The sequence below is a fragment of the Myodes glareolus genome, chromosome 8, assembly GCF_982192425.1.
Source record: "Myodes glareolus chromosome 8, mMyoGla1.1, whole genome shotgun sequence".
In the NCBI taxonomy this organism is placed as follows: domain Eukaryota; kingdom Metazoa; phylum Chordata; class Mammalia; order Rodentia; family Cricetidae; genus Myodes; species Myodes glareolus.
In genome coordinates this window covers 20,931,305-21,003,393 of record NC_142033.1, presented here as the reverse complement: position 1 = coordinate 21,003,393, position 72,089 = coordinate 20,931,305, and the positions used below count along the sequence as shown (strand labels likewise).

At 37.0% G+C, this 72,089-nt stretch overlaps 3 protein-coding genes across 6 annotated transcripts in view; all 3 read right to left on the bottom strand.

The window, feature by feature from the left end:
• LOC125408175 (UDP-glucuronosyltransferase 2B7-like) overlaps positions 1–5,343 on the bottom strand; it is a 9,860-nt gene extending 4,517 nt beyond the window's left edge. Inside the window, exons 1-4 of the mRNA XM_087908926.1 lie at positions 4,569–5,343; positions 3,550–3,698; positions 2,778–2,909; positions 656–743 (exon numbers count right to left, since the gene is read on the bottom strand). Coding sequence (XP_087765052.1) covers positions 656–743; positions 2,778–2,909; positions 3,550–3,698; positions 4,569–5,292 — 1,093 coding nt within the window. The 5' untranslated portion in view covers positions 5,293–5,343. The remainder of the gene's footprint in view (positions 1–655; positions 744–2,777; positions 2,910–3,549; positions 3,699–4,568) is intronic.
• A 20,687-nt stretch (positions 5,344–26,030) lies between these two features.
• On the bottom strand, positions 26,031–48,603 carry LOC146893801 (UDP-glucuronosyltransferase 2B17-like). 2 transcript variants are annotated; one of them, XM_087908924.1, is made up of 6 exons: positions 47,786–48,602; positions 46,216–46,364; positions 44,767–44,898; positions 32,759–32,846; positions 32,075–32,294; positions 26,031–27,960 (listed from the first exon to the last, which is right to left on the bottom strand). In XM_087908924.1, the coding sequence occupies exons 1-6, from the start codon at positions 48,507–48,509 to the stop codon at positions 27,681–27,683; spliced, it is 1,593 nt and encodes a 530-aa protein (XP_087765050.1). In that variant the 5' UTR covers positions 48,510–48,602; the 3' UTR covers positions 26,031–27,680. The 2 variants fall into 2 exon arrangements, with proteins under 2 accessions (XP_087765050.1, XP_087765051.1); XM_087908925.1 differs by lacking the exon at positions 44,767–44,898 and having other exon boundaries at positions 47,786–48,603.
• A 10,098-nt stretch (positions 48,604–58,701) lies between these two features.
• On the bottom strand, positions 58,702–70,905 carry LOC125408174 (UDP-glucuronosyltransferase 2B17-like). Of its 3 annotated transcripts, XM_087908922.1 has the most exons (7): positions 70,558–70,905; positions 70,134–70,179; positions 68,519–68,667; positions 67,000–67,131; positions 61,713–61,800; positions 61,018–61,237; positions 58,702–59,349 (listed from the first exon to the last, which is right to left on the bottom strand). In XM_087908922.1, exons 1-7 carry the CDS (start codon positions 70,858–70,860, stop codon positions 59,070–59,072), a joined length of 1,218 nt encoding a protein of 405 aa, XP_087765048.1. In that variant the 5' UTR covers positions 70,861–70,905; the 3' UTR covers positions 58,702–59,069. The 3 variants fall into 3 exon arrangements, with proteins under 3 accessions (XP_087765048.1, XP_087765046.1, XP_087765047.1); XM_087908920.1 differs by having other exon boundaries at positions 70,134–70,905; XM_087908921.1 differs by lacking the exon at positions 67,000–67,131 and having other exon boundaries at positions 70,134–70,905.
• Between the last annotated feature and the right edge of the window lie 1,184 nt (positions 70,906–72,089).

Sequence of the window (72,089 nt, the reverse complement as noted above, 5' to 3'; positions counted from 1 at the left end):
AAGGCTGAAAATGATGACAATATAGTATTTACATATGATTTTCTCAGAAATGAAATGATGTATTTCACAGAGGAAAATGATAACTAACACATGTACTAAGTCTGACACAAGGCTTTTTAGGGCATTCAGGAATACCATGGCAATCAGAGTGCTGTACTGTAGCCAGGCAGTGGTGGTACACACACTTTATTACAGACTCAGGAGGCAGAGGCAGGAGAATCCCTGTGTGTTCAGGGCCATCTGGTGTACACGACATGCTGCAAAGCTACAGAGAAACCTGGTCTCGATAAAAAAAAAAATTATTGTATGATAAACAGTGTTAATGTTTTGTGATGGGTAATATTGTCATTGACCATTAATGTTTCTTAGTTATTTTTGAAAAATTCCTACTTTAGAAAAGGTAACAGGTATAAAATTGAATCTGTAAAAGCCAAGGTAAGTACAGAATGCTCCCTGTCAGAGGCCGCCTCTTTAACAATGCACACTTTGTTCCTGGAATACAAAAATACAACGCCAGCTCACATTTCAACCTCTTTCAAGCAAATCATATTTAAAAATTGGTTTTATTTTTAACTTTTCTAAAATGAATCAGTTTGCTTCCTATCGTATTTCAGCTTGTTACTCATATTTCAGTGCTTGCCTTCCAGAGTCTCACCTAGAAGGTCATTCTGGGGAATCCACTTGAAAATCCTGGTATTGGGTCCTAAGGTATCTGGTTTCATACCTTCATATCTCCAAAACACCTGTTAGAGGTTAGACAATAATTTATATCAGATTTTAAAACTTAAAATATAATATTTTAGAAATTAGACAGTACTTAGCTAAATGCCATTCTTATCACTGGTGTGGAAACCAGGTAAAGAGACATTAGACAATAAGAATTATCAAAACATGAGGCATAGTATGGAACACCATCTATGTTTCTCTTTACATTTAATCAGGTCGAATGTCATCATGATTTTCCATGTGCAGTTATGTGCACACATGAGGGAATTAATGAAATATGAATATATTTAAGAAAAATTTATATGTTCATAAATCAGCTGCAAAGAAAAAAGACTAAACTCATGTGTATTTGCTATAATACTTCTAATTTTCCTTTCTTAATTTTATGCCACTTTAAAACAACTGCAGATCTTACTTATATTCATTTGTCCTATTATTTTAATAGAATTTGGCACTTATTTTTGTTATTCATTATTTATTTTTAGCAAATATTCCATATTTACAATTTTCTCTGTTTCCTAGTTCTTTGGAAAAGGTACCACCATGGATAATGAGAGAATGGAGTTATCAATCAATCCTATTCTGGCCATAATCTCAGAGTGCATGTATTTAAGTTTTTCACTAACTACCGGCGACTTAGTTGCTGGCAGAGAGTTTCCACAGGGCATAAAGCTCCCCATGCCTGCTTGCACCCTTCTGCATGTTGAGGAGGTGCTGCTTCCACCACAACCACAGGGAGCAACTAACATAATTTCTTGAACGAAGGAAAAATTAAGTCTAATATTGCTCATCATTGGTTGAGGCACCAGTTTTACTTAGGAATCACAGGAAGTGCAGAGACTGGATATTCCTTTCATGTGGGAAAGGAACCTGCTGTGCTGCTCCTAAGTGCCAATAGCTGTAGAAATCATTCAAAAATCCTAATGGTGCTGCATCTGACCCATATGATAGATGGCAAAACACTTCAGGGTTAATGCACTTTGTGAAATGCCAACCAGTTCCACAGTCAGACCACACAAATGGTGCTCATTTTAGAAATCCCAAACCACCCTTGTAAATATGAGCTTCACCTACATGTTCAATATCTGTTTGCCACAATAAATTTAAACTTTTCTTCAGGATCTTAGGGAAAACCAGCATGGGTTGTTATAGGAAGACTTCATGGGATAGGAAACTAAAATCTAGTTCCTACATACTCCAGATTACAGTTCAGATGTGGTAAATTATCTTCATATACCCTGTGAAGAGAGTCAGTTGGACCTTTTCTGTCGTCAATCCTATTTCTACTGCATTATCTCTTAGTTCCCACTTTTTCCTGAATGAAACACACTTTACTCTTCTGGGTTAGAAACAAAGTGCCATAGACCATGTTTGATTGTGTCTGGTCCACCATAAGGACAAGGACCATTCTACCTTCATGTTTACATCGTCCTGTTTTAGGTTTGGCAGATTCTAGAATGGCCGATTCTTTCTTTCTTTCTTTTTTTTTCTCAATGAACATGGTATAAAAGCACTGAGATGGTGAACTGTCTTCTCCCTTTATGTGAAAAGTCTCCTGAGTGGTAACTAATGAAACCTAGTCTGGCATTCTAATAAAGAGAGAAGGGAAACCTGGAAAGTCTAGATGGCTGAAGCAGGTCTATAAGTCTATTAATGCTATACTTCAAATATTTTTCAATATCTGCTAATAAAGTTTTTAAATAAAACTTCATTTTTACCTGAATGTTTAGATTCAAACAAGGGTCACGAAAAAGGAGTAAATGATCACTGAGAATTTAGTTATTCTTGTGTAGTTTTACTTCCAGTATCATCAGACTAGAGAAGTTTAGGATGCACTCACTCACCAAGCTTCCCTGTGATCATGATGTTTATGTCACTGTTACTGTCATCAAAAACACATTCTTTCGAATCTGCTATCCTTATCTTTGTTTCTAACCTGAATAAGGGCAATCATAATACTTGATTTTACATAAAGGGACCTTCCAGTGTCACCCCTTTCCAGACTTTAGTAAACTAAGTAATAATTGCCTTCCATGGGGACACTATTTTACCTTTTGTGGAATCTGTGCAAGGGCTGATGCAATTGTGTTGGCCATTTCTTGTGTTGTGTTTTTGATCATTGATCCCAGAGAAAACACCACAACACCATGTTCCCCAGAGCTCTGTGCAAATGCTTCCATTTCCTGTGGATACAGAAATAATTTCATTGTTGAAAATCAATAGCAGAAATGCTATTCAAATTGCTACTAAAATAGGAGGAAAATGAAGCATTATAGGAAAGCTAAGTGCCGCTGATTAAGCACACATAAAACAATCATCGCTGTCTTATTACCCCGTACTCATGGGGATCTGCACTACGTATATTTATATCTTTGAGCAACAAATATACCAAGTATTATCTTCTGAAAAATGTTAAGCTGCATCATGTACTTACAAATGATATACTTACAAATTTTACTATATATATGTGTATATATATTCATGTGTGTGTGTGTATACACACACTGCAATATTTATTTAGTTAAAAGCAAAACAAATCAGAACTTATTCAGCTATGTGTCAGTCACTTGACAAATTTTGTGTGAATAAGCATCCCTTATAATATCGTTTAATTATGAGGTTTTTCCAAGGTTCTCATGTTAATCTATAAATGAAATAAATGCATAGGTTTGTGACTGCTTTAACCTTGAGCATCTTTTGGCAAGATGTTCTTTTCCCCCACCTTTTTATTCACTGGAATAAAACTAAAAAAAAAGGATGTAGAACCTTTTTCAACTGAAATGAAACAAAAAGAAAAAAACTAAACTAAAAGTATTTATTTACCTCAGGCAAGGGTTTGGCAGGTTTGCAGTGGAGACCTCCAACAAACTCAATGTTTGGTAAGGTTGGGCGAGGAAACTCTAAATCCCAGTAGGAGCGAATGAACCACATTTCTGCTTTCTTCATTGTGTCAACCATAGTAGTAGGTCTTCCTGAATGGAGAAATGAAAGTTGTGGGTGGAAGAGCAAAATGATCATGAAAGTGTTGTCATGTGAATAAATTAATATTGTCTGAAAATATTGGAATAATTTTACTAAAAGTTGCTTCTTTTAGTAAACATTCATGAAACAAATACATTAAATTTTGCATAAACGCAATTAAAGTGTAATTTCTCTTTGGTTTGCAAAACATATGTATGTTCAAGGTGAACTGAGGTGAAATCCTACTGTCACCTCTATGATTTAGCAGTGCTATTCATTATAGAAGCCATAAAGCTCCTATGTACTGTTGTGACCCTTGTTCATCTTTGAAGCTTCAGGAAAGCACATGCAAATATAAAAGAGCACTCTATATCTAGAGTCAAGCTATTCCAGTATAATTATGGACACACCTTTTGCAGGAATCATATTAGTTTCTACAACAAACAGGCTATTCCTTGGCTTTCGGTTTTCTAAGAGAATTATGAGGGTTATGTCTGGAAGAATTTCTTGCATCTGTCTCTACTTTTCATTTGGATTAGCAGTGTAATGATAAGTATTTCTTTGTAGAAATATTTACAAATACTATCTGGAATGTAGTTCTCAGAAAGTTTGAGAACAGGAATTTTTGCTCTTGCTTCATTTTGACTTAACTTATTTAAACCAAGAGACCATGACTGCCAACAATACACAACAAACATATTTGAGTGCAAAATTCAGTTGTCTTTAAAATGAAGGGTTGGAAATGATGCTGAAGTGAGATTGTTACACAATATTATATATCATTTAACAATTTTGGCATGAAAGACATATTTGTACCTAAGAATACTTTTCAGAACAAGGATATTTAGGCCATCACCCTTGTGATGAAAAATACAACTTACCTAAAATTTCACTGAAAAATGGATCCCAATCCTTAGCAGGAAATGACTCAAACAAAAGGTCAAAATAAAACAAACATATCATATTTTGTACTCTCTCCATAAACGACATTTGGCCACTTAACTTTGACATAATTATAGGCACATAAGAGGGAGGGAATGAAAGTCCCCCACTAAACTTTTCTAATCCATAGCCACCAGCATGGCGAAGACTATACATAAAGGGTACTTGGAGTAACTCAGCTATCAGCTCACCACAGGGAAAAATAGCATCTGACAAAACAACATCAAACTTGGATTCCTGTAGTTTTGCCACAACTTGTTTGTTTGAAACTGCTTCTCTACAAAGGTTTAACATAAAATCAGAAAATTGCCCAAATAGTATGTTAAATGATGGGTAATATCTCCAACATGTATCTTTTGGAACATCATATATCCACCTATTGACCCATTCAGTAAAAAACTTTTCTACTTTGTCATTATTGGTGCTTGTAGGAAATGTCTCATATTTAAGACCAGATGCTTTTTTGGGATCAAGAAAGACAGAAGATGAAGGCCTCAGAACTGTCACTTCATGGCCACGTTGTACAAGTTCATCCAGTATTATCTTCAGATTCATCCAGTGACTGTATTCCATTGGCCATACCAACACCTTCCCACAGCTCCCAGATCTGAAGTAGCAACTCATCTGCAGGAGCAGCAGAACAGACATCCACTTCACAGTCATCCTGCAAAATCAAAGTCCTTCTGTTCGTAGTGTTCCCTCTTCTGTCACTGTTTGTGCTTTTAACTAAGAAGAAATCAGCCAAGAAGTTAAAATATAACTTGCATTGCTCAAACCTGATATTGAACCACCATCAATAGGTGGAAGTACAAAAGAGGGAAGGCTAATTTAATTGCTATCTATCTACATAAGTATGTTTAAAGCTTCTTTTATGATGAAGTGTTTTTAGTTAGCCAGGCGGTGATGACTGTGTGTTTCATCATCTATGCTACATATATTCTGGAACAGTCTAAAATATTTCACAAAACATTTTAGTGAGAGGAATCATGTGGCTGCTCTCTGAATTTTCACCTCAACAGAATAGAAAGCATATTAACTTACATAACTGTACATAGTTGATCATTATTTCTCCCATAGTAGAAATCAAAGATTTTTGTAATAATGCTGATGTTCTCAAGTGCATAAAATCCACCAATTTAAACTCTAAGCCAAATTTTTTTTTTTAGGTATCATTTATGTGTACTTTTTTTTTTGTAATTTTATTAAATTATAAAAAGTTTCCATTTACGCCCCTCCTCCCAACGCCCTCCCCCCCCTCCCTCTCCTCCTCCCTCTTTGTCCCCTAGGGAAGTCAGGGTCTCCTGCCCTGTGGGAAGTCCAAGTTCCTCCCCCCTCACTCCAGGTCCAGGAAGGTGAGCATCCAAACAGACTGGATCCCAAAAATCCAGTATATGCAGAGGAAACCAGTCCCAGTGTCATTGTCAATGGCTTCTCGGAAAGACTGCAGGCCAGCCACATTCAGAAAATCCGGCCACATTCAGAGAATCTGGTTGGATCACATGCTCGTTCAGTCACGGTCCATCTGCCTTGGTAAACTCTCATTAGATCCGACCCCTTGTATCAGTGGGTGATAGTATCCCTCGCAGTCCTTCGTCATTTTCTTCCTCCTTTTGCTCCTCGTTTGGATCTTGGGGGGCTCAGTTCGGTGCTCCAACGCGGGCCTCCATCTGTATCGTCATCCAACGCCAGATGAGGGATCTATGGTGATAAGCAAAATATTCATCAGTATGGTCACGGGCCAAGGCCGGTTCAGGCACCCCCTCCTCTGTCCAGAGAACAATCTGGGGATCTCTCCTTGGACCTGGGATCCCATATATAATCAAGTTTCCTGTAAACTCTAATATGACTCCCTTAGTTGAAATATATTCTTCCCTGATCCCACATTCATCCTTCCTCCCTTCCCCCCATCCCGGTCAACCGAGCTTTCTCCATTCCTCCCCTACTCCCTTCTCTCTAACCCTCTCCCCTTCCATCAACCCTCCCACCCCCCCCCCATGCACCCAAGGTTACCTGGGACTCTTGACTATTTCCTACCTCCTGGCGGATAGGTAAATAATCTTCATCAGTTTCGTCTTCTTATTTAGCTTCTCTAGGATCACGAATAATAGTCTATGCCAAATTTTTATAGTGTATTTGCAATAAGGCATAAACACTTTGACCACCAGTTTGGAAAAGTTTCATGAGAAGTAGTAACCTTATTTTTTTCTTATTTTGGGAAAGCCAAAAATCCTGGGAAAGTGAAACCAACCATTCTTCTGGCATGTTCCAGAAAGGACTAAGTATGAAAGGACATGTCAAGATTGTACAACATGAGTGTAAGGGCAAGAAGTCGTTGATGGCTGGTGCAGAACAATATTCTCTGGACATCAAGAACCATTGCACATATGAATCACAGTGGCTATGGTTGGATTCTGAAGACCTACACAAGATTAAACTAGACATAATCCACAAATGGATAGAGTGGCACTTGAAGTCCTATGCCTACCTGTGGAGGTATTGGTAGGTGATGGCTTTTGGGGAGGAAAAGTCATAGTTCCAGACTTAAGGGGAGTAGGCATGCTGTAGCAGATAAATTTATACCTCCCTCAGAAAGGCAATGTGAGTAAGTGAATTCAAGTGGGTTTAAAAAATGAGCATCTGAAGTTAGGAGTGAAAAGCAGGGTAGTGTATTGGGGAAAATGGAAGGGAAGGGAGAGCCAGTGTTTGATCAATAAATGTTACATACTTGTCTCATACTCTTGAAAAATGAAATAATGGTCTGATAAAAGAAAGCTGAGCTTAAGGCATCTACAGTCTTGGCTCAGAAAACAACTCTGAACCACAGAGAACTCAACCTGGCATGGAGAAAGTAAGCAGAAGGCTCCTAGCAGCTTCTTCTCTTGCTCTGGATGGGAGACGACCTGCTTCTCAGAATCTCTGCATCTGACTTGATGAACTTCATAGTTAGCACATGATTACATTTTTACCAGAATAAAATAACCCAGTTTATATATTCCCGATATCACTAGATCCTCCTGCATAGATCATCTGGAGATGTCCTGTAAGGTGGCAGATTAACTTGCCCATAGTCCCTGTATCTTAGATCTTCCTGCTCTAAAATCCCATTGCCTTGCTCTGCATACAGCCTAAACATGAGAGGCACATGGGAAATCTATTCTGTGTTTTTTACTCAGTAGTATACAGTGTAAAATGACTTCTAAATAAACTCACTGTCCCGTTACATTATAGTATCCACTAGAGCCTGTTTTTGGATGTTTGCCTCTATAAAAGTGCTTGGCTTCATGCTTAATGGATTGCTTGAAAGAAAACCCTTAGAATAAGACAGGCAAGCAATTGTACCCACTCACAATCCCACCAAAAACAAGTAAATAGAATACCCTAAGTGATTTTCTCTACCAAGACTCTCACAAAACAATTGGTTGACTTCCTTATTTTCTATATGGCTAACATGTTTAGTTATTAGTTTGTTCTCAGGATCTCAGAGTCTCACAAAGATACTGAAAAAGTTTATTGTCCAAAAACTGGTGTTCATAGGTGTGTGGATTAATATCCCAGCCTCCGATTCAATTCCATTGGCCAACCTCTCTTTTTTATGCCAATACCAAGCTGTTTTCATTACTGTAGTTCTGTAATAGAGCTTGATGTCAGGGATAGTGATGACTCCAGAAATTTCTTTATTGTACAGGGTTGATTTGGCTATCTTGAGCTGTAACATGAGGGGCTGGCTTGTTGGGGTTTCTGTCCCGCCCAGTACCCCACAGCCGGCAACTCCCAAGGTAAATCACACACAAGACTCCATAAGATTATAAACTGATTGGCCCATTAGGTCAGGCTACTTATTAACTCTTATAACTTATGTTACCCCATTATCCTTATCTATGTTAGCACATGGCTCCATACCTTTCTCAGCAGGGCAGGTTACATGCTGCCTCTTTAATGGTCTGCACAGGAATGGCAGAGGAACCTCCCTGCTTCCCAGAACTCTCCTGTTCTCATTGCATCACCTCTACTTCCTGTCTGGTTTTCCCGCCTACTGCCTGCCTGGCCAATCAGCGTTTTATTAAAATATGATTGACAGAATACAGACAATTCTCCTGCATCATTGTGCATTTTGTTTTTTCATGTGAAGTTGATTATTGTTCTTTCAAGATCTGTGAAGCATTGTGATGGGATTTTGATGGGGATTGCATTGAATCTATAGGTTGCTTTTGGTAGGATTGCCGTTTTTACTATGCTAATCCTACCTATCCATAAACACAGGAGATCTTTCCATTTTTTGGTATCTTCTTCAATTTCTTTCTTCAAAAACTTAAAGTTCTTGTCAAATTTTGAGGGTGGAAGGGGAAGAGGAGGGGAGAAGGGGATGGGTGAGGAGAACTTGAGGGAATGGGATAGTCAAGATGGAGGAAGGACATAGATGATAGCAAGGAAAGAAATATCTTGATTGAGAGAGCCATTATAGGTTTAGCAGAAACTTGGCTTTATATTATTTCCCAGAAATTCACAAGAATAACCCCAGCTAAGACTCTAAGCAATAGAGGGGAGGAGACCTGATCTTGACTTGCCCTGTAGTCAGATAAATGAATATCCTAAATATCATCATAGGAGCTTCATCCAGTAACTGATGGAAACAGAGGCAGAGACCCACATAGGAGCACTGTACTGATCTCCTAAGTCCAGTTGAAGTGTGGGAAGAATGAGAATATGAGCAAAGAGGTCTAGACCATGATGGGGATACCCACGGGAACATTCTACCTAAACTAATGGGAGCTCACCAACTCCAGCCAGATTAAGAAAGAACAAGTATAGTACCAAACTAGTCCTTCTGAATGTTGTTGAGAGTTGCATTGCTGAGTCAGACTGATGTGCCACTGTCAGTGGCATCAGGATTTCTTTCTACTGCATGTAATGCCTTTTTGGGATCATATTTTATTTGGATGTTTACCTTGCTCAGTCAAGATATAGTAGAGAGGGCCTTGGACTTTCCACAAAGCAATGTGCCTTACCCTACCTGAGGATTGGATGGGAGTGAGGTGGGAGGGTGTGTGAGGAGAATGGAAGTAGGGGAGGAAGTGGGAACGTGGATTGTTATTTTTTTAAAAAAATCTAATACATAAAAAATGGAAAATGACACCAAGAAGTTTTAAATGAATGCATCTACATACCATTCACTTCTGGAAGCTGTATATCTGCCCTTCCTAAGAGTGTCAACTCCTACAAATGTAGCCATGCAGCTATTGGATACTGCCACATGTTCTACCTTACACTCCTGATATGGGCCAGCAATTCCTGAAGCTTCCTGTATGACATCTACTACATTACATTCATAAATGAACCTTCTTGTACTCAACATGGTGACCCCATGCTATATAACCTGTAGAAAATGATAATTCTCACATATCCAGAGCTGGTTATGCCATGCTAAGACTAGTAATGTTTGAAAAGTTGAATAGTAGCTTGTGATAGAAGTGCACAACCCCTTCAGCCTAAGACCAATAAACATCCACCAATATTACTGTTTACTACAGCTGAAGATGCTACACAGACAATACTGAAACACTCCCCTGGGATGATGGTCACACAGTTACCTAAACACAGGAAAAGGCATGATTGAGAAGTCTTTGTTATTTAAAAATAAGATCCGCTCATTAGTTACTTTGTCATCATTAGGTTAGTGCCTGAGAAAAAAGCAAGTTATAGGAGGAACGGTTTATGTTGGTTGATATTTTGAGCATTTGTTGTCCTTCATGTCACTGAATCCATAAGAAAGTTCATGTTGGTGAGAGTCTTAACAACTATTCCTTCTATATTGTGGAAATATAAGGTGAATATTCTTTGGAAATGCCTGTACAAGTAAACCCTTCCTCTTCTGAGTTGACTTTTTTGTAGGTTGTTTAGTTACTATAATGGGAATAGTAGCCAATACAGGAAATTAATGATGATATTGGGCTCCTTACTGTGATAACCTAGCTTTAGGGTACATAAGTGTTTTTCTAATGATGTTTTAAAAGAAACATGGAAAAATATGAGCATGTGAGAATGCAAGACTCTAGAATTCTGTATGCAAATTTTGTGGGCCTTTTGGATTGGAGCCTAGGAAATCAGAAATTGAAAAAACAAAGTGTGTAAAGTGTAGGCTGGCTTCATGAAGTTTTGGGAGATTTTAAGGATTTCATGAGGGTCTGTTAGTGACCTTTATGTTCTATTCTTGTGAAGAATCTGATTTTGTTTTATCTATGTTCTGAGAACTTGAGTAAAACTAAATTGAAAAGTAATGGAATATGTCATTTGGTGGAAGAAATTTAGAGAATGCTTCACATCTGACCTACATATAAATGCAAATATGGAATCTGAACTCTGAAATCTATTTATTCATCCTACAACTATGGTGTGAAATCTGTTATCAGAATTGGTTAGGTCAGTTGGGTTATGATAATAGTTTAATCCCATATTGCATTTGTTGACTTTCTTTGCTGATATGATGAATTCAATTTCTTATTTCATTATTATTATTTACTTATAAAGAAATGTGTCATTTTAGTTTATTAAATGTTTGTTTTTCATTTAGAGCTATATATTGTCATAATGTTTCAGAAATTTTGTATTAGCATATTGTGATTTGTTCACAGAGAATGTGAACTGTATTGATTTTATAAGTAGAATAACATGATGGCTACTTCATTTATTAAGTTGATAAGTATAAGAAAACCAATATTATATAAAAATATAATCCTTGGGGTATATATGCAAAGTGGTCCTATTGACTGCAAGATGTTGACTTTCAGCTACTTCTCAGCATGTCTGCCTGCATGCCACCATGTCCCACCATGATGATGATGGACTGAACCACTGAACAATAAATGAATATTTTTCTTTATAATAGTTGCCATGGTCTAGAGGACCGTAACCACATTCGCCATTCCAAGATGGCGCTGACATCCAGTTCCACCACCCGGTAAACAGGATAATGCGCATGTGTTGGCAAATTTCCAACGCTGTAGTCCCTGCCTCTCCCGAGGCGTCATCTGGGATGATGGGCAGCTGACCAATCTGAGAGTGACACGTCCGAGGCGGGGACTGTTTCCTATATAAGGGCTGGGTTCGCCTCACTCTGGGTCTCTGCCATGTCGGCTTATGCTCTCACTCTCAAGATGCATTAAAGAGCTGTTCTGCAGAAGGATCCTACGTGCCCTGCGTCGTTCTTGCTGGCAAGACAGTAACGCAGGACATCTGGTGCCGTATCCCTCGGGACGCTGAGGGTCCCTGACAACTGCTCGCACCGCCGGAGACCCCTTGGACACAAGGAGGATTCAGAACTGCAGGCCTGTATACTCAGAGAGATATGGCTTTTCCTGGATTTTTCGGTTTTGGGCTTGACTTGTTTCCGCATTGGGAAGGTTTCATAGGGGCCTTGCTACCTCTTTTAGTAGTCCTCTTATTTTTCGCCAAAGATTGCTTAAAAGATGAATCCTGCCAGGCGGTTGCTGCAACGGAGGAAGTCCAGGATAGCATTTCAGAAACTGAGTACAGTGAGAGGTTAGGTGCGCGCACAGTCTCAAATAAGGAAAAACGACCCCCCCCCCGTGGTTTTAAGAAAATAAGAATGGGGGAGAAGACTGATTTACAAGGTCGAAAGATTTCTGGAACCAACAATAAGAAAAAAGGAAAGGACAGTAGTTTATATCCTCTGCAGGAGCTTAAAGCTCTGCAAATTGAAAGTGACCATGAAAGTGAGCATGAAAGTTCTGGCTCAGGAGAAGAGGTAGAAGAACTAGATACAGAGGAGGAGGCAGAATTAACCAGCGGTAGGGCCATGAGGTCATCCCAAAGGGCCCATCCACAGGTCCTAAGGGAAGCCTACCCATTGCTCATTAAGAGTTTACAGCTATGGGGTCTTCAAATAGCCGCTGAGAAGGTCCAGATTACAGACACTGGCCAATTCTTAGGTTCTGTTATTCTTCCTGAAAAGATTCTACCACAAAAAATAAAGATTTATAGGGACGATTTGTGAACATTAAATGATTTCCAAAAGTTGTTAGGAGATATTAATTGGCTGCGACCGTTTTTAAAAATCCCCTCTGCTGATTTGAAGCCATTGTTTGATATCTTGGAAGGGGATACTCATATTACCTCCCCTCGGGCCTTGACGCCAGCAGCAGAAGCAGCCTTATTACTAGTGGAGGAATCCATTAAGGAGGTACAGCTGTGCCGTATTGATGAAAGTCAACCATTTGTTCTATGTGTGTTTAAAACAAGAAAGCTACCCACTGCTGTGTTATGGCAAGATGGACCGTTACTGTGGATCCATCCGCATGCTTCTCCTAACAAAAGTATTGATTGGTATCCAGCTGCTATAGCTCAAATTGCCCTTAAAGGCCTTAAAATGTCTGTTAGTCATTTTGGTAAGCATCCAGCAGTTATGATAGTTCCCTATACCTCCTTTCAGATACAAACTTTGGCCGCCACCTCTGACGATTGGGCAATTTTGGTTACCACCTTTTCAGGAAAAATTGATAATCATTATCCCAAACACCCTCTGCTGCAGTTTGCAGTATGTCATCCCATTGTGTTTCCCCGAGTTACGTCTTCTGCCCCGCTAAAAGACAGGGTGATGGTGTATACAGATGGCTCCAAAAATGGTGTGGGAGCCTATGTTGTGGATTCTAAAATATATACAAAGAACTTTTCTGCCACCTCACCCCAGGTGGTGGAATGTATGGTGGTTTTAGAGGTTCTTCAAAAATTTCATTGTCCTCTTAATATTGTTTCTGATTCTGGCTATGTGGTTAATGCTGTTAAATTACTAGAGACCGCTGGAATTATAAAACCTACTAGCACAGTGGCAGCTCTTTTCCAGAGGATACAGGACTGTTTACTAAATAGGAGAGCTCCATTTTTTATCACACACATAAGAGCACATTCGGGGCTCCCAGGCCCCATGAGTTTAGGTAATGATCTGGCTGATTGTGCTACGCAGCTTGCTGCGGTAGCTCTTGCCTCCCCGTTACAGACCGCTAAAACCTTTCATGATAATTTTCATGTTACAGCTGAAACCCTGCGTAAACGTTTTTCTCTTACCAGAAAGGAGGCTCGTGATATTGTAACCCAATGTCACAATTGTTGCCAGTTTCTCCCTGTCAGACACACTGGCGTAAACCCCAGAGGGATTGCGCCTTTGCAAATATGGCAGATGGATGTGACTCATATCACTGCCTTTGGAAAACTTCAGTATGTGCATGTGTCAATTGACACATGCTCTGGCGTTATTCATGCCATACCACTTACAGGAGAAAAAACCTCTTATGTCATTCAACATTGTCTTGAGGCATGGAGTGCTTGGGGCAAGCCCACATCTTTAAAGATGGATAATGGGCCTGCCTATACTTCTCAAAAGTTTAAACAATTTTGTGCACAGATGCAAGTCACAGACATTACAGGCCTGCCTTATAACCCCCAGGGGCAAGGTATTGTAGAGCGAGCACATCGCACACTCAAATCTTATCTACTTAAACAAAAAGGGGGAATATTGAAGGAATTACCCCCGACACCAAGAGTAGCCATTGCCATGGCTCTGTTCACTATAAATTTTTTAAATCTGGATGATAATGGCCATAATGCTGCAACACGACATAGTTCAGATCCGCAGCGGCCCAAGGATTTGGTTAAATGGAAAGATGTGTTTTCTAATGAATGGAAAGGCCCAGATCCCATCCTGTTGAGTTCCAGGGGAGCTGTTTGTGTGTTCCCGCAGGACCAGGAAAATCCATTCTGGGTGCCAGAAAGACTGACCCGAACGGTGAGGGGTGACCCACAACACACGGACTTGCCTGAAGATTTGGCTTCTGTTCCTCCTACCATTTTGCGGATGGATGACAACGGCTACGAAGGAGCAGGTTACGAAGGAGCAGTGATGGGGGATACTCTCAGCCTTCCTGAAGCCGACACCAGTCAGCAATAGAGTGGCAGTGTTTCCTCGTTTTTTTATTTTACAACCAATAAGACTCTGGGGCTCCCCTACCTTCTATTTATAAGCTTAGCCAAAGGATTCCAGTCCTGGGTTGTGTCCTTCATCTCCTACTTTAAGATTGGGTGGGGGTGGGAATGTTTGGAACAGCCCTATGCTGTGGATCAGTGTTTCTCCTCTGGATGGTCTGCTGACTCAAATCCCAAAGTCATAGGGACAAAGTGTGGTTATTGCACAAGCGCTGGCTGCCCTGGAACAGGGAACCTCTACTGATGTGGTTATCTATGCTGAAGCAGTAAGGTTTATGCCAACCAGCTCCTGCACCCCTAGGACACCTCTGTCCATTGCACAGGGTGGAGTGCTTGGCTTAGCTAGCCCTGAAGGTTGTCGAGCTAAAGAGCATCGCACAGAGAATGGCCCTCTCTGAGAGATATGTCGCCCTGCATAAGGATTTCCTGCCGTATATTCCCTTTCCCAGAAAAATGGCAGAGGGCAGGCCGGATAAGTTCCAGGTGTCATGAACCTAGAGGCAGATTCCGTGCAAGCCCATTATAATGTTTCCACTTTGGGAAGTGCGACCTCTATCTTTGCCTTCTGAGGGAATTGCCTTTCTGCAAAGAAGTAAAAAAAAAAAGGGGGGGGAGATGTAGAGGACCGTAACCACATTCGCCATTCCAAGATGGCGCTGACATCCGGTTCCACCACCCGGTGAACAGGATAACGCGCATGTGTTGGCAAATTTCCAACGCTGTAGTCCCTGCCTCTCCTGAGGCGTCATCTGGGATGATGGGCAGCTGACCAATCTGAGAGTGACACGTCCGAGGCGGGGACTGTTTCCTATATAAGGGCTGGGTTCGCCTCACTCTGGGTCTCCGCCATGTTGGCTTATGCTCTCGCTCTCAAGATGCATTAAAGAGCTGTTCTGCAGAAGGATCCTACGTGCCCTGCGTCGTTCTTGCTGGCAAGACAGTAGCACAGGACACCATGGTCATAGTGTCTCTTCACAACAAAAGAAATAGCAACAGGATAAGACTGGTTCTGAACCCATTTTTAGGAATCATCAGATTATCATATTGAAGTTTTGCCTTGGAAAATTCACTGAGCAGCGTATTCCCACTTGGTTCCTGTTCTATATCACCATCTTGGAACTCTGCCTTGGAGAGTCCCTGTGAAGTAGTTGGATAACTGCTTTAGCAACTTTGTTTATTCAGTCTTACTACAAGCCAATGGGCTCTGCCACTCCAGATTGCCATAGTAACACGTTGTATCCCAATTAACTCAAACTGTAGAGAATCTTCAGGAAAAAACCAGTATTCATTTTCATCCCACCGATACCCAGGTATCAGTTTTAAGTTTCTACATACTTATCTGATGACTGATGAAGAAATACTATAGCATCAACCACAAGAAAATTGTCAGGAAGTCTGGTGTGAGGATTTGCCCATAGAGGTCTTAAGAAGCAGAAAAAATAATCCCATCCACCCATTGCTTTTTTTAGGTAGCTCTCACAACTGCTAACCTGTTTTGTTTGGCCTCTTTTGTAACTCTTATACTCTTATGAAGCACTAACGTAGCCTTACTCATTTGTACCCCAATAGCGGTTTGTTGTAGGAGGCTGCTTGTTTGTTTCCCAGCCGGTCACTCAGACTCCGAAAATAATCACTCAAAAACTATATTATTTAAATCGCTGCTTGGCCAAAAACTTAAGCGTATTGCGACTTAGCTCTTGTATCTTTGGCTAGCCCAATTCTATTAATCTGTGTGTTGCCATGTGGCTGTGGCTTACTGGCAAGGTCCTGGTGTATCTGTCCCCAACAGAGGTTACATGGCTTCTTTCTATCTCTGCCTTCTTCCTCTATATATCTCTTCAAGCTTTGCTATTTTTGGTAAGCCATTGTCCGAAAGCAACCTCATTATTCATTAACCAATAAAAGCAACACATATACAGAAAGACCATTTCCCCTTTTCTATTTAAATAAAAAGGAAGGCTTTAACTTTAACATAGTAAAATTATATGTAACAGGTATCAAGCAAAAATTACAGTTACAATATTTATATCTACTTTATCTTTCATCATAATTAAGGAAAACTAAAATGATAACTAAGTATTCTCCAATTCCATCAAAAATTTCAGAAGGATATCATATTACCTAAGTTAACAGGAAGTACATTGTAAGCAACTTATAAAACTCTAGAATTGACAGAGACATCTCGCTGCCTGACAGTCACAGAGAGTTCATCTGTATCATTGGAGCATCCATCTTCAGCCTACAGGCCCTTAGTATCCAGCAAACTTTTCTACAAAGCAGGAAATTTCAAAGACAGTTCCCCCTATCTTGGGAGCTTGTTAGTCACTTTCTTGTGTTTCCTGCAGAATATCTGGCAGACTCTTTCATGAAGCAGGAACCCGGAAAGACTGTCTTACCTTATTTAGACAAATTCAGCAATCATTTCTCTGTGGGTCCTGTGTGTTCAGCATAATATCCAGCAGTCCAGGCAAGAGCACTTTCTTGCTTAAATGGCAAGACCAACTCCATAAGGAGCATCTTCAATGCCCATCTTTGTCTTTGAAGTAGATTGTTGCTGCCAAAAGCAGATGAGTCTCACTGTCATGAAAAAACCTCAGGTTGAACAGTTCATTCTCAGAAACACTCCCTAATAACATGAGAAACAAAATATTTGTATTTTCATGAATTCATATCCCCCAGAGAACAGTTGGACTACTCACTGATAAGAAGGTATACACCTTCAAATAAATGCTACAGACCTTGGATTCTGATTAGAAGCACTCTGGGCCCAAAGGTGTGACTTCACTCCTGTGCAATAAACCATCATCCTATCTTACTAGCTGACAGTTTACAAGAAGCAGCAAATTTTTTTCAGTACAGAACTACAGACAGTAGTTATTCAGACAGATAATGAATGTTTACAAACCAAGATATAAGAGTACAATTTGCATTAGAATGCTCATTTATTTTCAAGCCACAAATTATATTTGTGAAATTTGTGAGAGGAAATGCTATAAATTTTTTGCTTTGGCAAGTCTGTTTTTGACACACTGCTCCCTGCTTTAGGTTCTGCAGATTTATGAAAGCTATTTCAGAATAAAATGAATTTATGATAATAGACATGTGTTATTTATCAGAAGAAAACAGACATCCAGGTATGGGCCTCTGTCAGGCTAATCTTGATGGAGTAAGTCACAAAACAAAAGCAATCCCATGCAAACTCAGAATTAAGATTAATAAAAGGGTTATTTATTTAAAAGGAAAAACTTACAGATCACCGTCCTAGACAACAGCCTACTGTAGGAACAGGAAAAGCGTCTGATAGTCAGAAGCAGAATCCGAAGTAAGCAAGAGAGCAAGAGGGCTAAATTTGGTATCTCAAAGGCTATTGGTTGAAGGAGCAAAAGTAGTTCCTGCAGCATAATATTCCTGATCCTCTTTTACTTGTCATGCTGTTTAAATGAGGGATAATTGTGATGCTTTCATGTGGCATTTTTTTTTCTGAGATAAAACATTTCATCTTTTAGGGAAGTTCCTTGAGATCCAAAATGTCTTAAGAGAGGAAAACTGCTCTGAGTGATACTGAAACAACCTATCCTGTAATACAGCTTCTAGAAAGTAAACAACTCAAAAAATTTGAGGAGTACCCTGAGACCAACTAGTTGCACTTGACCCTCTATAATATATAGAAGCAATAAAAACTGCTACAATATGATCTCTTACAAGATGAATAATCTGGAAGTGGAAGAGACGATCCAAGCTATCGGGAAGAGTTTTAGGACAACTGAGCTGCTTTGTAGAGACATTTTCAAACCTGTCAAGCTGCCTTCGAGTTGGGCAGTGAGTTCTAGTTTTCAACATTCCATAAGCCTGATAATATGGACTCTAACTTTTAATTGAAACAGAACAATGACAGAATTGTTTTAGTATAGTAAATTTTGTTGACCACAGTATTAAAACATCTATATAAAGATACATATTATTATATGGATACACTAAAATACCTAATATTGGCCTATTAGAAAGAGCCACAAAGGATCTACTGTTTAAAGAATTATATCTGATGTCAGTCTTGTGATAATAAAGAGTTATAGGATGAGAACAGAATACATAAAAAGATATGAAATATTAGAAGGTAACTATCATTTAAGAGTGGCAAATAAACTACACAAATATTTAAAACAAAGAGTTATTTTAAATTTTATTAGTATTCAGAGACATATTCTCAAGTTTATCAGAGACATTCCCTACAGTAACTGAGAAAGTAAGGTATTTAAACTAAACTGTCCCTCAATCAAATTATTCTCATGTTTGTACTAGTAAACTCTATTCAAACTGATAATGGGCCTCCTCTTCCTCTGCTTCCTTCTTCTCCTTTCCTCCACCTTTTAAATTCTGATCTTCCTGATTATACCAAGAATGTGGTGGGCTAATTTGAATAGGCAACTACTTTCTGCTTCATCTTTTGCTTTTAAAGTCACAAAATTGTGAAGGCAAAATTGCAAATAACTTGGAATATGCATGTGTAGTAGAATCCATAATTGATATAAAAAGTGAAAAGGGGAGCTATGTCTTAAAAAGGAATTTTTGTTTTGCTTTATTTTTGAGATAGTGTTCTTGTGTATCTTTGGAGTCTGGCCTGGAACTCACTCTATAGAATGAGGCTGGAATTGAATGCACAAAGATCAATGTATCTCTGCCTCAGGGTGCTGGAATTAAAGGTGTGTACCGCCATTGTTCTGCACTGTAAAGAAATCTTTAATATTGTTGAGAGGCATAGTTATAGCCAGATGAAATTTACATTTCTCTTACTCTGAATTAGAGTGTCATCCGTAAATGGGCATTCCAAGGGTACATAGCCCCTTCAAGACCTAAACCAAGAAGACTCAAAATTGGTCAGCAATCCCACTGTTCTCCTCATTGCTCAGATCCAAAGAGAACCTGCATTTCAGATTAAAATAAAATAGTTAAATCTATTGGCTGAAGGAGTTCTCACACAAGCCTGATTATATTTATGCCTTACAGGGCATACTGTAACCATTCCCAATGCTCTACCCAAAGAGCAAGACAAGTCCCGTAGCATATGTTAAGTGTGCCCTTTTACTCTGCCTCTTCCACACTGTAGAGGTCACATATTAACAAGTTGTTAGTGCAGAGACTCCGACTCATGTTCATTGAAGAGTAGATACAGCCCTGTGCGTGGTGGGACTGAATCATCTCACTGAAGAGATCCAAGTATTTTCTGATACTCACCTGTCTGCCAGTTTTAAAACTCTTGCTGAAGGATTATTCAACTTTGGGCCTTCTCTTGAACCTGTGTTTTTTGATCCCTCCCTAATAATCTTCAATACATATTTTGAATCCTCTTGGAATTGTATATAAGAGAACCTATCTAGCCTGTGACAGCTTGAATCAACCCTTTAAGTCAGAAAATGATGCAAAGATTAACTAGTACATACAGAACTTGAGTCAGATAATAAGCAGTTAACATTAGTATTATTTCTTTGTTGTGTATATATAAAATGTATACCCTAATTTCTTCAAGCATACAAGGTGCTATAATCCCCTCAAAGTTTTATAAATAACTTGTTGAAAAATACTAGTGTACATATGATGAACTTCCTATCATTCACATATTGCTGATACTCGTAGGCAATTTTGTGGGGTCTTTATATCTTGGGTGAAGGTATATTGCTATGAGTTTTTAAATAAAGTGCTGGATGGCCAATAGCTAGGCAGGAGGTATAGGTGGGACTTCCAGGTAGAGAGAGGAAGTAGGTGGAGATAAATCCGGTGCAAGGGAGACATCAGGAGAGATGGAGAGGAAACAAAAGGTGAAACTTGAAAGAGAGCTAACACCATGTGACAGAACATAGATTAATATAAAAGGATTAATTTAAGTCATGAGCTAGTTGACTCAAGCTAGTTTAACTTAGGCTAAAGTCCAAGCTTTCATGATTATTTGAGGCTAGTAGCCTCCAAAAAACCTTACTACAAATTAATGAATCCCAAAATTTTAACTTTGCGTATATCAAGATCCAAAGAAAATAAAAAAATTTACCCTTCTTTATACTCTGCTCCTTATAGCAAACAATGACTGCTTACTGCCCACAATACACGGGAAAATGTTACTCTCATCCTTAATCAGAGAAACTCTTATTTACAATGAACATTTATAAATGAAGCTTGTCTACTCAATATGCTGAGAATGATTGGCAGTTGAATGGTCCTCACAAGACGGGAGATTTCTATAACCATATCTGTGTCTGAAGTAACATTATAGCAGAGGAAATTCAACTGTGACCCTATATATAAAAAGGAAAGCTATAAATTGCTTCTGGCCTTAACTCAACCTATGTAGTCATTACCTCCCAGGAGCTACAAATACCTGCCATAGTCCTGTGCAAGATTTATTCTGTGAACACCAAAATAAATAAATAAATAAATAAATAAATAAATAATCTTTTAATAAACAACAAAGCCAAAGCAACAATTTTCCTACCTCAATTATCTTCTTAATCCACAAAGTGTTTGGAAGCTTGACTCCTAAGATGTTTTAGATCCTGTCAAATAGACAGTCAATATTTTCTATTGTATGTGCATCTTTTTCCCAGTAACTTAGAACTCTACCAAGTTATTGCCAAGAAAATAGTTTACTCTTTGATGCCATAGTGTCATAAACTGAAGTGCATTCATTGAGACTTTGTAAATCTGCCACAGTTAACAGTCCCAGCAATGTTTAAAAGAACAAAGTCTAAAACATCTTATGATACTCCAAGTGAATATTTTGCCATAAGCTTGTATAAAATCAAAGCCAGGTTACAAAGTCCCCCCAAACAATGCCACATGATAAACACTTCCAATTTAAAGGGTAAAACTGGTAGTTCAGCATGGAATGATCAGGCCCAAGCAACGTTTTCACTTAGCAAGGAAAACTTCTACAGTACAACTCCTATAGTATCGTATCTTGCAATTTGGCTTGTGATATAATCATATTGGCTTCAAAGAGACTGGTTAATCTCCCTACTCCTATTTGGCCATCTGTGACATACAAACCTACTGCAATAGCACTGCTACATTCTAATTTTAACTTTTGAAATTAAAATGTTTTCTTTTCCCCTCTTTTCTTTCCTTCAACTTCTTCTCTGTACCCTTGACTTGGTCTCTCTCTCTCTCTCTCTCTCTCTCTCTCTCTCTCTCTCTCTCATACACACACACACACACACACACACACACACACACAGACACACACACACACACCCAAGGACATTCATATACACACCACCATACACACAAATAAAGAGAGATATTATATATATTTACCTAAATATATAAATACAACCCGCTAATTCCATATAATGTTACTTTTAAGTAGATTGTTTCGGGCCATACCACTTGGGATTTGATAACCAATATGGGAACTGTCCCTTAGGGAAGACTATTCCTCCTACTCTGAGTATTTCTTAGTTTTCTTCAGTTCTTTGTCTAGGGTTGGGGCCATATGCAATTTCTCCCTTTAGTATTTTATATATAGTATCCTACTTCTTGTTCAGATCATGTTTAAGCAGCCATGTTGATGAGACTTCATGCATGTAGCTTCCTTGACATCTGGAAGAGAGAATATCATAGAGGACTTCCTGTTTCTCTAACTCCTACAATTTTTCTACCATCTTTCCACGATGTTCCCTGAGCCTTAAGAATGGGTGCTGTGTTGTAGATATGTTGGTTGGAGCTGGGCAACAAACTATCATGTGTGTTCCGAATTTTTATTAGTTATGGTTTTCTGTATGGTCTCCACTTGTTGCAAATAGTGATTTAGCTTTTTTTATGATGGATGAACACTGCTCTCATCTGTGTTTGCTGGTTTAGTAAAGTTCATTGTAAGTTCTCCTCAGATATCTATGATGTCATTAGCTCCAGTTAGCTAGATTTCTAGTACCTGACATAATTTCTCTCTCATTGAATGGCTTTTAAATTTAATTAACAAGTTTTTCGTAGCCATTAGTATAGGGATCGACTATTGTTCTCTTAATTTATATCCCAAGTAATGAGAATATGACCATCTGATATTGAAGGCTATGAGAAGTCCTACATATTAGACATTTCTTTATTTTAGAGTCACTTCTGATCTACTGAACTCCTGTGAACATTCCTCAAATTTTGGTGAACTGATTTTGGATGTAAATTGCATAAAATAAATCATATCTAATGTCTTTAATTTTTATGATACACCTGTCAAAATGGATCAAGTGCTAGACTCAAAAGATGCCCCAATAGAAGTAAAGGGCTAGAATGGAAATTTTAGGTCCAATTTTACTTGTTGTAAATAATGAAAGATATACATCAAGACATATAAAGAAGACATTATATATACTCAAGAAAAAAGAAGAAGTCTTTTAAAATTAAATTTCTTATTTTGATAATGAAAAAATGGTAGCTGATATGTATAGGATTGACTCTGAATTCAAATGTGGAAAGCACCCTTGACCATTTGTTTAGTGGAGTAATAGAAATGGCACACAATAAAAACTCACAGAATCCACAAAATTACATGTGCATAATCTTACATCAAAAAAAAGAATCCAGTTCTTGGTGTGGGAAGTCCTTCTGTATATGTGCTGCTTTTATTGGCTAATGAATAGAGAAGCTTCTGAGGTCTATGACAGGGCAGAATAGAGCAAGGCACAAATTCCAAGCAGACATAGAAGAGAAAATAAGACAGAGTCAGAGAGACACCACGAAAACACCAAAAGAAGACAGACACCTGAACCTTAACTGTAAACAATGAGCATCATTTGGAATATAAAATAATAGAAATGGGTTAATTTAATATGTAAATACACTTAAGTTATTGGTCTCAGTATTGCAGTTAATATAGTTTCTGTGTGATTATTTCGGATATGCATGGCAAGGAAATGAATGAGTAGTGTACATCTACAAGTTCTAGCATAGGTCAGGAAGTTGGAAACTAAAGCCTAAAACATCAGACAAGTAAACAGGTGAGTACATTTAATAATACCAGAATGGGACAACAATAAGCCCTTGGCATGCAACTAGTTTAAACTTAAACTTTTGGGTGACACAAACTGTCAAGATCTTGTTAGAAGTCACTAATTGGACAGAGAGAGAGAGAGAGAGAGAGAGAGAGAGAGAGAGGGAGGGAGGGAGGGAGGGAGGGAGGGAGGGAGGGAGGGAGAGAGAGAGAGAGAGAGAGAGAGAGAGAGAGAATGAGAGAAAGAAATATAGAGAAAGATAGAGAAAAGAGGAAGGGACAAAGGAAGAATGAATGTCTGAAAATAATCCTATTGTTAAATTTTCAGCCCAGCTGAGTGAATTACCAGAAAGGTAATTTGTATATACATAAGACCATAAAATAGAAGCAATGGATTTAAAATATCCTCAGGTCAACTTCTCATAGTAATACATGAGTTCCACTTGACTTCTCAGAACTGTGAGCTCTAATCAGAAACACAAAGCAATAAATGTGGAGTTATAACGCAGGTATTAAATCTTAGTACATCACTAGGGTAGTAATCTAAAGGTTCGTATCTATTAACATGACTCAACAAAATTTTCTCAGTCAGCTCTGGACACACCACCTCAAAACATGTTTACTTTCCAAATCTGCTAACAGGCAATGTCCAATATTAAGTCAAAACACTTTTTATCATTTATAATATACAAACTTCATTATAACTATCAGAGTTTGAGGTTTTGTGATACACATTATTATATTTTCCCAAAGTACTGTCTGTACTTTGCTAGTGTAATAGACTTTATGACTTGCTTTGATTTTACTTTTTGCTTTAATCTTTCTCTTACATCTTCCAACTTCAGAAAAAGATACAGGTACCCTTTCCTATGCAGCTGATTTTTGGTGCCTTAAAGACACTTTGCTGAAAAAGAAAACAAAAAACAAAACAAAACAAAAACACTTGGCTACATAGCTACCTAGACTCAGAGTATGTTCTGTCCACATTTCTCTCTGTATAATTCTTTAAGAAGCACATGAATCTGACTGTTCCAATATGCAAGCAGTACAAATATTCTCATATTGTGTGGATTATATGGCGTGATCCTCTGAGAAGCAGCTCCTCAAACCTTTGTGTTGAAGACTTTGAAACTCGACTCTGTGTGTGACCCTAGCTTTAGTCACCTTCGACCTTCCAGCACTGTTGCTAAGCTCACACGTTCCCCTTTGTGTTCTCAGGGACTTTTGGGAACACCTGCTGTACTGGCCTGACACAGTTGCAGGACTTCACTATGGCATGAGTCCAGACCATAGACTGTTTCCTAAGCATCCTCATGGGAGGAGTTTGCCAATAGAATCCTGACACAGCATTTTCTGACTGGCAACTCTTCCCTGCTTGGTGAGATATCTGTTAAACTTTTATTAACATGATATTACTAGAAATGTTTGTTGTGAATAAACCGAGCACATTCAAAAGACAAATCTTGTATGAACATCCTTATTGTCGAACTCCTCACAGTCCACTGGCCATGCTCTCTACATCCTCACTCTTGTTTGCCTAATTCAAAACAGTACAGCTGAAGAGCTAAGTGAAATTTTGAGAGCAACATTCAATCATATCTATAAACTTTGATCTTTGAAAAAAAATGCTAACTGGGGAAGGATTTTTGCCAGATAGTATATTTCTGAATTAATAAAACATAGAACTTTCTTTGTCTCATTTATCATTTTCATAGAGACATGGGGATCATAATCGTGGCGGGGGAACCCACAGAGACAGCAGACCTGAGCTAGTGGCAGCTAATGACTCTGTACCAACACCTAGGGAGCCTGCCTTGGACCAATATAGGTCCTCTGCATGTGGGTTTAGCTTGGTCTGTGTGTGGGGTCCCTAGTAGTGAGACAAGGACCTGGCTCCTTGGATCCTATTCCATACTTTGGGATACCTTGCCCTGTTTAGATGGTGGGGGAGGATCTTGGTCCTCTCTCAATTTGATAGGCCATGCTATGCTGAATCCCATGGGGTACCTGCCCCTTTTAATGGAGGAGGCACAGATGTGGGGTATTCGGGAGGTGAATGTAGGGTATGGGATAACAGGAAGGAGTAGAATCTGTTTTTTTTGTATGAAAAATAAATGAAAAAATTAATAAAAGCAAATTAAAAAGTTAAAGTAAAATTAACAAGTAAAACAAAACAAAAACAAAAGACTGCATTTACATCTTTTACCATCATTTACAACACAATCTCATTCTTTTCTTAAACTTCTCTTACATTTTCTGTCCTTCCTGCTCTGAGGCACTCATGAGTAGCATATTGTGATAAGATGTATGAATTTTTTCAGTTATTGTTTTTCATTAATTATTGAACTAACTCATACACATGTAATTACACAACACCAAGATGCAAACACAACTTGTGTGAATATAAGAAGGGATATCAGGATGTGATGTGGGAGAATTGTCTGCATTCTGTCAATCATATTTTAATAAAACGCTGATTGCCCAGGCAGGCAGTATAGGCGGGAAAACCAGACAGGAAGTAGATGTGATACAATGAGAACAGGAAAATTCTGGGAAGCAGGGAAGTTCCTCAGCCACTCCTGCGCAGACCACTGAAGAGGCAGCATGTAACTTGCCCAGCTGAGAAAGGTACGGAGCCATTATGGCTAACATAGATGAGAATAATGGGTTATTATAAGTTATAAGAGTTAACAAGAAGCCTGACCTAATGGGCCAATCAGTTTATAATCTTATGGAGTCCTATGTATGATTTTTCTCTTTGGGACTTGCCGGCTTGTTGTGGTACCCAGTGGGACAGAAACCCCAACAAGCCGGCCTTCATGGTACAAGGATGATATCATTACTTATGTAAAATATTTTCACACTAATATTTTATAAAAGAATAAGGGTATTCCTTGTTTGATTTTTTTCCACATTTTTAATTGATTGTAAATTTCACATTATATACCCCAATCCCACTTATTTTCCAGCTCTTCCATATCTGCCTCCCAAGCTTGTAACTTCCCTCCTCGAAAGACAATAGAAAATAAAAATTATAAAAATGTCTCATGGTAGAAGCTGCAGTGTCTCATGGGTGTCACATGCTGTACTCTTTAAACAAACAGCTTTACTTGAATGTTCACTGCAATGAGTCACTGGACTGGTTTAAGGCCTCTGGGCTCTGCTACTATTGAGGCTGGATCCTTCCTGAGACTCCTCTGGGCTATCCTGTTGCTGCCATGTTTCATGGTGATCCTGCAGCTTTGGTTCTGCAGGACCTGCCCCTCCTTTGACTCCAGCAGCAGGTGGGGTAGATGTTGGATGGGTCAGATCAAAACCTTGAATCTGGGCCTGATTGTTACCTGCACTTGTATCGCTACTTGTGCTGCTACTGTGCGGTGGCTGGTGAGGGGCTGGAGAAGCTCAGCACCCCACTCAGACAACATCATGGCCTCAAATGGGAGACCAGATCAAGGAGGTCCACAATGCATGGACAGTGACACAGACCCCTGCTACAGAAGAGCCATGAACTCAGCCATGGTCCCCTGCAGCAGCACAGGTCCAGATAACACCATGGCCTCTGATGGCAGTTCAGGCCTGTCACATCAGGCTGTTCCTTGCTGCCTTCACGGCTACAGTTCCACCTCTCTTCACAGAGAACAAACTGCTCCCACTTCCCTTTCTGTCTCATCTTTCCACCACATATTTGCTCATCATAACGATGCCTGGCCTGTCCCTGTCTCAGGCCTCTCCTTTGTTTGAATTCTTAAATTTTTCATCTTTAATTGTTGAAAAGAGGGTTATTTCATCTCATAGTTCCCTCGATGCTGAGGAAAGATAGACCAGGGGTTCGAGGAAGAACTCAGGAGGCAGAATTGAAGAAGATACCATAGAGGAAATCTATTTACTAGGTTGTTCCTTATTGTTTTCTCAGCTTTTTTTCTTCTCATAATGTGTCTTATTTTGTGAGATTATAATATAATTGAATTATTTCTTCCTTCCCCTCTAATGAAGATATGCCTTGATAGAGTAATCAGTAAATGTTCAGAATGCCGTTCACAAACTAGAACGATGCTGAAATGTAGCCCATATGCCTTCTCAATGAGCTCTACTCACTCTTCATTTTCTTTCCCACCTTTACAAAATTTCGATAAATGAATAAGAACGATTTTATGGAAAGAAAAGCCATGGCTGCCACACAGGTCAGTAGGAATCCAATCACATCCAGAGAGTGGTACTGGTACCAGGTGAGGTTGTGTGCAAGTGGCCTCAGGTGCTTGGCCCCTTTGTGGCGCATGACAAACTCAATCCAGAAGATGACTCTGTCCAGGGGTTTCATGGGCTGGTCATGGTGAATGGTTGACAACCTCATAGCATTCTCTTTATAGCTGAAAGAAGGAAAATGGACATCAACTTATATAAAGTATGAAAAAAATGCACTTATAAAATGTTTTGTGTATGCTTTATGTTCATGACTAGGAAGATCTTCAGAGGCAAGACTGAGTTCCTTGTGCGTGCAAGATTAAGCATGTAAAAAGAAAAATAAAAAATCAAATATTCCTAAAATAGAGTTTGGAGATAGCTAAGTCTTAAATCAAAACAAATCAAAATAAGATATTATTTGAGTATACAAAGCTTCAGTATATAAAGCTTATATATATATATGTATATATATGCAATTATTAGTAAATTTTGTGTGCAAATTGCATAGTAGTGTCAGGATGTATAAATTAGAAGGCAAATAACTCTCAAGTCTCCAAGGTGGGGCATATCTGTGTAAATTTGATAAATACTGAAATGAGATTTTTATGGTACATCTAAAAATGATTAGTGGTTTAATTGTAAGTGCTTCCTGGTTCCAATAATAGGTTCTAATTGCTACTTATCACTGCTTTTTTTATTTCTCATAAAGGTTACCAAATATTTGATAAAATTAATAGGATGAATACTTTTCTTCTCTGTTACTGTACTGGAATTTCTTATTACTTTTATTATTCTCATTGTAAAGTATAATCACAGTAAAATTTTACTATCATTTTTAAATGTGTGTGTGTGTGTGTGTGTGTGTGTGTGTATGAGTGTGTGTGCGTGCGTGGGGGGGTGTTATATGATCTGTTGAGGTTAGAGTTACATACAGATTTTTGTAACCATCTGAGGTGAGTATTGGGAACAGAACTCTGGTCTTCTGTCCTCTGTTAGGGTAGACATTTCCTTATCCACAGAACCATCTTTCAAGCCTAGTTTTTGCAATTATTGTTGATACTCATTTTTTGTTTTCACTGTAATTTTAGAAATAAGAGTTGTAAAAATCTCACCCTGAAGTATTGTGGGTGCATTTGATTCTACATGCTGAGATAATTATTGATGAACATATAAACAAAAAGGGTAATATAGAGACATGAGTCATCAATTCTAATGTCAGTTTTATGTCGCAAAATAACAATTGTAATAATAATAACTTACTGTCCTTTTATTTGCAAAGCAAAATGAGAGAACTGTGTATTTATTCTCATTAACTAACCATTATTTCTTATTATGCATGTTATATTTATTTAAAATTTAGATTGTAACTTATCTGATGGGTAAATGGGAAGAGGGGAGGCTTCTTAGGGAAGGGAGAGGGAGGTTAATACAAAGGATAGACAGCAATTAACTACCAATAAGAATGTCATAAAAAACCATGAAGAAATTTACTATTAACAATTTATTCAAACTTCCTGTAACACATACAATTTCATGTATACATATATACATATATAGGTTTAATAATCTTTTCTCTTCTGGACTGATGGTGCTCAATCCAAGAGTCAAAGAACACCTAACTTTAACCCCAACATCAGATATGAGAAATCCTATTTTTAAGAGGTTGGCCAGGTCTGTCAAAGAAACTCCCTAAACATAAAGCCTATTGATGCTGCTTATTCTCCAAAGGTGGAAGTTAATTTTCTATTGCTGAATGAGCATTTAATTCACAAGCAGAGCCAAGAGAGCACTGATCTGGCACTGACTTGAAATTCCTTTCCTGAAAAGTATCTTTTGTGGTTCAAAACAGCAGAGAGGATGAAAGATTTGAAAAACCAAAGGGACTTTGAGCTGGAGTTCTTCTCCTTCTTCTACCCCCAGGAGTCCACGGGGATGACCCCAGCTAGGACCCTGGGCAGTGGAGGAGAGGGTGCCTGAGCTGGCCTGGTCCCGTAGTCAGACTGACAACTATCTTGAATATCAGCAAGAACTTTTGTCCAGCGACAGATGGAGACAGAGACAGAGACCCACATCAGAGCACTGACCTAAACTCCTAAGATCCAGTTGAAGAGCAAAAGGAGGGAGAATATGAGCAAGGAGGTCAGGACCATGAGGGGTTGGTCCACTAACTAAGACAGTGGGACTGATCTAATGGGAGTTTACCAACTCCAGCTGGACTGGGAATGAACAAGCATGAGATCAAACTGGACCCTCTGAATGTGGTTGACAATTGGGGCAGACTGAGGGGCCATTGATAATGGCACTGGGATTTGTCATTACTACATGTACTGGCTTTTTGGGATCCTGTATCTTTGGATGCCTACCTTCCTAAGACTGGATGTAGTGGGAAGGACCCTGGATTTCCCACAGGGCACGGTGCCTTGATCTCTTTTTGTACTGGAGGGGGTGGTGGGACAGTGTGTGGGGGAGCAGAAGGGAAATTGGAGGGGGAGGAATTGGGAATTTTGATTGGTATTATTTATAATATAATAGTAACAAAAATAGTGCAAAACCCAAAGGGACAAGATAACTGCTGTGAAGTTGCTTCTTTGATAAATTACACTCATTAAGTCTCAACAACATAGATACCTAAACAAGATCTGAATAATGGGTTCACCAATAGTCGTTTTTATCAACATAGGCCTGTGCAGGGAGAAGGAGCTGCTTGTTTGTCCCAGCTACTCAGCTAGCTTAACCCCGAAATAATCACACAGAAATTGTATTAATTAAATCACTGCTTGACTTATTAGCTCTAACATCTTATTGCCTAACTTTTGGACCTTGATTTAGCCCATTTCTGTTAATCTATGTATCACCACGTGACAGTGGCTTACCAGGAAATATTTGACATGTCTGATTCTGGTAGCTCCATGGTGTCTCTCCTGCCTCTGCTTTCTTCCTTCCAGAATTAAATTCTTTCTTCTCCACCTACCTAAGTTCTGCCCTATCAAGGGCCCAAAGCAGTTTTTTTTTATTAACCAATGAAGTAAACAAAGACAGAAGGACTTCCTACAGCATTGGTCTCTAACAAAATCTGAATAAGTATGGAATAAATAGTCATTCTCAACAACATGGGTTCCTAAACAAGGTTTTGATGTGGGATTACCCACAGTATTCTGTGAATAAGATTAGTTAATAAAGAAGCATACTGGGCCTATAACAGGACTGAACACAGTTAGGCAGGGAAAACTAAACTGAATTCTGGGAGAAAGAAGGTGGAGTCAGAGAGAAGTCGTGCAGCCCCCGGAAGAGATAGATGGCAGATCCTTACTGGTAGGCCAAAGCCACGTGACTATACACAGATCAAAAGAAATGGGTTAATATAAGATATAGGAGCAAGCAAGAAATATGCATAAGCTAATAGGCCAAGCAGTGTTATAATTAATATAGTTTCTGATTGGTTATTTCAAGTCTGAGTGACTGGGAACAAACAAGAAGCTTCTTACAAAAGATCTGAATAAGGATGACACCAGTAGCCATGCTAACAGGTAAAGAGGTATATTTCACTCTGGTCCTAACTCCACCCAACACTTTTATAGACACTGAAATAATGCGAAAAGTTAGGGATATACAGCCTTTTTCCAGGAAAGATCTTCCAAATTTGTTTTGTAAGTCAAAGAAAAATAATGATCAACATGTTAATTTGCATCACAATCATATGTTTCTCTTATTTGATTTATCCTAAAACAGGTTGCATATTTAAATATCTGCCGAAACATTTACTTTTATGTTAATACCTGCGTTATTTTGATGTAGAAAGTTACAACTTCCATAAAAGCTACCTATTTCTTTTATAACATTCAAGCTTCTCTGTTGCAATATTTTCCTTTGGCTTCTAGGTGTAATACATCTGGCACCACCCCTAACATTTCATATCACTTCATTTATTGTCTATTTAAATTTTATACTATCCTTAAACTCTGACCAATTACTTTACTAAAAGAATTGAAAATAAAAATTGGCCAGAGCTAGTGGCATATGCCTATTGGCCAAGCAGTTTGAAGGATGAAGTAGAAGGGTTGCACATTTAGGACCAATTTGGTTTACATAGGAAAAAAATATAAAGCACAACATGGAAATAAAATGTAATAATAAAAAGAGGGAAAAATCTATGACTCTGAATCATTCCCAAATTTGTCTCTGTAAGTTCCACTACTTTTGCCTTCAGGGTAATTTTTGCTCCTTTGGCCATCAGTAAAAAACCACAATAAATGATAAATAAATAACAACATTTACACATTTTTAAAAGGTTATACTCACGAAGGATTATCTATGACGGCCTCCAGTGCATTGAGCAAATCTGCCCTTGTCATTGTTCTGAAATCTAATGAAACAGCTGCTCCTTTGGCTACTATGTAGGCAATGTTATCATGTTGCTCTGCAAACAAAGGAATGCCAATCATAGGAATTCCAAAATGGATCGCCTCGTAGATTCCATTGGCTCCACCATGAGTTACAAAGGCTTTGGTTTTTGGATGACCTAGAATACGATGAATGCAGGTTGACATTAATTAGCAGTCTTAGACATGAACTATCAGGAACTGAAAGGAGATTTTCTACATGGAGATTCTTTTTTACTTAATTAAATTTATTAGTTTAGTTTATACCACAGCGCTGTTTCCCCTCTCTCCTCTTCCCCCCAAAAAAACCTACATGAAGAGTCTTATACTCACAACTTTGGTGAAATGTTTTCCTGACCCAGAACAATTAGAAATTAAATTGACAGAGAGATATTTTGCAGTTTTGTTTTGACTTGAGACTTGAACTATGAAATACAGATTCCCAGTTGAGCACATGGGGTCCATGGTAGATAAGAGAAAATGAGTATTAAAAAAAGACCAACTGAGTACCAGAACCTGTTTTTTCAAATAAATAATACATTCACTAATCATAATATAAAGGATTTTAAAGTCAACTATGATAGGTTTGTTCCCAGAGTCTCACCTAGAAGGTCATTCTGTGGGAGCCATTTGTAGACTCTGGTATTGAATCCTAAGGTGTCTGGTATTTTGCCATCAAATCTCCAAATAACCTGTTAAAGATTAGATAGTCTTTATTGCTAGAGCCAAATTTTGCATTATACAGACTGAAAAAGTTATATTTAGGAATATAAATGCATTCACATAAGGATATATGTATGTAACAACATTAATAGAAATGCTGCTATAAATTTGAAAGAAAGGAAGGACCATGAATACGAGAGGGTTTGGAGTGAGTCAAGCAAAAATTAAAATGATGCAATTATATTATAATTTCAAAAAGAGAATTGTAAAAATAGATTTTTTTAAGTTTATATATAGCATAGATAAATACCTCCCATAGGAGGAATGAAGACATCTGAAAGGGTAAATAATGAGAACTCCTGAGAGACTGAGAAGAGGATTGTGCCAGCAATGTCTGTGCTTATTATTACATTCAGACAGGTTGAACATTATCATTATTTTTCTACTCAGAGATGTTTAGACAAATGGCATAGCTGATGATTCATGAAAATATTTAATACACTCCCATGGTGATATAATTCAATAGCAGAGAAGGATAGCACATTACTAAGAATTCATATTATATAAACATATTCTGACAGTTCTAATAGTCTACATTTAACACAATTATATTTTAAATGTTTTGGGCATTTACTTTTATTCATCTGTTCTTTGCTATTTTCACTGCATTTATAGTTTTTTGTCTTTGATTGCTTATTCAGGACAAACACTCCTGATCCACAATCCTCTCTGGTCGAGAGTTCTTTACAAAAATGCCATCGTATTGATCAATAGGAATATGCCCATCCAGGGAGCAATTTTGTAGAGTGTAGTTTTTGGAAAATGATCCAGGAATGTAGTCACATGAAAAGAATTCTGAGTGCTTGAGAGAACACTCTTAAGAAAACAGGAAAAGAGTCTTGTGATCTCAATTTCTGCAAAACGAAAGATTGTTCTCAGTATGTGTTTTGCACCTTCTACCCCGGGGTAACAGATAAGCTTGATATTGCTTTCCAGATAATGCTAAACTGTCCTTTCTGTGTTTACCTACAGAAAGCTATATTCAAAGATTGGCCTCTAAGAGTTTTCCATTTAAAAGATTGCTTTTATACTATACATATTCATATTGATAATAAGGTATATTTTAGCTTTTCTGTTTCTTCATTCAACCAGAAAGAACCTCAACTCTGATATCAAAGGACTGTATTACCTTCAAGGCCTGACAAAATCCCCTATATGTGTCATTACTATGCAGGAAACGTTTTAGAGCCTGTGAAGAATGCCTTTCCTCAGGCTTATATTTCTTAAATTCAATCTTGGGACTTCCTGTTCCCTGCAAAATGTAGTATTCTCAGCTCCAGCACCATGTTTATCTGCACTGTACCACACAACCATTCATAATGATAATGGTTAAATGAACCACCACAATTAAACATATTTTTTATTAGAGTTGCCATGGTCATAATGCCTCTTCACAGCAATAAAAACCTAAGTAAGACTCCATAGAAAAACATTTCTTTTTTTTGTCACACATGCATTGTTGTAGTGATCATATACAACTTCAACTCATGTGATCTTTACTCATGTAATCTTTCTAAACCCTCAGAGTATGCATTGTCTGATTCTCTAAATAGAGTTGACTATTGCTTGTGATTATAACCACAAGTTTCCAAGAGAAGGTGCTTTAGATGAAGAAGTATCTGACAGAGTCTCAGTAAATATTGAAAAGGCATACAAAGAAGGGAGAGAGATCCCCATTCAATTTGGTGTCAGGGATTGATTTAGACTGTTAAAATACTAAAGGAAGATAAGGAGGTTATTAGTCATGAGGAAGAGATAGCTAATTCCTTGCATGAATATAAACTGGATGATAACATTTTAAAATTAGTAAAGGAGGCAAAAAGAGAAAAAATTCCCAGTGTAGGTAGAATCAAAAGTAAATATGACACCACTCTTAATGATGCAGGTGATGGCTTCCTCAGCTCACTTTTTGGAGTCTCCTTTAAAAATGTTTCCTGTATTGCTTAAAGATGATCCTGAAACATGGGGTAAGGAATCTGATAATCAACCCAATCTTGCATTCTTTCTACTTTTGATGAGGATTTAGGGAAGCCTATCAAAAATCTAACTTTCCAATCTAGACAAGCTTGGACATGGCAAAAAGAAGGAATTTATTTGCAAATTCCTCCCTGACCTCATGAACTCAGCTTGGTGTTTCCAGTGAAATTTTAACAAAATCAAAATGTTTATCAGGGACTAGACATGGATGAAGTGAAATATTTTAAGAAGAATTGTGCTTCCTGTGGATCTACTGCTCCATGTAGTTACGAATCCTTTTGGTTGGAACAATAGTGCACAGTGGTTGCTGTATGATTTTCCTATAATTGCTAAAAAGGTTCTAAGCCCTTTCAAACTTCTTCAGTGGCAAGTATGGCTTGCAGGTAAAGCCCATGAATATTTCCACAGCTAGGACTGAAGGTTAATCCTAAATGTTACATATGAAATGCTGACAGAGAGTGGTAGGTGGGTATTAACAGATTATCAGCTGCATAATATGCTTGGCAGCTCTCTCTATGGCTGCTGAATGATAGTGATACAGAATCTGACTTAAGGTCTAGGTAGATACAAGTATACAAAGTTCCTCTGAGACTTATGCTGGTTTCATGGAGAGACTCAAAGATGTTATTGAAAATCAAGCAAAGGGGGAACAAATTCAAGAGTTATTATTAACACACTTAGCTTTTGATAATGGTGATGAAGATTGCCAAGAATTAATCAATTTCAAATTTCAAAAAGAGATATAAAATGTTATGAATTTTCTGAAGTTCATTAGAAATGTATGAATCTACAAACGTAGAGTAAAATTATCTGGTGTAGAAATCTATGTAATACAGAAACATATGTTAGCAAAGTGGTCACTTGAAGAAGCAATGTAAATCACTCTTACAACTGAAAGTTTAGAATCAATAAGCTCCACGTTTATGCCCTATATGAAAGGAAGGACAACACTGGGTTAAGAAATGTTGCACTAAAGTTGGACTGGGACTGAACGAGCATGTGATCCAACCAGATTCTCTGAATGTGGCCGGATTCTCCGAATGTGGCTGGCATGGGGTCTTTCTGAAAAGCCATTGACAATGACACTTGGACTTGTTTCCGCTGCATAGACTGGATTTTTGGGATCCAGTCTGGTTGGAGGCTCACTTTCCTGGATCTGGAGGGAGGGGGGGAGGAACTTCCCACAGGGCAGGAAACCCTGACTGCTCTTAGGGATGGAGAGGGAGTGGGGGGAGTGGGAGGGTGTTGGGAGGAGGGGCAGAAGTGGAAACTTTTATAAACTTTAAAAAAAAAGAAAAAAAAAGAAATGTTGCACTAAATATTATCAGAATGGAATGTATTGCCCTGCAACAATAAAAATACCAGTTACAATATGGAAACATGTTGAGGGCTCCCCAAAAGGCCCACAAATAAAAGACTTTGGATGCAGAAATAACAACATTGATGCCAGACTTTAGATTGTAATCAATCTAGTCTTTTGTTACAAGATGTTATTCAAGGAGTACTGCTATTGGTAGTCCTTGCCCTTATATATTGCTGTTTCCTCTCTTCAATGTCCTTTAAGGTTACACACAGAATATTGGGGACTTATACTGCCTCAAGCAGTTGAGTTTTATGGGGTTGCAATAGTTTATCCATGAATGCAATCATCATGCAGGAGCTATTGATGGAGATTAAACAGGGGGCATTGTAGTGCCTACATAATTGGTCATTTAAGACAGAAGTAAAATTGCAATTATTAGTATTGCCTATATAGTCCTTTACAAAGAGACGTGCTTTGTGAGCAAGGACTCAGTACAAGTAATACTATATTCAGTTAAACACCCCACAAAAGGAAAATATAAACCATTATTTGTTTTAAAAATGAAGGGAAAATGTTTACTGTATTAATTAGTTATAATGGGACTGATGTTTCTATTACAACCATGGAATAGTGGCCACCTGAATGGCTTGTTATGAGAGGTAAATTCAACCCTGATGGGGTTGAGAACTATGAGTTCTAAAAGATTAAATAGAATGCTACAAGATTACAATGTATATGCCCAGAAGTCATAATGGAAGTCCTCCAGCCTTATGTTACTCATGTTCTGATTAATTTTGATAGAGAGAATTCCTACAACGGACTCATGCAGAGATCTATATTCCCACATCTAATATTGCCCATTCTTCAGAATCAAAATTGTAATAGAAAGTTTGGGTTATCAAAAAGGACTAGGAAAAGTGTGACAAGGGATTATGAGACCTGTATTCCCATTTGGAAAAGTACATAAGTATGAATTAGCGTTTAAATAAGATATTCAAAAATATATAAAATCCTTGTGACATGACTCAGGATGTATTACATAAATATGGGCTTATTATTACACCTGAAAAGGTACAGCAATGAGACACTGTGTAATATCTGGGACAACTAGTTACTAGAATAACTGCTAAGCAACACACCACTTCCACCACAAATGTCCATTAGACAATTTAAAACATTAAATGCCTTTCACAAATTATTAGGGTATGTTAATTTTCTATATACTACTTTATAAATGCCTAATTATGACCTAGCCAATCTATCTAAAACTCTGAAAGGAGAGACAATATTATATAGTTGTTAATTTTATCTTAAGTGTAAAGGAAGAATTATACCTACTTAATTTTAAACTTAAAGATGCATTTGTATATTGTATGGTGTCATAGCCACAAGTTGGGCTGACATCTGTTGGGGTGCCATCTTTTGGGTTTCAGACTTGATGGAACTTGCATGTTCATGGGTAGTGAGCAGCATGTGGATTAGAAAAATTAGGTAGGAGGAACAGAGATATGAAAGAAATATGGAGATGGAGGAAAGGAGCATGTGGGTTATCCAGTGAATACTGAATATGTCTGTGTTTATTTTCCATATGCTTATATACTTTAATCCAGAAAAGGGGAAAGAAGACTGATTTAACATGACACAAAGAACAAATAGAACAATTAGTTGCTTCAATACTTCAGATGTCAAGTCACTATTTCCTGAGTTAAGCATTCTGATGTTTTAGGCAGGACACGCAGTGACTACACTTTAGACCAAGTATCCTGTAAGCAGCCACTCCCTGTGTGAAACCTCCTGTATTATCCTTGAAGGAGCAGAAATAGGCTTGAATTCTCTGACTTTGCTCAAGGTGGAGTGGAACCACTTCTCTGGGCCCCCACTGTATGGATTCTTTGCTGTCTTTAAACTTATTTTCACCACTTAATTGTCTCCTAGAGGTAATGCAGCACAAAGGATAAATATTTAGAATGGATTTATTTCCACCATAAACACCATAAAATACTAACAGCTTACTTTCCTTTTCTTGCTCAATCAGTAAATCTGGGAAGGGCCCAATGTCAACAATCATATGATTTTGATTATTGCTGCACCCCTGACTAACAATCAGTTTTAAAGAGAGTTACAGAACTGTATGGGTTTTCACGTTTTATTTATACATTGCTATGGAAGGATAGAAAACTGCTTTACATTTATCTTAATATCCCATTATATTTATCTTAATATCCTACTATTTCTTGGAAAGTGTTTTTGTCTTTCTCCCAGACATAGTAAATAGGAGTAGATCTGCTTCAGAGTAACCACTTCTTCTTGATATTGTTATCCAGATAACATTTAAACTGTCCTTTGTGGTACTCTGTGGGAAAACATGTTTTTGCCCCACAGGGCTTCTTGTTGTGATTGTACATAACTTCAACTCCTGTGATATTTCCTCATGTGACCTCTCCCAACCTTCACAGTAGACGTTGTCTGATTCTCTGAATAAAGTTGGCTGTTGCATGATCCTTTATTCTGCCTCATTTCAGGCCTCATTTCTCCCAAGTATCACTGCATCTGAAGCAGTGACAGTATAGGTTTTATAATAAAATATTGAACCTGCTAAATCAACTCACCCAAAGACTTATGTTCTTTTTAGAGCTATTGTGGTAGACTAAATGGCTCAAAATATGCCTGTAATATTTGCACATTGGAACTCCATCTGTTGCCCAAAAGATGACTATGACCACACCAAGTGAAACAGACATTTTTTTCTTTATTTCTTTGAGAGGTCATATAATATACTTTTGTAATATTTATTCCCATGCCCCAATCTTATTTAAATCAATCTTATTTAAATAGAGAAGCTATTAACTCTAATCAGTGTTCTTAAAAAAAGAATCTTTCAAGAGCAATTTGTGCTCTACAAATATTCTTGAATGTGTGGCCTTCTGTTAGAAAAAGGTTGACTTACCAGGACCTATACTCTTCCTCTCTCACAAGCTAATAATTGTCCATTGTTCCATGGCTTTGGTTAGGATAATGTACCCACTTTCCCTCTGCATGCTCAGGTTTGGTCTGTTTTTGGTTGTACCATTATTATTCTTGTTTTTGATTCACATGAGTTCAAATCTATGCAATCATTATCTTTTAAGATGGAAATAGAAACAGAGACCCAAATTGGAGCACTGGACAGATCTCCCACGGTCCAGATGAAGATTTAAAGAAGGGAGAAGATGAGCAAGGAAATCAGGACCACGAGGGGTGTGTCCACCCACTGAGACGGTGTGACTGATCTAATGGGAGTTCACCAAGGCCTGCTGGACTGGGACAGCACAAAAATAATACAGGTAACAGGATAAAAGACCATTGGCCCACAGCACCTTGGAATATTTAAAAATATATCTATGCACATGAATTGGCTCAAATATACTCCATCACATACAGAACACCCAGGGAGGAAAAGAGAGAATGAGATACAGACAGGAAAGAATTTTCCAATCTTAGTGACAATCCAAGATTGTGGATTCATGTTCAGAACTCTACATACAATTTTTCCAGCCATTTTTAAAAGATTACATTAAGATTCTTAGAGTCCTAAAGTAAAATTGACTTATCATTAAAAGACAATGATTGCATAGATTTGAACTCATGTGAATCAAAAACAAGAAAAATGAGTGAACAACCAAAAACAAACCAAACCTAAGCATGCAGTGGGAAGGTAGGTACATTATCCTACCCAAAGTCATGGAACTATGGACAATTATTGGTCATAAGATTATCAGTGCTTCCAATCAGCAGGAAGTAGCCTAGAAAACTATGTTCACATTCTCCCAAAAAATGGATAATGAATGTTTGTCTTTATTTAGTTTGTTGGTTACAAGTTGCTATGGATAATGGCCAGGAAAAATGCTAAACAATGGAAGTTAGATTCAAAGATCTTGTTTTGAAAAGAAAAAAAAGATTGTGTATATATATATATATATATATATATATATATATATATATATTTACAATCTTGATTTTAAAAGGAGGCATATATATATGATAGACTATAATGTTGGATTATTGAATCTACTCTGAAAAAATAAAAGGAGGATATAGACATGATAAGATTAAAAGGTAGTTTATTGAATCTATTTTTACAAAGTAACTACTAGATTTAAATGTTTTAAATTGGATTAGACTTTTGTATATTTTATCCAAATCTGTGTATTGATACAAATTTGAGAATAATTTTGTTAAAACATACCGTACATACATTTCTAATCTTGTTCAAAGTTTTGTACCTATACTGCTCATTTAACAATGTAATGCAGATTTCTAGTCCTTGAAAATTATCATTACCAACTGTTTAGTGGTGTAGGATGTGTTGCTTTCATTGGTTGAATAAAGAGACTGCCTTGGTGTTTTTATAGGGCAGAAATTTAGGTAGGTGGGAAAGACAGAACTGGATGCTGGAAAGAAGAGCAGAGTCAGGCAAACTCCATTATTCTGTTGCCGAGGCAAACGTTAGGTAGACTCATGACGGTAAGCCACAGTCAAGTGGTGAAACACATTAATGGAAATGGGTTAAATCAAGATATGAGAGTTAGCCAATAAGAGGCTAGAACTAGTGGGCCAGGCAGTGTTTAAATGAAAAAAAGTGATAGGTCAATTTTACTTTAGGACTCTAAGAATATTAATATAATGTAAGAATCTTAATGTAATCTTTAAAAAATTCCTGGAAAAATTGCATGTAGAGTTCTGTACATGAATTCACATTCTTGGATTGTCACTAAGATTGGAAAATTCTTTCCTGTCTGTATCTCATTCTCTCTTTTCCTCCCTGGGCATTCTGTATGTGATGGAGTATATATGGGGCAATTCATGTGTGTAGATATGTATTTAAGTGTTCCAAGGTGCTGTGGGCCAATGGTCTTTCATCCTGCTACTTGTATTATTTTTAATAAAATGCAGATTGGACAGTAGCCAGGCAGGAAGTATAGGTGAGGTGATAGCAACAAGGAAGTAAATAGAGGCAAGGCAATGAGAATTCTGGGAAGAAGATAGTTTCATTCAGTAGTAATGATCTAGACACAGAGGAAGCAAGATGTGACTGCCTCACTGGAAAAGGAACCAGGCAGGAAAAAAAAAAAACCCAGATCAGAATTCTGGGAAGAAGATAGTTTCATTCAGTAGTAATGATCTAGACACAGAGGAAGCAAGATGTGACTGCCTCACCGGAAAAGGAACCAGGCAGGAAAAAAAAAAAAAAACCCAGATCAAGGACTAAACAGATGTGGGACCGGATGGACCAAAATTCGCAGTCAACAAATGGTGCCCAACATGTAGACAACTGCATCCACTGAAAGCCTGAGAGAGCTTGGGAAGTAATTCTAGAGAGAAAAGACTAGAGTTAAGCACAGCTTATTGACAGCAGCATTTTCTCAGGTGGCCTCTGTTTGCTAGAGGCAAATATGTCTCTTTTAAGAGAGGTTTCCTTACTTAACTTTAACTACAAAACCTTGCAGCTCTTTCAAGAGGTTCTGCCACAAAACACTTAAACGGTGGTGATGAAAAGTTGACTGCATGCTTTTTGGTGGTGGCAGGGACCTTGAAATGCCAAAGATTTGTGACAATAAGAATAATTACAGCTGGTACTTCTGCCATGAGGCTGGAATCTCAGAAAGCTTAGAAATTTTCTGGATCCAGTTGCCAAAGCTACAGCTTTAATCCTAGCCATATCACATAGCAAATTAAAGACTCACATGACCAGAAAAAGAGAGATATATAGTAAAGATAGATTCAGATGAAGAAAACTTCTAAATGGTTGATGGTTGTTTAAAAGTATATGTAGGCTTGGGCGAGAAAAGAAAAAAAGAATAAAGTTCTTAAAATAATAGAAGAAAAGAAAGTAGTTGCATGTGATGACTCACTTTATTCCCATCACTTGAGAGGCAGAGGTAGAAGGATTTCTGTGAGTTCAAGGTGTAGTGGCACACACATTTAATCCCAGCACTTGGGAGGCAGAGGCAGGCATATCTCTGTGAGCTGAAGAACTGCATGTAAGTAGCAAGTTCCAGGACAAAGATACACAAAAAACCCTGTCTCAAAAAGCCAAAAATTAAAAATAAAATAAGAAGTAGAGATTAAAATAAAGCCCTGTAAAGATATAAAACACACAGATAATCTGGATATTGTATGTTATTGTGTTTTTTTGAGTTGTTTGAATGCTGAGGAAGGTATTTGTTTATAAATGTTGCTGAAATAATCCAAGATAGATATTTTGAAAATACCTTGACTTGAAAATTAAAGTCAAAAGGTATGTTACTTTGGAGAAGATGTTTTGTTTTTGGTTCCACGGGAAATGAGAGGCTGTGGACTCATTCTGGGTTTAGGAAAATCAGGTTTGAACAAGGAAGACACCCTGAGAAATCTGATAGGAGCAGATGGGCCAGATGTCTGAATTCTACATCCAGAACACACTCAAGACTGCTGTCTGAGATAATCAAGCCTCACAGGATACTCTAGTCACTACTTGATCATAATTCTAAATATTTTAGGTCCCCATAATATTATCGGCACCTCCAGTCATCAGAAAATGGGCTGGAAAACTACACCCACATTCCCCCAAAATGGACTGTGGATATTTTCCTTTGTTTGGAATGTTGGATACTAGTTGTTATGGATAATGGTCAGGAGAAAAGCTAAACAAAGGATATTGGATTCAGAATTCTAGATTTTTTTTAAAGGGGGAGAGTACTGTGCTACAACTGTCTTTTATCCTGTTACTTGTATTAATTTTAATATAACGCTGATTGGTCAGTAGCCAGACAGGAAGTATAGGCAGCACGTAGGCAATCAGGCAGGAAACAGAGGTGGGCAATGAGAATTCTGGGAAAGGAACATTTCAGTCTGCAGTTGTGAACCAGATACAGAGTAAGCAAGATGTGACTGTCTTGCTGGAAAAGGAACAAGGTAGAACAGAAACCGCGGACCAAGAACTAAGCAAATGTCAGACCTGATGGAACAAAAACCTCATTCAATACCAAGGTGAATGTGGAATGGAGAAGACTACTTCAAATATTCATTCTGGTTTTTCTCCTGTTGATGACAGAATCTCTTATTTGACTTTTTTTTCTGCTGCTGGCCCATGGGAATACTCCTGTTTCTGCCTTCTGTCTTTGATAGGTGTGTTGACATTACAGACACATAAAATACTGTTCCTGTCTTGATGTGGCTTTGGGGGATTCAGATTGAGCTGATCACTCTGCACTGGAAAGAGTTGACATACTCAGTCACTACTCTTCCTCAGAAATTCATTACATGTAGCAAATAGATGTTAAACAAGCAGTAGAGGCTCCATGAGGAATTCTAAAATTATGACCTTATTTGGGGCGTGAATTAGATGGATTTGGGTATTGCTGACCATATTAATCTTTGCAAAGTTTCTTAGCAGTCTCATCTACAAAAATCTCTTCTACTTGCTATTCACAAGTGTTGTTATTGAAAAAATTTTTTTCAAAATCTAATGGCGCTGATTTATGTCCTACTGACTTGTGCATACTGGTAGGTATGTAGTTCTTGTGATGAACTGCAAAGATTTTTCTGCAGAGGTCAGAATGTTCTGTCACAGACAAATCAGTCCCTAGTTGAGGCTTACAGTAAATGCTAATGTTGAAATTCTCAGAAAAATCTCATAAATTGGAACATTAGTCACACGGTTAACGTAGATTTGCTATGAGACTGATGAAATCAACTATAGGATGACATCAAAGAATTAATGTAGGTGAATAGAGGGCAGCTGTTTCATTGGAAATTTAAAATGCTCATAAACATTTAAATTTGGAAAATTACTTTGTAGTATGCTTTATGAAGTGAGTCATCTGAAACTATTTTTTACCTTATGTTCCTTTGGATTCTTTCTTTTTTTCCCTATTTCTTCCTGAATAGTTGAACTTTCACTCTGTCTGGTTAAGCACAGAATCTTGAGTTTCATCTTTTATGATGCAGACATCACTGTGAGGGAAACACCTGTCTCTAAGTTTCTCATGGGTATTTCTCCTACAAATACTGGCGGGCCAACCAGAAAATAGATTTTTTTCTTTTATTGCTTTTTCTCCCAATTAGCCAAAATTGTACTTTGATTGACAGTTGGTGAACCTTGGACTCCCTTCCTTTAAAGGGCCCTATCAACAGCAAAATGAACTCTAAAATTAGGGTGCAGAGTCATGCTGCGTTTTAAACTTTTTCAACACCTGCTTACTGTTATTCTGATAGAAATACCAAATACAAATTAACTCACCTCTGAAATTCTAATGTTTGCAATGACTTTAAGTAATCAACGAATAGAACAAGTGACTGAAGAATTTGGCAATATATACATACTATTGATAGCAATGCCATCATCACACCAGCATTTCAGAATGTGCCCATGGTGGTCACATTACATCTACAAGTCACTCTAGTCAAAAACACTTTCTGTAGTATTGAAGCATTTGTTGTTAATATAAATTTCTAATATCTGTTTGACTAAGGAAAATTATCACTTCCTTAAAACTTTACCTTTCATGGCAGTATTTCTGTAATCAGACCTTTCAAAGACGTTCACAGACTTAGTATACAGTTACCTCCCATGGAATGCTTTCCCTTACCTTTTGTGGAATCTGGGCAAGGGCCCAAGCGATTGCATTGGCTTTGTCTTCTGACATGTTACTGACAATTGACCCCAGTGAAAACACCACGACACCATGCTCTCCAGAGCTCTGGACAAAGTCTTCCATTTCCTGTGAGAAGTATTTGCTTCATGACAAAATATAGTTGTAGAATAATCACTTATGAAACTTTTATGAAAAACTATGAGAATAAAAATTAAAGTGTTTTAGGACTATTTAGAATGGTGGTGTAAAAACATACAGAAGAGAAAAACAGCAATATCAAATTCTGAACTTCACAGACATCCATACAAACTGTATTCACATATTGTCCAACAAACATTCCAAATATTTTCCTGTGGCAAAATTAAAAATCAGGAGTGAAAGCATATTTTATGAAGTATTCATAAAATTATAGATTCATTTACAGGCTTTCATCTCATAGAAGGTGTTTCCCCTTGTTATTTTATTTTCTCCTATAATGGCTGATTGCAAATTATTAACTAGTGTTTGATGACATATTATTTATGTTGTTGTATGTACATATGTGGTAATTTACACAAACTTCCTACTATAATTAATAAAATGTTTTGGTTCTTTGTGTCACAATCATAACTTCATGATAAACATATATCATGTAATTATTTTATGATATTATATATTAATAGGTTATTTTCAGAGCTAACATCCACAATTTACTGGTTGGAAAGAAACTATGTCTATGTTGTTTGTCCAACTTTCAATTACCTTGGGTAAATGTTCATCATGGCTTTTGGTGATTAACAGTTTCTGAATGATGAATTTAACTGATTTAATTTCTCTGTCTTTTTGCATGTGTTTATATGTGTGTGTGCTTGTGTGCACATGTGTATTCGGTATATGTTTGTGCTTGTGTGTGTGTTTATGTGTCTGCACACGTGCGTATGTATGCTTTATGTGTCTGTGCCCATGTGCATACTTATGTGTATGTGTTTGTGTGTGTTTTGGGTGTGCTTGGGAGGTTTCCTGCATTTGTTTAGCACATAGATGCCAAAAGTTAAAATCTGATGCCTTTGTCTATCAGTCTTTAACAGATTAGTGGCCAGCAAGCTTCCAGTATCAACTTGTTTCTGCAACCTCAGAACTAATGTCATTACACTGTACTGGGACATCCATATTTTTACGTGGGTGTTAGGATTCAAACTTGCATCCTCTTAGTTGTTTGGTAAGGACTTTACCCAATGGCAAGACAACCAAGTACCCTAACAGACCTAATTTAATTCACTGATATGAATATGTCATTCAATAGTCTATCACACTCTTTCCTGAGGTTTTTGACTTCCTAGATAGCAAGATGCTTAAGTTCACTGATTATAAATCTATTTCCCTGGGAGAAAAAACTAATGACAAGTGTAGAGTCACATTCATCAGAAATGAATTAAATAAAATAAATTTTAAAAATATCTTTACCTTCGGCAAGGGTTTTGCAGGTTTGCAGTGGAGACCTCCAACATAGTCAACATTTGGTAAGGTTGGGCGAGGAAACTCCAAATCCCAGTAGGATCTAATTAGCCACATTTCTGCTTTGCCTATTGTCTCAGTTAAGGTAGTGGGCTTTTCTAGAAGTAGAAATGAGCAAGTGAGAAAGAGAAAATTTGACAGTATTGTCAATTGAACGTAAAATATATATTTTTTATGATGAAAGATATATGTTTGATGTAGAACATGTAGATTTAAAAACCAATGTTTATTCATATGCAACACAATTTGCATGTGTGATTGATTTATTCCTCACATAATATTCATAAATGTCAGCTTGGGTTTATTTTTAAAGAAACATAAGAATTACCTTTTGTTTCTACAGTTATTTGAAGTAATAATTGTTAAAATAACCACTAGGCCACTATATGAAAGAGCACACATTTTAATCCTTTCTACATATTCAAGAGGAACAGTGCAAATATAAACACATATTCCAGGTCCAAAAGTCACATCACTCCATGTACGATGGTCAGACTTCCCCAGGGTTCTTGTAGTGTGTATCTAGTCCTTCTTCCTTGTTTTGCTAAAGGAGTTGTAAAGTTTATGAATGGCTCAATTTTTGTTTAGTGCTTCTAACTTTCTTTCATGTTAAGAATTTTAATAGTACTTATCCTACAACAACAATCACAATATTTTTAGACATTATGAGAATAGAAATATTGGACAGCCTTAATTATGACATATTTTTTTGAGTGGAAAAGGAGATAAAAAATAATTACAAAAGAATACAGTCCGAGTACATACATATCCATGCTTCTGTAATGTTTAAACAACGGATATTAGGTAAGTAGCAATAAAGGAATATGGTATTGGTAGAAACTCCAGTACCATTTGTAAGCCTGTGGAGTAGTATAGCATTGTCCAAGAGTAAGAAAGTTCTTTAGGAAATACAGAAAATATATCCTATAATTCATATTTTTATATGTGTGTATGTGTATGGTAAGTTTATTCAGGTGCCTCCAGATACCATAAAAGGACAGCAGGTCCCAAGAAGCTGAAGTTACAGGCAATTTTGAGTCACTGGACCTGGATGAGTCCAAAGAACAGAACTCAGATACTCAAAATGAACAGAAAACACTCTTAACGTTTTGATTGTTTTCAGAACCCACGTTTTTAATTTTAAATTAAGACAGTTTCCTATTCAAGAGAAAACAATTTCTTCAATGTTATATACATATTGAAACTGTAAAATATTTTATACTTCAATCTAAATTAATCATAATTTGTTTAACTAGCTAGTGACTTATTAAAATAGATTGATAATTATAGCAAAATGAGTAAAAGATCACTTAGGAAAAGTCTAATGACATCTCTTGCTGGGTGTATAGCTCACCAGAATGTCCTGTTTCAGGACTGATACCTGCTTCTCTTTGATCAATAATATGAGCTTTTACAGTGACCTTGGTAGCTAATATCATATTACAATTGATCACCTATAAAAGGTAAGTTCACTTTGCATTTCAAGGACACAGAGCTACTAATAAGAATTATAACTTACCCAAAGTTTCACTGTAAAATTGATCCCATTTCTTCTCATTAAATATCTGGAACCAAAAGTCAAAATACAGCATACACATCATATTTTTTACCCTCTCCATGAAAGTCATTTGACCACCTAGTCCTGACAAAATTACAGGCACATAAGAGGGAGGGACTAGAAATTTTCCACTGTACTTTTCCATTGTATAGCCAGGAGAGAAGCGAAGACTGTACAGAAAAGGGATCTGGAGAAGTTCAGCTATCAGCTCCCCACAGGGAGCAATGGCATCTGAGAAAAGGACATCAAACTTGAATCTCTGTAGTTTTGTCATAAGTTGTTTGTTTGAAACTGTGTCTTTGCAAAGTCTTAGATAGCTATTAGAATATTCCTCAAACATGGTTTTTAACAAAGGAGAGAATGATAAACACATATCTCTTGGTATCTTATAAGTCCATACATCCGCAAGCGTTTTATAAACCTTGTCCAGATCATCTTTACTGATAGATGTAGGAAAAGTCTCAAACTTTAGACCAGATGATTTTTGGGGATCAAGAAAGATGGAAGCTGAAGGTCTCAGAACTGTTACTTCATGACCCCTCTGTACAAGTTCATCCAGTATTGTCTTTAGATTCATCCAGTGACTGTATTCCATTGGCCATACCAACACCTTCCCGCAGTTCCCAGATCTGAAGTAGTAACTCATCTGCAGTAGCAGCAGAACAGACATCCACTTCACAGGCATCCTGCAAAATCAACGTCTTCTGTCACAGTGTTTTCCATTTTGCCACTGCTTAGCCTTATATCTAAGAATAAAAAGCCATGATTTAAAGTATAACCCAAGTTGATAAAAGAAAACTTATTACATGATCACAATGAACTTCTGAGCTTAATGTAGATAGTAAAAGCAAATATTAATTATTAATATTTGCTTGTCAGTGTTTAATGCCACATGTTTTGTAATGAAGCAAATTCAGGAGTCAATAACCTGTTTGCATAACTCCTCTGCTTGAAAGATATTTGAATAATAGCAGAATATTGGTTAGTGAAAGGTTAGTCTGAAATTTGAAGTTTGTCCTTACTTATCTGCAGATTGATGAAGCAATACAATACCCTAAACAACAAGAAAATTTTCAAAAAGGGTGGTATGAGGGTCTTTGCCCAGAGAGGTCCTAACAAGCAGAAAAGCAGTCCCTTCCACCCATTACTTATGCTACGTGTCTGTCACAAATGCTAACCTGATTGGTTTGGACTCTCTTAAAACTCTTACACTCTTATGAAGCACTCAGGTAGTCTTACTCATTTCAAACCCAAAATAGGTTTCTTTTGTAGGAGGCTGCTTGTTTGTTTTCAGGCTGGCCACCCAGACACCCAAAATAATCACTCAGAAACTATATTATTTATATCACTTCTTGACTAATAACTTAGGCATATTGCTACCTAGCTTTTACATCTTTCATTAACCAACTTTTATTAATCTGTATTTTGCCACATGACTCTGGGTTACTGGCAAGGTCCCTGTACATCTGTTCCCAGCAAAGGTTACATGACTTCTCTCTGTCTCTGCCTTCTTCCTCTATATATCTCTTTCATCCTGGCTATATTTTGTTAAGTCATTGGTCGAAAACAGCTTCTTTATTCATTAACCAATAAAAGCAACACATATACAGAAGGACCATATCCCCTTTACTGTTTAAACACAAAGGAAAGTTTTAACTTTAACCTAGTAAAATTGCATATAATAAAACAGGTATCAAGCAAGAATTACAGTTACAATATTTACATCTACTTTATATTTCATCATAATTAAAGAAAACTATAATTGTAACTGTTTATTCTTTAACTCAGACAAAGACTGAAGAAGGATATCATATTACCTAAGTTAACAGGAAGTACATTGTAAGCAACTTATAAAACTCCAGAATTAACAGAGATATCTCACTGTCTGACAGTCACCCAAAGTTCTTATGCATCTCTGGAACACCCATCTTTAGTCTACAGGCCCATAATATCTGGCAGATTTTTTCAGGAAGCAGGAAATTCCAAAGACAGTTTCACCTATATTGGCAATTTGTCAGTCACTTTCTTCTGTTTCCCGCAGAATGTCTGGCAGACGATTTCATGAAGCAGGAACCCGGAAGTACTGTCTCACCTTATTTAGGAAACTTCAGCAGTCATTTCTCTGTGGGTTCTGCATGTACAACATAACATCAAGCAGTCAAGTCAAGAGCAGTTTCTTGCCCAAATGGCAAGATCGACCAACTCCATAAGGAGCGTCTTCGATGCCCTTCATAATCTTTGAAGTAGATTGGTGCTGCCAAAAGCAGATGAGTCTCACTGTCATGTAAATCCTCAGGATGAACAGTTCATTCTCAGAAACACTCCCTAATCACACGAGAAACAAAATGTTAGTATTTTAATGAATTCATATCCCCCAGAGAACAGTTTGACTACCATTGATAAAAAATGAATTCACCTTCAAATAACTATTAGAGACATTGAGTTCTGACCAGAAGCACTCTGAGCCCAAAGGCGACTTCATTCTTGTGCAATAAACCATCACCCTATCTTGGTAGTTGACAATATACAAAAAGCAGCAAATATTATCAGTACAAAGCTCCAAACAGTGGTTATTTAGACAGATAATAAATGTTTAAAAACCAAGCTAATAGAAGTATAATTTGCATTAGAATGTTAATTTATTTTCAATCCACAAATTATATTAGTGAAATTTGTGAGAGGAAATACTTTAAAATTCTTGCTTTGACAAGTCTGTTTTTGACACACTGCTCCATGCTTTGGGTTATGCAGACATTGGATGCTCTTTGAGAATAAAGTGAGTATTTGATAACAGACATGTGTTATTTATCAGAAGAATACAGACTTCCAGGGATGGGCCTCTGTCAGGCTCATCTTCCTGATTTTGTCCCCTGACCATTTGTGCCCACTTTCACTTGTCATCTTGTTTTAATGAAGGATAGTTCTGATGCCTTTGTGTGCTAATTTTCTCTGAGATCAAATCTTCCATCTTTTAGGAACGTTCTTTGAGATACAGAATGTCTTAAGAAAAGAAAATTTTTCCACCCTACAGGAAAACCCTCTAAGATTCAGGATGTTCTGAGTGATACTGAAAAATTCTATCCTGTAATATAGCTTCTAGAAAGTAAACAACTGAAAAAAATTTGAGGAGTGCCCTGAGACCAACTAGTTTCACTTGATCCTCTATAATGTATATAAGCATTAAGAATTGCTGAAGTATACTCTTTTACCAGATGAATAACCCGGAAGTAAAAGAGATGATTCAAGCTGTCGAGAAGAGTGTTAGGACAACTGAGCTCGTTGTAGATATATTTTCCAACCTGTCAAGCTGCCTTCAAGTTGTGCAGTGAACTCAAGTTTTCAATTCCATGAGCCTGATTTTGTATACTCTAACTTTTTGTTGAAACAGAAAAACCCCAGAATTGTTTTAGTATAGAAAAATTTGTTGACCAGATTCAAACACTGACATAAAATGACATATGAATATATGAATACACTAACATATCAGATATTGGCCCATTAGAAACAGCCACAAAAAAATCTACTGTTTAAAGGATTATATCTGATACCAGTCTTGTGATAATAAAGGGTTATAGGATGAGGATGAATACATAAAAGATATAAAATGTTAGAAAGTAACTGTCATTTAAGGGTGGCAAATAAACTACTCAAATGTTTAAAACAAGGAATTTCTTTAAATTTATTAATATTCAGAGACATGTTCTGAAATTTATGAGAGACATTCCCTACAGTAACTAAGAAAATAATAGAGGTACTAAAACTGTCCCTCAAGCAAATTATTCTCATATTTGAAATATCAAACTCTGTTCAAACTGATAATGGGCCTTCTTTTCTTCTGTTTCCACCTTCTTCTTTCCCCTTCCTCTTCCTTCTTTTGAGACAATGTCCTATGTACACCTTCGAAATTAGCCACAGAACCCTTATAATATTTTAGGAGAAGACATCTCTTTCACTTGATGAAACTGAATCATCTTTTTGAGGACCCCATAGGACTCTGATGTCTGTCAGCCAGTGCTAATAAAGTTTTTTGCCTGAAGGATGATAAAATTTGAACCTTGTCTTGAACCCATCTTTTCCAGTTCCTCTAGCTATGTAGGCATCCTGACTTTAAAATTCTGATCTTCCAGCTTATTTCAACTAAGTGCTGGGCTAATTTGAATAGGCAACTACTTTCAGCTTCATTTTTGGCTTTTAAAGTCTCAAAATGGTAAAGGCAACATTGCAAATAACTTGGAATATGTATGTGTAGTAGAATCCATAATTGATATAAAAAGCGAAAAGATGAACTATGTCTTAAAAAGGAATTTCTGTTTTGTTTTGTTTTGTTTTTGAGACATTGTTTCTGTGTATCTTTGAGCCTGGACTGGAACTCACTCTATAGAATGAGGCTGGAATCGAATGCACAAAGATCAACATGCCTCTGCCTCTGGGTGTTGGAATTAAAGGCATGTACCATCACTGTTCTGCACTGTAAAGGAATCTTTAATATTGTTGAGAGGCGTAGTTACAGTCAGATAAAGTTTACATTTTTCTTTACTCTGAATTAGAGTGTCATCCTTAAATGGACATTCCAAGGGTACATAGCCACTTCAAGAACTAAACCAACAAGACTCAAAATTGGTTAGCAAATCAACTGTTCTCCTCATTGCTCAGATCCAAAGAGAACCTGCATTTCAGATTAAAATAAAATAGTTAAATCTATTGGCTGAAAGAGTTCCCACACAAGGCTGATTATATTTGTGCCTTACAGGGCACACTATAACAATTCCCAATGCCCTACCCAAAGACCAAGCCATGTCCTGTAGCATATATTAAGTGTGCCCTTCTCCTCTCTCTTTTCCACACTGCACAGGTCACATATTAACAAGTTGTTAGTGCAGAGACTCCATCTCATGAACATTGAAGAGTAGATAGAGTAGATTCAGCCCCGTGCCTGGTGGGACTGAATCATCTCACTGAAGACACCCAAGTATTTTCTGATACTCAACTGTCTGCCAGTTTTAAAGCCCTTGCTGAAGGATTATTTAACTTTGGGCCTTCTCTTGAACCTGTGTTTTTCTATACTTTCCTAATAATCTTCAATACATAATTTGAGTCCTCTTGGAATTGTGTATAAGAGAACCTATCTAGCTTGTGTGGCAGCTTGTATCAACCCTTTAAGTCAGAATATGAAGCTAGGATTAAGTAGTACTAAGCACTTGACATTAGTATTATTTCTTTGGTGAGTATATATGAAACATATGCTAATTTCTTCTAGCATACAAGGCACTGTAACTCCCCCAAAGTTTGGTAAATAGCTTATTAAAAAGTACAAGTGCACATACAATGTATTTCCTACCATTCATGTATTTTTGATGTTCATAGGCAATGTTGTATATTGTGTGAAGATATATTGTTGTAATTTATTTAATAAAGAGCTGGAAGGCCAGTAGTTAGGCAGGAAGTATAGGGGACTTTCAGGCAGAGAGAGGAAGTAGGAGGAGATAACTGAGGCCCAGGGAAAGGATTAGGAGAGAGGGAGAGGAAACAAATGGTGCAAGATGGAAAAGAGGTAACGCCATGTGATAGAACATAGACTAATATAAGTGGATTGATTTAAATTATAAGAGCTAGTTGAGACAAGCCTAAGCTAAAGCCTAAGCTTTCGTAATTAATAAGACTTCTCTCTGTCAGTATTTGGAGCTAGTAGCCTACAAAAATGCTTACTATAAAGCAATGAAGACTGAAATTTTCAATTAGCATATATCATGCTCCACAGCAAAAAAAATTACCCTTCTTCATACTCTGTCCTGAATACATGGACAATTGTTACTCTCAATTTTAGTCAGAGAAGCCCCTCTTTGCGTTGAGTAACTGTAAATGAAGCATGTCTGCTCTATATGCTGAGAATGAGTCGCAGTTGAATTGCCATCTCAAGAAAGGGGATTTATCCAGCCACATCTGTGACTGAAGGAATATTATAGAAGAGGGAATACAAATACTGTGACTCCATACATAGGGAGGGAGGCCAGAAGTTGCTTCTGGCCTTAACTCAGCCTGCATAGTCATTTCCTCCCAGCAGCTGCAACTGCCTGCAGTAGGGCTGTGCAAGCTTTATCCTGTGAAAACCAAAATTAATAAGCACACAAATAAAATATTTTTAATAGCAAAGTCAAAGCAACAGTCTTCCTACCCCAATTATCTTCTTAATCTAGAAAGTGTTTGGAAGCTTGACTACTAAGGTGTTTTAGATCTTCTTAAATAGACAGTCAATATTTTCTATTGTATATGCATCTTTTTCCCATTAACTTGATAGTCTACCAAGTCATTTCCAAGAAAAAACTTTACTCTTTGATATCATAGGTTCATCAAGTGAAATTCACTGAGACTTTGAAAATCTGCCACAGTTAACAGTTCCAGTAATGTTTAAAAGACCAAAGTTCAAAATGTCTTCTGATACTCAAAGTGAACATTTTACCATGAACTTGTATAAAATCAGAGCCAGGTTACAAAGTCCTCCCAAACAATGCCACATGATAAATACTTTCAATTCGAAGGGTAAAACTGGGAGTACAGAATGGAATGATCAGGTCCGAACAAGCTTTCCATTAGCAAGGAAAACACCAACTTCTGTAGTACCATGTCTTGCAATTTGGTTTGTGATGTAGTCATATTGACTTTAAAGAGACTGGGTAATTTCTATACTCATATTTGACCATCAGCAACATATAAACCTACTACAATAGCACTGCTACATCTAATTTTATTTTTTGAAATTAAAATGTTTGCCCATTTCTTTTCTTTCCTTCAATTTCTTCTCTGTACCCTTGCTTTGCTCTCTCTCTCTCTCTCTCTCTCTCTCTCTGTCTCTCTCACAACACACACACACACACACACACACACACACACACTCATATATACACATGCACAACTACATGCATGCACATACAACACCATAAATACAAAGATACATTTATAATATATATTTACCTAAATATATCAATACAACCTGCTAATCCAATATAATGTTACTTTTATATGGATTATTTCAGGTCATCCTAATTAGACGTTAATAACTTATCTAGGGACTGTTCCTTAGGGAAGACTATTCCTCCTACTCTGAGTATTTCTTAGTTGTCTCCAGTACTTTGCCTAAGACTGGGGACATATGTAATTTCTCACTTTAGTGTTCATATGTATAGTGGTCTACTTCTTGTTCAGGTCATTTTTAGGCAGCCATGTTGATGAGACTTCATGCATGTTGCTTCCTTGACATCTGGAAGAAAGATTCTCATAGAAGACTTTCTGTTTCTCTGACTTACAATTTTTTTTGTCGCCTTTCCATGGTGATTCCTGAGCCTTAGGAGTGGGTGCTGTGTTGTAGATAAGTCAGTTGGAGCTGGACACCAGACAATCATGTGTGCTCTGTATTTGATTGATTGTGATGTTCTGTATCAAATAGTGATTTAGTTTCTTTCTTATGAAAGGTGAACACTACTCTTTCCTGTGTATGTTGGTTTAGTAAAGTTCATTGTAAGTTCTCCTTGAATATCTATGATATCATCAACTCCATATTGCTAGCTAGATTTTCAGTACGTGGCATGATTTTCCTCTTCTTGAGTGACTCTTAAATTCAATTAGCAAGTTTTTTGTAGCCATCAGTACAGGGGTCAACTATTGTACTCATAATTCAAATCCCAAGGAATGAGAATATGACCATCCGATATTGGAGGCTATGAGAAGTCCTACATATTAGACATTTCTTTATTTTAGAGTCACTTCTAATCTATTGATCTTTTGTGAACATTCCCCAAATTTTAGTGAACTATTTTTATATGTAAATTGCATAAAATAAAATCATTTCCAATGTCTATAATTTTTATGATACACCTTTCAAAATGGACCAAGTGCTAGACTCAAAAGATGCCCCAATCGAAGTATAGGACTAGACTAGAAATTTTAGGTCAAATTTAATCTGTTGTAAATAATGAAAGACATACAGCAAGACATATAAAGAGGACATTACATATACTCAAGAAAAAGAGGGAGTCTTAAAATTAAATTTCTTATTTTGATAGTGAATAAATACTAGCTGATATGTGTATGACTGACTCTGAATTCAAATGTGGAAAGCACCCTTGACCATTTGTTTAGTGGAGTAATAGAAATGGCACACAATAAAAACTCACATAATCCACAAAATTACATGTACATAAGCTTACATCAATAAAAAGAATCCAGTTCTTGGTGTGGGAAGTCCTTCTGTATATGTGTTGCTTTTATTGGTTAATGAATAAAGAAGCTTCTGGGGTCTGTGACAGGGCAGAATAGAGCAAGGCACAAATTCCAAGCAGACATAGAAGAGAAAATAAGGCAGAGTCAGAGAGATGAAGACACCAAAAAAAAAAAATACAGACACCTGAACCTTAACTGTAAATGATGAGCATCATTTGGGATATAAAATAATAGAAATGGGTTAATTTAATATGTAAGAGCTAGATAGAAATACACTTAAGTTATTAGTCACAATATTGCAACTAATATAGTTTCTGTGTGATTATTTTGGATATGCATGGCTGGGAATTGAATGAGCAGTCTACATGCAAAATTCTAGCATAGGTCAGAAAGTTGGAAACTAAATCCTAAAACATCAGACAAGTAAGCAGATGGGTACATCTAATAATACCAGAACAAGACCACAATCAGCCCTTGGCATTCAGCTAGCTAAAACTTAAACTTTTGGGTGACACAGACTGTCAAGATCTTGTTAGAAGTCACTAACTGGACAGAGAGTTTGTCTTCATCAATATTGATTAGTCAATGCTGAACATATAAGAGATAACAGAAAGGAAGCCACTGAAACACTGATGTTCTACTCTGTGATTTGCGGATGTCTGCAATGAGAGAAAGAGAGAGAGAGAGAGAGAGAGAGAGAGAGACAGAGACAGAGACAGAGAGAGACAGAGACAGAGGAAGAATAAGAACGAGAGAGAGAGAATAGAAAAAGAGGAAGAAGTATGTCTGAAAATAATCCTAACTAGTGTGCTTCTGGGTGACAGTTGTGTTGCTTGGTCTGTTTGTGGGGTCCCTCATAGTGGGACAAGGACCTGTCCCTGATGGCTCCTTGGAACCAATTCTCTATGTTGGTGTGCCTTTCCCAGCTTTGATGGAGGGGAAGGATGTTGGTCCTGTCTTAACTTGATAGGCCATGCTATTCTGATTCCCATGGAGGGCCTGAACCTTTTAATGGAGGAGGCATAGATGGAGGGTGGTCAGAAAATGAATGAAGGGAATGGGAGGAGAGTAAAGAGGGGAAACTGTGGTTTGTATGGAAAATAAAGGAAAAAAATTAAGAAAAACAAAAATTAAAATAAAATTAACAGGGACAACAAAAAGAAAAACAAAAGACTGCATTTACATCTTTTACCATCATTTACAACACAATCTCATTCTCTTCTTAAACTTCTCTCACATTGTCTGTCTTTCCTGCTCTGAGGCAATCATCAGTAATATATTATGATAAGATGTATGAATTTTGTCAGTTATTGTTTTAATTTATTTGTTTAACTAACTTGCTCATACATATGTAATTACACAACACCAAGCTGCAAATACAACTTGTATGAATATAAGAAAGGATAGCAAGATGAATCATTACTTCTATAATTATTTTCACACTAATATTTCATAAAAGAATAAAGGTTGCTTCTTTGTTTAAATTTTTTCCACAATTTTTTTATTGATTGTGAATTTCACATTATACATCTCAATTCCACTCATTTCTCAGGCCTTTCAGATCCGCCTTCCATGCTTGTAACTTCCCTCCCCGAAAGAAAATAGAAAATAAAAATTACAAAAATGTCTCATGGGGGAAGCTGCAGTGTCTCACGGTGTGTCACACGGTGTACTCTTTAAGCAAACAGCTTTACTTGTGAATGTTCACTGCAATGAGTCATTGGGCTGGTTCAAGGCCTCTGGGATCTTCTACACTATTGATGCTGGATCCTCCCTGAGACTCCTCTGGGCTATCCTGTTGCTGCCTTGAGCCATGGAGATCCTGAAATTTTGGTTCTGCAGGAGCTGCCCCTCCCTTAACTCCAGCAGCTAACTAGATGTGCTTTGTGCTGTGTGGACCAGCTCAAAACCCAGAATCCAGGCCTGAGTGGTAGCTGAGTTGGTCACCAATGCTAGCTCTTCATGAAGCCTAGGCGAGGGGTGAGGCTGACTTTTCTGTCTCCACACTCTCAGGGCTAGCTGTTCCTCACCCATATAACCTGGGCCAACTCTCTGACACTGACAAGATCCAAAATGAGGGGTGAAAATCAACTTTCCCACACTAATGAGGCCATCCTCATCCACACCTGCGATTAGGCCCAACTCTTCCTAGCTGCTCAGGCAAGTTGCAGGGCGAGCCTACCCTAGTCCTGTGGCCAACAATGGGTGGGTTTAGCTCTCCCATGCCCACACCAGTGGGGCCAGCTATGCACACTGCCCAGAAGAAGGGCAGGTCCATGTTTTCAGCACTTGTATCACTGCTGGTGTGACTGTGTGGTGTTTGGTGAGGGTTTGTACCAGTTCAGCACCATACTCAGACAACAACATGGCCTCAAATGGGAGCCCAGACCAAGGAGGTCCATGTGACACAGACCCCTGCTACAGAAGGGCCATGAACTCAGCCATGGTCCTCTGCAGCAGCACAGGCTTAGATAACACCATGGTCTCTGATGGCAGTAAAGATCTCTCTCATCAAGCTGTTTCTTGCTGCCTTCACATCTCCTGATCCTCCTCTCTTCACAGAGAACAAACTGCTCCCACTTCACTTTCTTGTTCACCTCTCCACCACATATTTGCTCATCATAGTGCTGCATGTCCTGAATAACAAACGCCGAGGCCTCTCCTTAGATTTTAAATTTTAATTTTCGTTTTTAATTGTTTGATGAAAAAGAGGGTTTATTTCATCTCATAGCTCGCTTTCCATTGCTGAGGAAAAGTAGGCCAGGGGTTCAAGGAAGGATTCAGGAGGCAGGACAGAAGCTGATACCATGGAGGAACTTGGTAAGCACTTGGTTATTCCTTATCATTTGCTCAGCATTTTCTTTTCATTATGTCTTTTATTTTGTGAGATTATAATATAATTGCATTATTTCTTGCTTCCCTTCCTCTCTAATGAAGATATGCCTTGACAGAGTAATCAGTGAATGTTCAGAAGGCCGTTCATAAACTGGAATGATGCTGAAATGTAGTTCATGTGCCTTCTCAATGAGCTCTACTCACTCTTCATTTTCTTTCCTGTCTTTACAAACTTTCGATAAATGTATAAGAAGAATTTTATGGAAAGAAAAGCTATGACTGCCACACAGGCCAGCAGGAATCCAATCACATCCAGAGAGTTGTACTGGTACCAGTTGAGGTTGTGTGCGAGTGGTCTCAGGTGCTTGGCCCCTTTGTGGCGCATGACAAACTCAATCCAGAAGATGACTCTGTCCAGGGGTTTCATGGGCTGGTCATGATGAATAGTTGACAACCACATAGCATTCTTTTTATAACTGAAATAAGGAAAACAGACATTAACTTACATAAGAAATGAAAAATGCAAATATTTAAATTTTTGAGTAAACATTAAAGATAATCACACAATATAGAAGGAAAATGTATTTTGTTTCATGTTCATGACTGGGAAGATCTTCAGAGGCATGTCTGATTTCCTTGAGTATGAAGGATTAAGCATGTAAAAAGAAAAATAATAAAGATCAAATATCCCTAGAGTTTAAAGACAGCTAAGTCTTAAATACAAAATAAATCAAAATAAGATATTATTTGAATATATAAAGCTTCAGTTACCCATAAGCAATTATTAGTAAATTTTGTGTACAAAATGTGTACTAGTGTCAGGATGTATAAGTAGAAGCCAAATCACTATCAAGTCCTCATAGTGGTGCATATCTGTGTAAAGTTGATAATGATTGAAATGAGATTTTTATGTTACATGTATCAATGAATTTCCTGGTTCTGATTAAATAGCTCTAACAACTGCTCTCATTGATTTTATGTTTTTCTAATTAAGGTTATCAAATATTTGATGAAATTAATAGGAAAAATAATTTTTGTCTCTGTCACTGTACTGAAATTTTTATTACTTTTATTATTCTTATTATAAAGTATAATCACAATAAATTTTTGCTATTACTTTTAAATATGTATGTGAGAGTGTAAAGTTTGTAAATATGTGTGTGTGTGTGTGTGTGTTTGTGTGTGTGTTATGAGAGCTGCTAGAGTTAGTGTTACAGATGTTTGTAATCAACTGATGTAAGTGTTGGGAACAGAACTCTGGTCCTCTGCGAGGGTAGATCACCCATTTTCCACAGAGCCATCTTTCAAGTCTAATTTTTTCTCCTATTATTGATATTTATTTTTTGTTAGCAATGCCATTTTAGAAGTATGAATTGTAAAAATTTCACACTGAAGATCAAATACAATGTGTACTTGATTCTAATGCTGAAATAATTATTGATGAACATCTAAAGGAGAAGAGTTATAAAGACAAGTCATCAACTCTGATGTCAGTTTGATGCAGGAGAATTAGCAATGATAATAAGGGTAACATACTGCCTTTTTATTTACAAAGCAAGATGAGAAAATTATTTATTTATTCTCATTAAATGATTATTATTTCTTAGTATACATGTTACATCTATTAAAATTTAATTTGTAACTTATCTGATTAGGTAATGAGAAGAGGGAAAGCACCTTAGGGAAGGGTGAGGAAGGTTAATATAAAAAAAGTAAGACAATAATAAAGTACCAATAAAAATATCAGAAAAAGTCATAACAAATTTTACTTTTAATAATCAATCCAAATCCCCCATAACAAATAAAACTTTATGTATAAACATACATATATAATTTTAATGCTCTTTTCCTCTTCTGGACTGATGCTGCTCAATTGAAGAGTCAAAGAGCACCTAACATACACCTCAATACCAAATATAAATAATCCTCTTTATAAGAGGTTTGCCAGGTTTGTTCAAGAAACTTCCTAAAAATCGAGCCTATTGATGTTGCTTATTCTCTCAAGGTGGAAGGTAGGTTTCTATTGCTGAATGAGCATTCAATTAAGAAGCATAGCCCTGAGACCTGAAGTAAGAATAATATGATAAACAAATAACAACATATATATATAAATATATATATATATTTCAAAAGGTTATACTCACGAAGGATTATCTATGACAGCCTCCAGTGCACTGAGCAAATCTGACCTTGTCATTGTTCTGAAATCTAATGAAATAGCTGCTCCTTTGGCTACTATGTAGGCAATGTTATCATGTTGCTCTCCAAACAAAGGAATGCCAATCATAGGGATTCCAAAATGGATCGCCTCATAGATTCCATTGGCGCCACCATGAGTTACAAAGGCTTTGGTTTTTGGATGACCTAGAATAAGATGAATTCAGATTGACATTAATTAGCAGTCTTAGACATGAAATAAGAAATGTTCACTATCAGGAACTGAAAGGAGATTTTCTACATGAAGATTCATTGTACTTAATTCAATTTATTAAATTAGTTTACCATACAACTTTTGTTTCCCCTCAATTCTCATCCAAAGAAAACCTATGTGAAGATTCTAACACTCATAAACTTGATGAAATCTTTTCTTCTTTAATGGTGAGAAGAAATTAAATTTACAGAGATATATTTTGCAGAATTGCTTTGGACTTGAGAGTTGAACTGTGAAATCCTGGTTCCCACTGAAACACATGACATTCATGGTAGTTAAGAGAAAATGAGTATTAAAAATGACCAACTGCATACCAGAACTTGTTATCTTAAATAAATAATACATTCACTAAGTGTAATATAAAGGATTTTGAAGTCAACCAGGACAGGTTTGTTCTGAGTGTCTTACCTAGAAGGTCATTCTGGGGGAGCCATTTGTAAACTCTGGTATTGGGTCCTAAGGTATCTGGTGTTTTGCCCTCAAATCTCCAAAGAACCTGTTAAAGATTAGATAGTCTTTATTGCTGGAGCCAAATTTTGCATTATACAGATTAAATAAATTATATTTAGTGTTTTATATATATATATATATGTGTGTGTGTAACAGCATTCATAAAAATGGTGCTATGAATTTGAAAGAGAGCAAGGAGAATGGATATGAGAGGGTTTGGAGGAATAACAAAAAGGGAGAAAGATCAATTGTATTATAATTTTAAAAACAGAAATTATAAAAATAGATCTTTGTATATTTAAATATAATATACGTGAACACATCCAATAATAGGGATGAAGATTTCAGAAAGGGTTAATACTGAGAACTCTAGAGAGACTGAGAAGGAGACTGTGACAGAAGTGTCTGTGCTTATTTTTACATTCAGACAGGTTGAACATAATCATTATTTTTCTAAGCAAAGATGTTTAGACTAATGAGATATTTAAAGATGTATGAAAATATTTAATACACTCCCACAGCGATATAATTCAATCTCAGAGAAGAATTGCACAACTTTAATAACTCATATTTATATGAATATATTTTGACAGTTCTAATAGTCTATTTTTAACACTGATATATTTTAAATGCTTTGGGGGGTTTACTTTTATTCACCTGTTCTATGTTATTTTCATTAAATTTCAAGTTGTTAAACTTTGATTCCTTATTCGTGACAAATATTCCCGATCCATAGTTCTCTCTGGTCTGAAGTTCTTTGAAACAATACTATTGTGTTGACCAATAGGAATATGGAATCATCTGGCCCATTCAGGGAATAATTTTACATAGTGTAGTTATGGAACATGACCCAGGAATGGAGTCACATAAGCAGAATTCTGAGTGCTTGAGAGAGCATTCTGAGATAACAAGACAAGAATCTTGTGACCTCAATTTCTTCAAAATGCTAGATTTTTTTGTAAGTATGTTTCACCCTCCTTCCAGGTATAACAGATAAGAGTGGGTGTATTTCAGGTTAACCACTACTGCTTGCTATTGTCATCGAGATAAAGATTAAACTGTCCCTTGTGCATTTCTGCTGTGGTTCGATAAAAATACCCCCCCAAAAGAGTGGCAATATCAGGAGGTGTGGCCTTGCTGGATGAAGTTTGTCACTGTGGGGTGAGCTTTGAAGTCCCTTTCCTCAAGCTTATCTCAGTGTGACTTTCAGTCAACTTCACAATCAGAATTGCTAATGAAAATATTCAGTTATTTTCATTAGTCCTAGAAAGGACTAGGGAAGAGTTACAAGGGATTATGGAGTCTATATTCCCACGTGCACAAAAATATAAACATGACTTGGGATTTCATAGAAGTCAAAATTATATGAAATCTAGTGACCCTGTCTTGTCTGTTTCTAAAGAAAAATATGGGATCTTCACAAGGTTTCCTGAGAACAGTGAAGAATAGGCAGATGGAGATCTCTTTTTCTCCCTGAAATTCTCCTAGTTTTATAATTAAAAAATAATCTGGTAAATGGAGATGGTTGATTGACTTATGAAATATTATTGCCACCATGTGGTCAATGGGAACTTTACAACCTGGTTTACCTAAAGACAGCTATTGTTGGCATTTAATAATTTTGCATTTGTAAAATTGGTTTTTTACTAAACATATTCATCATCATAAAGGTACATTTTGGCTTTTCTGTTCCTTCGTTCAACCATAAAGGATCTCTGTTCTGATATTAATAGACTGTATTAAACCAAGACATGACAAAATCCCCTATTATGTGTCAATACTGTGCTGCAAATGATTTAGAGTCTGTGAGGGAGGCCTTCCCTTGAATGGGCCTAGATTTGATAGTTTCAAACCTTGGACAAATTGCTAAGGTGAATATTTAATATTGCAAATTTGATCTGTCTGCCTGGTTTTCCCTTCATTCTTCAGTCCCTACCTGTGGGACCCTCCTGCCTGACATACCCTGCCCCCTATCTTGAACTCTCCAGCCCAATGGACTGGGCTGTTCTTCCCTACATAATCCAACCATTATGATATCCTGCCCTTTTTCATGCCTTTCCTCTCCAGGCTGCTTCACCTGATTCCCCTCTCTACCCTCATCCTTCCCCTCACCCCTCTCCTCACATGGCACAGCACAGGCTGGTCATGAACTCTCTGCACTCTTTGAGATGTCGCTGTCTCTGCCTCGGGCTATGTTCTTTCATATATCTATAATAAACCTTCTTCTGCAGCATACAAAAGAACAGTTACATCCTTTCCTTACATTTTTATTTTTTTTAATTCAATATTATTAATTATATGAATGATGTCTTGTTAGTCTTCCCCAAAGAGAAAGAGCTACAATCCATCTAGGACATGACTCAGGATGTACTACATAAATATGGGTTAATTATTACACCTGAAAAAGTACAGCAATGAAACAACTGTGTAGTATCTGGTGTAACTAGTTACTACAACAACATTCAAGCAACTCCCCACCTCCTTTAATGTCCATTAGACAACTTATAAACATTAAATTACTTTCATAAACTATTAGGGTATGTTAATTTTCTGTATACCATTTTATGAATTCCTAATTATGACATAACCAATCTATCTAAATCTCTGAGAGAAAGCATTCTATAGTTCTTAATTTTATCTTGAGTGATAAAGGAAAATTATATTTATTTGATTTTAAATTAAAGGAGGCATTTTTATATTGTGTAGAGTCACAGCCACAAATTTGAGTAACATCTTTTGTGGTGACATCTGTCGGGTTCAGCCTTGACAGGTTTTGCAAGTTTCAGTTTAGCAGCCTGTGGATTAGAAAAGTCAGGTAGGAGGAACAGAGCTATGAAAGAAATTCAGACTTATATGATAGAAGCAGGAGGATTATCCAGTGAATACTGAATAGTGTATATGCCTGTGTTTGTTTTTCATATGCTTATATACCCCAATTCAAAAAAGGGAGAAGGCAAAAGACTGATTTAACATGACACAAAGAACAAATAGAACAATTAATTCCTTCAATACTTCAGATGCAAACTCTATTTCCTAAGATAAGCATTCTGATGTTTTAGGCAAGACATACAGTGACTACACTTTAGACCAAGTATCTTGTAGGCAGCCACTCCCTGAGGCAAACCTATCTTATTCTTAAAGGAACAGAAATAGGCTTGAATTCTCTGGCCTTTGCTCAATGTGGAGTGGAACCACTTCTGTGGGCCCCCACAGTGTGGATAATTTGCTGCCTTTAAACTTATTTTCACTACTCGATTATCTCCTCGATGTAGTGTAACACAAAAGGATAAACCTTTAGAATGGATTTATTTACACCATAACGGCCATAAAATACTGACTGCTTGTCTTCTTTTTCTTGTTCAATCAGTAAATCAGGGGAGGACCCAATGTCAACAATCATATAGTTTTGAATCTTGCTGTACTGTATTCCCCTTAGTAACAATCAGTTTTAAAGAGAGTTACAGAAGTATATGGCTTTTCAATTTTTATTTGTACATTACTATGGAGGGTAGAAAACTGTTTTACTTTTAACTTCATACCCTATTATTTCTTGAAATGTGTTTTTGCTCTTCTCCCAGATGTAGTAGAAAGGAGTGTGTTTACTTCAGGGTAACCACTACTGCTTGCTGCTGTTTTCTAGATAATGTCTAAACTGCTCTTTGTGTGCCTCTGTGGAAAAACAGGTTTTTGTCACACAGGGATTCTCATTATGGTTGTATACAGCTTTAACTCATGTATATTTTGCTCATAAGACCTTTCTTAACCTTCAGCCCATACGTTGTCTGATTCTCTGCATAAAGTTGACTCTGGCCTGAGACTTTATTCTACCTCATTTTCTGCCCCGTTCTCCCAAGTCTCACTGGCCCTGGAGCAAGAACAGTTTAGGTTTTAAAATAAAACATTCAACCACTTGTATCACATTCACCCCCCAAAACTATTGTTTTTGTAAAGTTATTTATTCAGAGCAATAGGCTCAGAACATGCCTGCACACTGGGACTCCATCTGCCATCTAAACGACGACTATGACCACAGAAAGTGAAACTGACATCTCTTTTTGTCTTCACTTCTTTGGGAGGTCAGATAGTATCCTGTTATCATATTCATTCCCCTACATCAGTCTTCCCTAAATCAGCCCTTCTCTATCCATTCCACTCGGCATCCCTAAAATAGGTTCCCTCAAGACCAGTTGTGTACTCCAAATAGTCATGAATGCTCTGTGACAGAAAAAACAGTCTCAAGCTGAAGCCTAGGATAATTGTTAGTGTTGAAATTCTCAGACAGACGTTATAGAATGGAACATTAGCCACACGGTTAACATGAATTTGCTACGTGACTGATAAATTCAACTACAGGATGACATCAAAAAATAATGTAGGTAATTAAAGAGAGGCTGTTCCACTACAAAACCTAAAAACATTCATAAACATTCATTTTAATCCATGGAAAATTACTTTGCAGTATGCTTTATGAAGTGAGTCATCTGAAACTTTATTTTTTACCTTATGTTCTTTTGGTTCCTTTCTTATTTTCCTATATCTTGAGTGGTAAGACTTTACTCTGACTGGTTTAGAGCAGAGTTGTGAGTTTCATCTTTTATGATGCAAACATCACTGTGAGGGAAGTACCCATCTTTAACTTTTCCTTAGATATTTCTTCTACAAATACTGGCAGACCAACCAGAAAATAGATTTTTTTTCTTCTATTGCTTTTTCTCTCAGTTAGCCAAAACTGTACTTTTATTGACAGTTGGTGAACCTCTGACTCCCTTCCTTTGAAAGGCCCTCTTAACAGCATCCTGAACACCAAAATTATGGTGCAGAGTCATGCTGCATTTCAAACTTTTTCAACACCTACTTTCTGTTATTCTGATAGAAATATTAAATACAAATTAACTCACCCCTGAAAATCTAATGTATGCAGTGACTTTAATTAATGAACAAATAGAACAACTGACTCTGAAGAATTTGGCTGTGTCTATATACTCTTGATAGCAATGTCATCATCATGCCAGCATTTCAGAATGTTCCCATATTGATCACTGTGTTTATATCCAAATCACTCTCAGTCAAAAACACCTTCAACTGTATTGAAACATCTATTGTAAATATAAATTTCTAAATTTGACTAAGGGAAATTAGAGCTTCCTTAAACTCTTCTTTCACACAACCATTGCTATAATCAGATCTTTCAAGGACGATCACAGACTTAGTATAGAGTCACGTCCCATGGAAAGATTTCCCTCACCTTTTGTGGAATCTGGGCAAGGGCCCATGCGATTGCATTGGCTTTGTCTTCTGACACATTTCTGACCATTGACCCCAGAGAAAACACCACAACACCATGCTCTCCAGAAGTCTGGACAAAGTCTTCCATTTCCTGTGAAGAGAATTTACTTCAAAACAAATTATAGGTGTACAATAATCACTTATGAAACCTTTGTGGAGAAACTAGGAGAATAAAAATTGTAGTGTTTATAGGAATATTTAATAAAGTGGTGTTAAAACATACAAAGACAAACATGTCAATATCAAAGACTTTGAATTTTGCAGGCATCCACACAAACTATACTCACACATTGTCCAGCAAACGTTCAAAATATTTTCCTTTGGCAAAATTAGAACTCAGGAGTGCAAGTATATTCTATAAAGCTCTCAAAAATTATTGCTTCAATTGCAAGCTTTCTTCCTACAGAAAGGGTGGTATTTTTCCCTTGCTATTTAATTTTTCTACTATAATGGCTGATTTAATCTTATTAACTAGTGTTTGTTGAAATAATATTTATGTTATAGTATGTACATATGTGGTGATTTTCACAAACTTCCTACTATGCTTAAGAAAATGTTTGGTTCTTTGTAAAATAATCATAAATACAGGATAAACATATACTATATAATAACTTTCTGATATGGTGTATAAATAGAGTATTTTCAGAGCTGATATTTAAAATTTACTGGTCGGAGAGAAACTATGTCTATGCTATTTGTTTGGATATCAAACATTTACCTTGGATATATGTTAATCATAGCTTTGGTGATGAGCAGTTTATGATTGATAAGCACAATTGAGTTAATTTTTCTGTCTTTTGTCCATGTGTTTATATGTGTGTTTGCTTGTGTGCACATTTGTGTTTGTGTATATGTGTGTGAACATGTGTGTGCTTATGTGTGTTTCTGCAAATATGTGCATGTTGCTTATGTGTCTGTGCCCATGTGCATACCTATGTGTGTGTGTGTGTGTGTGTGTTGTTTTGGGTATGCTGAGGAGGTTCCTTGTTTTTGTTTAGCACATAGATGCCAAAAGTTAAAATCTAATGTCTTCTTTTATCAGTATTCAACATAGGTTTTGAGATTGTCTCACATTGAACACTAATGTCACCATTTTTTTAACAGGCTAGTGGTCAGCATAATCCCAGAATCAACCTTTTTCTGCAACCTCAGTGCTCATGTCATAGAACTGTGCTGGGTTACCAAACTTTTTACCTGGGTGTTAGGATTCAAAGTTACATCCTCATAGTTACTAGGTAAGGACTTTACACAATGGCCAACAACCTATGGACCCTAGTTAACCTAATTTAATTTACTGATATGAATATTTCCTAGGTTTATCATATTTTTCCTTTGTTAATTGAACTCCTATTTAGCAGGAGGCTTAAGTCCAGTTCCTATATATCTCTATCCCTGGGAGAAAAATGTACTGAAGGGTGTATAATCACGTTCACAAGAAGGAGATCAAACTGAAAAAGATATCTAAAGAATATATTTACCTTAGGCAAGGGTTTAGCAGGTTTGCTGTGGAGACCTCCAACAAAATCAACGTTTGGTAAGGTTGGGCGAGGAAACTCCAAATCCCAGTAGGTTCTAATGAGCCACATTTCTGCTTTTCCTATTGTCTCAGTTAAGGTAGTGGGCCTTCCTAGAAGGAGAAATGAACAAATTAGAAAGAGAAAAGTTGACAGGATTGTCATATGAATATAAAATATATTTCTTTAAAATGATGGAAGAATATATGTTTAATATGAAACATGTGCTTAATAATATTAAACATTGATTTAAACATCAATGTTTCTTCATATGTAACATAATTTACAGTATATTTGACTTATATAATATACATAAATATCAGTTTTGGATTTATTTTTAAAACAAACTGTAAGCATTACCTAATGTTTCCACAGTAATTTGAAATAACCCACTAAACCACCATTTAATGAGCACACATTTTAATCCTTTCTACATCTTTAAAAGGAACAGTGCAAATATAGACACACAGTCCAGGTCCAAAAGTAACATCACACCATGTACCACGGCCAGATTTCCCCAGGGTTCTTGTAGTGTGTATCTAGTCCTTCTTCCTTGTTTTGCTAAGGGAGCTGTAAAGTTTATGAATGGATGAATTTCTGGTTAGTGCTTCAAATTTTGTTTCATATTAAGAAATTTAATAGTACTTATCTTACAAAAACAATCACAATATTTTCAGAAATTATGAGAATAGAAACTTTGGCTAGTATTACCTATGACATACTTTTAAAGAGAAAAGAAAACAAGACATCAAAAAATAAAGACCAGGTATGTGTATATCCATGCTTCTGTACTGTTTAAATAATGGCTGTTAGAAAAGTATACAATAAAAACGTATGGTGTTGGTAGAAACCCCTGTTCTACTTTTCAGCCTGTGACCTAACATTGTATCTTTCAAGAGTAAAGGAATTCTTTACAGAAAATACAGAGAAAATATTTTATAATATATATTTTCTATTTATGTATATGTGTCTGTTTATTAATACCAAGTTTATTTAAGAATTGGCAAATACCATAAAAGAGCAGCAGGTCCCCTAAAACAGAAGTTACAGGCAATTTTGAGTCACTGTTCATGGATGAGTGCTAGGAGCAGAACTCAGTTACTCAAAAGGAACAGAAGAAAAACCTCTTAAACTTTTAGTCATATTTTCAAGCCCCTCAGTTTATTTTAAAAATAAAGACAGCTGCCTATGTAAGAGAAAGTAATTTTTAATGTTATGTACATATTGAAACTCTAAAATATTTTATTCCTTGATATATATTAATTTTGATTTGTATAACTAGCTAGCTACTTATTAAAACAGATTAAAATTACAGCAAAACAAGGAAGAACCACTTAAGAAAAGTCTACTTGCTTCTCTTGGCGGCTCTGTATCTTACCAGAAAGTTCTGTTTAAGGTCTAATACATACTTCACTTTGATCAATAATGTGAGCTTTTACAGTGACTTTGGTAGCTATTAGCATATTACATTTGATCACCTTTAAAAGGCAAGTTGACTTTGTATTTTATGGACATGACTATAGATTTAAATACTTGTGAAATTTAGGTCACTGAGCTACTGAGAAGAAACATAACTTACCCAATGTTTCACTGTAAAACTGACTCCATTTCTTCTCATTAAATGTCTGGAACCAAAAGTCAAAATACAGCATACACATCATATTTTTTACCCTCTCCATGAAAGTCATTTGACCACCTAGTCCTGACAAAATTACAGGTACATAAGAGGGAGGAACTAGAAATTTCCCACTGTACTTTTCCATTGTGTAGCCAGGAGAGAAGCGAAGACTGTACAGAAAAGGGATATGGAGAAGTTCAGCTATCAACTCCCCACAGGGAGCAATGGCATCTGAGAAAAGGACATCAAACTTGGATCTCTGCAGTTTTGTTATAAGTTGTTTGTTTGAAACTGTTTCTTTGCAAAGCCTTAGATAGGTATCAGATAATTCATTAACCATGTTTTGTAGTGAAGGAGAGAAGGATAAACACAAATCTCTTGGTACCTCATTAGTCCATACATCCACAAACTTTGTGAAAACCTTGACCAGATCATCTTTACTGACAGATGTAGGAAAACTCTCAAACTTCAGACCAGGTGATTTTTGGGGATCAAGAAAGATGGACGCTGAAGATCTCAGAACTGTCACTTCATGACCCCTCTGTACAAGTTCATCCAGTATTGTCTTTAGATTCAGCCAGTGACTGTATTCCAATGGCCATACCAACACCTTCCCACAGCTCCCAGATCTGAAGTAACAACTCATCTGTAGGAGCAGCAGGACAGACATCCACTTCACAGTCATCATGGGACATCAAATCTTCTGTCTCAGTGTGTCCCCTGTGTCATCGCTTATCCTTATATCTAAGGAGAAAAGGCCTTGAGTTAAAATATAACCGAGGTTGACCAAAGCAAATGCAGTAAATGACCACATTGAACTTCTGTCTAATGGAGATAGTAAAAACAAATATTAATTATTCATATTTGCATCTCAGTGTTTAATGACAAATGTTTTGTAATGAAGCAAATTCAAGAGTCCGTGACCTGTTTGCATAACTGTTCTTTTTCTAAGATATTTGCACAGTAGCAAGAACATTGCTTAGCGAGAGGTTAGTCAGCAATTTCTTCTCAACAAAGAAGCCAATATGAAGTACTGGCATAGCTTATAAGTATTTCTTATTTAAGAAATTATTATAAGAATGTTGATAAATGTATTCACATGCATATAATTTCTTAAATAGCTTGGTAGTGCACCTAAAGAACTCTGCTGACTGAAGCCCTAGGAAGCAGATAAACAATAGCCTCCTCCTACACATGTCCCTAGGGAAAAAGTAGATTAGCAATTGAATTGTTAGACTCATATTTGACAGACTAACGTTAGTGATATTATCTGCTAAGGCGGTCAGTTGGTTCATCTTACCTGTCCACAGGCCCTTCATAAGTCCAAGAATTAGTTGAATAGCTTGTTATCAGGATCTAGTTCACAAAGGCTCTAAAAATTACATGAGTGCATGCATCTACATTCCCTCCTCTCAAGGAAACACTATGATGACCATTTCTGAGGTCATCAATTTCTGTAAGATTGCACATCCAGATTCTGGATACTGACTTGTGACTTTAGTTTTTGAATGACCTAGGATCAGAAGAACAACAGAAAATATACTAAGTAGAGATCTTAAATATAGGTAATAATCTATAATCAAGTGATCAAAGAATCAGGGTATTTTTAACATTAAAAATTGAATTATTTACATTGTTTTAAAGACTCACAGCAAGAATCATCTAAGACCAAAATAGTGTAACTGAGAGAGCTGCACCTTTTGTTTTCTTTTAAAGGTGATGCTAGGATTTACAGGAGAATTAGCTGAGTGATGAATGAATGACAGATGTGGCACGTGGTGGCACTGGAACAATGAGAAGGGGTTTTCAATTGAATACATAGAGTACATTGTGGATGGAAGAATTTGAATGTTTAAGAATATCATGTGTTTGTTATAACTAATCAACTTATAGAGTTCACATGTCAGTGCCATCCAT

Excerpts from the sequence above, each read along its gene's own strand:
- LOC146893801 (XM_087908924.1), bottom strand. The coding sequence starts at position 48,509 with ATGCCTGTGAAGTGGATGTCTGTTCTGCTGCTACTGCAGATGAGTTAC. Across the intron at positions 32,847-44,766 it reads TTGCCCAGATTCCACAAAAG|GTTATTTGGAGATTTGATGG; the intron begins GTAAGGGAAAGC and ends AATCTTTAACAG. Across the intron at positions 32,295-32,758 it reads CCCACAGAATGACCTTCTAG|GTCATCCAAAAACCAAAGCC; the intron begins GTGAGACTCTGG and ends ATCGTATTCTAG.
- LOC125408174 (XM_087908920.1), bottom strand. The coding sequence starts at position 70,860 with ATGATGACTGTGAAGTGGATGTCTGTCCTGCTGCTCCTACAGATGAGT. Across the intron at positions 67,132-68,518 it reads CTGCTAAACCCTTGCCTAAG|GAAATGGAAGACTTTGTCCA; the intron begins GTAAATATATTC and ends TTCTCTTCACAG. Across the intron at positions 59,350-61,017 it reads GCTGTCATAGATAATCCTTC|TTATAAAAAGAATGCTATGT; the intron begins GTGAGTATAACC and ends TCCTTATTTCAG.